The sequence below is a fragment of the Triturus cristatus genome, chromosome 5_2 (assembly GCF_964204655.1).
Source record: "Triturus cristatus chromosome 5_2, aTriCri1.1, whole genome shotgun sequence".
In the NCBI taxonomy this organism is placed as follows: Eukaryota; Metazoa; Chordata; class Amphibia; order Caudata; family Salamandridae; genus Triturus; species Triturus cristatus.
This window is the reverse complement of record NC_140588.1, coordinates 208330457-208402545: the sequence shown is the minus strand read 5'-3', so window position 1 is coordinate 208402545 and position 72089 is coordinate 208330457.

The following is a 72089-nucleotide window of genomic DNA, read 5'->3' as shown; positions in this document are numbered from 1 at the left end:
GATATGGTGCTTATATACCCAAAAGGTACCATCAGGGGTTCTACCTTGCTATCTTATATCGACTGAGGATGACAATAGAGATTAACCTTATACACAGTTATTATACAGAAGATGGTAATCCTGCTGTGATTTTGAGAATCCTCTTGCATAATAAATGAGGCTAGTTTTCGAGGAAAAAATCCATTAAATTTATGCAGCACCTAATCTAGGTAAAAGGTCAGCACCAAACCCGTTATGTAGTGCAATGGCAGGTTAAATGTAGGTGAAAGGTTAGGAGACTCCCCAGGCCTATACTGGGATACATTGCGAATCATAACAGCCACTCCTCATCCTACTGGACGATAGACTACAAAAATAAAAGGGTAATGTCTTTGTAACTAATCCTAAAAACATTGATAAATATTCAGAATAATTTTTTTTCAAAGGTATAAAAAATGCCTAAAAACTTTATAAGTCCTTTATATTCTGTAAAACAGCTAAAAAAAAGTCCTTTGAAATATGTTCACATATAGTTTGAGCAACTGAGTGTGCCTTAAAGCCACGGTGTTCAGTAAGAGTGAGAAAAGAAAAATGTGTTTAAATTTTCAATTTTGGTTGTTTTGGAAAAGATGCCGAATTGTTCCCAGCACACGGAGAGCTAAATGTTTATGTATCCTGTGTGGGAGATGCAACATCACTGCTGCTTGCCTTCGCAGACAACAATCCCTCTAACACCTCACAGATCAGGTGAATCGAGCAAACGTGATTTTCTTCAGTTCCCAAAGCCCCTGCTGAGAAAGCATTTGAAACATCCAAATCCTGTGTGCCTTCAGTAGAGCCTGAGTCCAATCCAACAGGAGATGAAGCATCCCGTGGTGGCTCTAAGAATGCCGATATCAACATGGGAATACACTGAGTTCACTGCACTTCATGGGCCATTAGCGGGTCCAGCAATACATCCACGTCTGGAGGCATAACCGATGGAAGTGTTAGACAGAGGTCCAACACGCATTATTGTCCACAGAACAAGCAGTGGAGAAGAGGTAGAACACAGTCAATCCAGACTGGTCAGAATGATAGGTACCAAGACTCGCTTAACTCCCCAAGTCGAGATGTGACCAGATGGAGTACTTGTAACGTTGCTCAAAGAGCGTTTATTCCATCTCCTTGGTGACTGGGACATCCATTGCTTAGTAGGAAAATTAAACTCAAGATATCACCTACCAGTAGAAGGATTAGTGGAAGCCCTCCAAAAACGCTTCCCAACACGGAGTGTCAGAAAGCTGGAATCACTCCGAAGACTGTCTGAAAGGTGCTTAATAGCCCAGAACATATGTACTTAAATGGGTGTACTATACCCTTCATATCAGACATGTTAATTATATGCTGCGCCATTTCTCCGAAATAGAAAGGGCAATTTGTTCGTACCAGTGCCTGTATCTCAGCTTAGGACCTTGCAACCTGAAGATCAAAGGTCTCTCGGGCTGAGGTTAAGGGCACCTCCTTCTGCAAAAAGCATGGCTTTCATTCAGCTCAGAGAACCAAACCGTATAAAGGAAACATTCACTGAAGGCCATATTGGCACCTCCCTGACTGTCTGGGTTGGTGGAAACAATACTTGCATACAACAAGTAACCCCTGGAACTTACTGTGACTAGATATGCGATGACTGGAAGCATCCCAAAACCACCTTGGTTATTCAGCATTAAGCAACTCCCATTCAAGAGCAGCCTGAGTACTGAATTAACCAACGCAGCTGGGGATCCCTTTAAATGACAGGATAGGTTTGCAATTGAACCATTACAGGCCCCTTGAAGCGTAATATCCTGGCAAATTAGAGACCTACCTAATAAAGTCTCTTAGTCTGTAGCACTGAGAAATATCTCTGTGTCCCCATTCTTACTTCTAAATCTGTACGGTAATTCCCAAGATTCATGGATGAGTCCTTACCCATTGCTTCATATCTGCCTACCTGGTGTTTTTCTAGGCAATATTGAAATCGGGATGCTGTTACTGGCAATGTTATATGGTCATGAATTAACCTGTGGATGGTGACTCTGCCACAGTGAAAGGTAATTTGTCTAATTTTTCAATGTGCAGCATTTTTCTTTTTTACAGAGTTTTATATAGTGCAAACCTGACCCAAAGGTAACAGGTATCAGAGCGCTTTAAACAAGCACCAGTTATGTTACATGTGTACACATTAACTTTTGTTAGGTACAGGGAGATTAATTTTTTTGCCCAGAATCACAGGATGTTACACGTCCTTGCTGAGACTGGAACCCGGTTCCCCAGATTTGAGTTTGACCGCTCTAGCCATTAGGCCAACTCCTCTCCCCAGCATTGTATATTTTGCATATCTTTGTGCCATTCTCATCTGCCTTTCTGATAGATTATAAGCAGAAAACAGAGATATACTGTGAATGTAGTGCCAGGGCACGTGAACAGTGTGCAATGATTGTAGCGTCCAGCTTAAGAATAGAATGGATCTGAATTGTGATTGTCCATGTTGTAGGATGGACGGATCCTGTTCCATTATGTCTATAGCAGAAGACACTACGTTGCCCAGTGAATAAATCCTGGACGATAGTGTGGTCATTCTATTGTCAACCAATGCCAAAGTCTTTTCTATGTTAATCTTATCAATCTCACACAACCTCTCTGCAGCTTCCTGTTGGGAGACTTTCCAAACTTCATTTTAAATGGCATATGAGAAGCATTTACAACGTGGCTGCTGGGGACCTAGCAAAAAATCCCTACAATCCCTGTCATCTGACAGTAAGGACAAGTTTTGTTTCACCTGGAACAGTGTTGAGGTTCTTAGCCAATCTAGGCATAACTTCCCAACACTGTAGGATGTCACCACCCCCAGATATTCTTGTTGTACATAGCGTAGGTCAGGCCTATTGATACTGAACCCTTCAGTTGTACTCTTGAGTCTTGACTGACACCTGTTTGTGTTGATAGGCCAAACTAACCATCCCTTCCAACTGGGTCTGATGAATTGTATGAGATGTCATTGTGATGTCAACTAATGTACCCTCACTATGTTCTGTTTAATTTTGCCATCCTTCAAAATGTGAAGGTGAGGGAATACAAGGTGTGTTCAAGTCCTTAATCTTGGCTAACCCAAGACAGGAAGTCTGTTGAACAGTGTCGTTCAGGAAGATAATATACTGTGGTATGAGGCATGCTCCAAATAATGCCTCTGTACCATGAACCTGACATTCCTGACTCCCTCAGACTGATTTTATGTCTATAGTGTCCATCCACAAGCCTAACCCTGTTCAGACAGTTGGGAAAAAAGGATGCAGAATATATCTGTTTTGTAATAGTAAGCATTTTTTTCTTTGCAAATGTAGGCGCTAGCTTATAATAATATGAGCGCTGATCCGATGTGTTAAACCCAGAAAAATAAGTAAACATTTATGCAAATGTTTGTGAACTACCTTTCGGTGGTGTTGGGCAATGTTCCCATTGGTTGCATGCGAAAACATTACGTGGGGTACTTGCTTTATGCAGAAGACCATAATGTTGGTAAAAGTACATGATGTCAAAATCCAATGTATCATCATACATTTCATTTTTCAAGAATGCAGCAGATTGTTATAAATCAGACAGCATACTATTCATAGTCTCAAAATCCCAATCGTCAGAGAGTGTACTGGAGATGATGCTATCAGTCAAGGAAATTTTAAATACATGTGGTATTTTTAAAAGTTCAGTGGGACCAAATACATCAGTTGAAACCCTATTCCAAGCTATTCTGTCAGGAATGGGAACTGCTGTAATATTCACAAAGGACTGGTCTGTCTGTTCATGATGAGATGATGTATGTGGTTTCAGTACCAAGTTCACATGTGATACTGCAAAGCAGTCTGGGAGATAATGTCCATTCAGTATCAAGAACAAGATAGTCACTAAACCTATCTAGAGGATTAGGAACAGTAGACCAATTGCAACGTAGAGCTGTAGCCAGGGAGAAACAATGTAAGACTTTTTCAGCCAAAGGTAGATTTTATATATTTTATACTTTGCGTGGAAACAGAAGCTGGCGGTAACTCAGGTTCACTCGATCTAGAGAAAAGGTATCAAAATTGATGAAGTAGCAAGATGCAGTTTGATCTATCTTTGGTAGCTCAGCAGGTTTTGTTGGACCGGCAGTAGACTCGTTTTGAGGCATATTCACATGAAAGTCGGGATTAGGCCGAATTGAGATCTGTGTTTCATTTGTGCTTTGTTGTTCAAATTCAATGGGCATGAGTTCCATGTCATTGTTTGCAACTCCGGTACTTCGGAGAGTAGAATCTTCAAATGTTATTAGGCTTTCTGTCTGAACTATCCACGTGGTATCAAGAGGAGATCAGCCGCTACCCAGGAGCCCTTGTGGCCTGCTATTCAGTATCAACCAGATAGTGTGGTTTGATCATCTCAATACAGACAAATCTATTTTCTTTTTTTCTGGCAAGAGGCAGAAGAAGTACTGTTCTTGTTCCTTAGACAGCCAGGACAGGTACAGGCCTTCTGTAAGATGGCCCAAATTATTTCTTGTCCACAATCTTTTCTCTGACCAGATCCCTGACTTTTGGGACCCATGCAGGTCTTCCCGTTACTGATTTTACTTCCCCAGTGGTGGTGCGTTTTACTTGGGCGTTGCTCTGTAGTGCCCGGAATTCATTGAGTCCCTGTAAAACAGCCAAATGGTTATGGATGTCAAATGTTTTATCATCTGCCACTTTGCTGCCCCAATCGAGGTTGGGTACCCACATTCTTGTCCCAAACAGGATCTCATAAGGAGTATGACCTCCCAGGGAGCTTCTTGGCATCTTCTGGGCCCTATATGGGTGATTGACCCAACTGCCACCCGAGCTTAATACCCTTGCTGTTAAGGATTACTTTAAGTATGGGTTTTTCCTTTCCACAATTGAATTTCCCTCAGAATGATACAGAGAGGAGTATGCAATGCTACACCCAAACTTCCCATGGCTTCCTTGGAAGCCTGAGAGTTAAATCCGGGGCCACGGTCAGAAAGTAATGTGCCAATTCCGTATGTCCCTATGAAGACTCAAAAATCCTTTATATAAGTTCTGGTGTCAGCCGAGCGCTGAGGCCAAACCCACAGGAATCTGGGGTAAGAACTCACTGCCACCAAGATATACTTGTAAGCCCAGTCAGATGGTAGGAGGCCTCCGTGGTCCAAATAGACGCAAGCAAGAGGTCTGTCTGAAATTAGTAGTGGTGTTTGTGGTGGGTGTGCTACGGTTGAACTCTTCATCTGCTAACAGATATCGCACTTAAGGACAAATGCTTTTGTCTGTTTCGTTAAACCTGGCCACCAATAATGTTGTTTCAGCAGTGAAACTGTCACAGCAATCCCTGCGTATGCTGAAGCCAGACCCTTGTGTGCAGCTAGAATTAACGTGATCTGTGATACATGTTTTGTATTATTCTATCCCCCACTCCTGGAATTTGAGCATACAGTATTTTGTGCATCTAACTTGTAGGAGTACTTGAGTGGAAAGCATTTTGGCACGGCTGAGCTATTTTTGTATGAAGCAATGACAGCTACCATTATGTCTATACTCGTGGAACAACGAGTGATTGCACCAATGGCAGCAGTGCGCACTGTCGCCTTGGCAGCGCCATCAGCCAGTAAATTCCCTTCAACGTGCACGCCAACACGTTGATGACTCAGCGTATGAATCACATGAGTCCGCAGCAAGCCTTTTTTCAGCTCTGCCACTTGTTCCCAAAGCAACTTATGCTTTATTGTGCTATATTGTGCAACCTTTTGAGTCTTTAAAACCATTATGACCCCAGTAGTGTAGATATTCCTTGAATGACTGGACACAGTAAAATGAATCAAATACAATAAGTGTGGGGAATTCTTAGTCTGCATTTTTTTGCGCCAGTATCAGGTCTTTTAGTTCTGCTAGTTGAGCCGTGCAATCTCCTAAAGACTGCATCTGCGTATTGGTAGGACGGAACTTGCAGTCCTGTGTACATCACTTTACAATCGCACATGCCTTGCTGTATTGTTATTTACTTCCTACGGCAGGCTAAGCAGATCCATCAGTGTAAATAATGTATTCGTACTGATCTAGAGGCATTATTTAATTTGGGAGAGGATATTCTTGTTCGTACAGCACAAATGCTTGTGTTTTTAATGTAGAATCTAATTTTTAGTCCACATCTCCTGCAGTGAGAGAATTAGCCATGTGTATCCATAGTGGATGCAGTGCTTTTGCGTTTGTAATGCTTGCCTTTGTTACAGTCTCTAAGGCTGGTACTGGAGTCACACCAATTATTTGTTTCCTCCTGAGCCAATGCTCTTTCTCATACTACAGCAATCTGTATTGCTGTCAGCATCTTTTCCATGGATACAAAGTGCATCTCAGCGTTTGTGTAGAAATGTGACTTGTATGCAATGGGTAAAGTTTTGCCTTCATTGAAGGTTAGGTAAGTGTATCCAGATTGTCCCGTGACTACACGGATCACCAAATTCATAGTGTTTACACATGTATGTAAGTGTTTGAAAGCTATCATGTCAGCTTGTAGGGAATGTAGTATTTTTGTATTTTTTCTGTGTCCAGTGTTGGACTGAGAAATCAGGTCTGATTAAGTCGTAGAAAGGTTTTACTTTTTCTGCTTAATCCAAAATGTATGTTCTGACAAAATTTAGGAATCCTAAAATGGATTGTAAGTTTTTCAGAGTCTTTGGAGGTTGGAGCAGCACACACATTTCTAAAAAGTTAGCATCAATGCTTTTCCCTTCACTTGAGAGCTCATATCCCAAAAATAGGACTCTGAGGTGGGCAATTTTGGATGTTTTAAGGTTATATTGATAGCCCTCAGAGGCGAACCCCAGAATTATGTTGTTCACTCTGGTCAAATGATCCAATAATTCATTGTCTGTCAGATAGATATCATCTATATAGGACATTGCCTCCAAATCAAAATTTTGAAGCAACTCTGTTATTCTTGCTGAGAACAGCCCAGGGCTATTCTTATACCCTTGAGCCAGTCAACAGAATTGCAGCTGGGAGCCTAGGGCTGAAAGTGCTGTCAAATATCTGCTTTCAGGTGCTATATTTTGGCAAAAGAATACATTTGAGATATCTAGTGTTGTTTTATATTTTTTTCCACACAATGTTATTCTTTAATGCGGCACGGTGTACATTTTCAACTGCAAATGTCTTTGTGCATGTGTTCCAATGCGCATAGTCTACAACTAGACAATATGAATTATCAGGTTTTATTATGTGAAATAAAGGATTATTTATGGAAGAGGTGCAATTCACTATTACACCTTGATATTCAAGTTGATCTAAGATCTCTCTGACTTGTTTTTTTACCTCATGTTTTGTTGGGTATTGTCTCTTTGGAATTGGAGTTGTTTTCTCTTTGATGACATGGTGAGGTGACTCAGGATCCCACCCTACATGATTGCGATATAATGCAGGAGCTAATGCTACTGCCCACTCCTGCGCATGTGAATGTTTCAGTGATTTTGGAATGAGGTCAGAGAAGGCTGATAAAATCACGTTTCTCCTTTTGGGCAATCAATAACAAACTCATTTCAGGACTACCCATCACTTGTGTTTTCATAGCTCTGGCTCCCAAATTAGCTCTATCTAGTTCGACGTACGTATCTTTGATAATTTTAGGTAATTCTTGCTCCTGTTGTGCAGGAGTGCATTCCTTCAAGCATTGGCTTAAAGCCACCGCTGCTGCCCCCCCTTTATGTTTGCTAACATAATTGTAAATACCTGGGGAAAATGTCCTAGTAATTTCATCCCCAAGTTCAGAGCCGGTTCTGTTCCATACTCATTTTGAATATGTCTTAATACTTCTGGTATCACAGCTGTTGGGGTATACCATGAGCTCTGGTTTAGATGGCAGTGAAAACTGTACCCCCTCTGTACAATCCTCTATCGGGGGAGCTATCCCCATTGGCAAGCATATTGCCAGTATTCTGTGTTTTTCATGTGGGCCTGTGTATGGAAATTCTGTCTTTAACTGTGCTATTTTCTGTGCAATCCAGAATGGCATTTGCTCATGTTTAGTGGGCATTCTTCCCATCGACTGCGTTCAATGTTTATGGGGTAATTTTAGTTGCATTTCCTTGTTGTTGACCTGCTGGGTTAAAGTGTGAGTGCTCTCATAACGAACTGTGTCAGATTTCTGTAAAGTTGTATTCCTTCTTTGTGAAGTGGACACAGGTGTACACCCCTCACTCTCAAGTTGGTCCCCAACCCGATTGCAGACTTCCTGTGTAAGGTGTTTAACAACATCCTCCGAGCCGGCTGCTATCCGGACACTTGGAAGGAGGTCAAGAAACCCAATGCTGATCCCTCTGAATTGAAGAACTTTCGCCCCATCTCACTTCTCTCTGCCCCAGCAAAAATCCTAGAGAAATTCATCAACACTGAGTTGATGAACCATTTTGATTCTCATGAGAATTAGATCAGTCTCAAAATGGTTTCTGCACTGACCACAGCACCAAGTCCGCCCTTATTGCTGGCACTGATCAGATCCACATGCAGGTCTACCAAGGTGGCATGGTAGTGCTGATTATGCTCGATCTTTTGGCTGCTTTTGACATCGTTTCCTCTACTTGGATGGTCCAACATCTGCGAGAGGTGGGAGCTTCGGGTAAGGCCTTGCAGATCCTTCACTCCTTCCTGACTGAGAGAACACATTTTCGTTAGCTGTGGGGGTTTGAGATCTCAGGCCTTCTTCTACCCTGTGGCATTCCCCAGGGCTCATCTCTGAGCCCTACCCTCTTTAATGTGTATGTGTCCCGGCTGGCCAAGCTGGTAAGATCCTTTGGGTTCCAGGTGATTTCCTATGCAGATGACACGCAGATCATTGTTTCTATCGCCAATGATCTGCAGTCGGTAGCAGGACAATTTAACCAGTGCATGGCCAGTACTATCAGATGGATGCAGAATAACTCCCTTAAGAATAATGCAAAGAAAACTGAGGGCCTAGTCTTTGGTCCAGAGACCTCAATCTGATCGAGCACCTGGTGGCCTGCAGAGTGCGGTTGCCTCCTTGTTCCGGCTAGGACAGTCAAAAACCGGGGGGCCATTTTTGACATGGGCCTGACCTTCGAGTCTCAGGCCAGCTGCACTGTTAGCACCTGCTCCTATATTCTGAAAACTCTCAGAAAGGTGCTTCTGTATATACCAGCTGCACTGCATCCACCCACCATCATTGCACTAGTCACCTCCCGGCTTGACTACTGGAATACCTTGCACCTTAATGTCAGCAAGACCTCCCTGAACAGGCTTCAGGTTGTCCAAAACATGACTGCCAGGCTGATCCTTTATATCCCTAAACGGCAGTATGCAAAGTAGAGGCTTCGTGCTCTGCATTGGGTCCCTATTAGGAAGCGAATTTCTTTCAAAGTCCTGTGTACGGTTTACAAGACCTTGCATAACAAAGGCTCGCAGCAGCTGAAAAACATTTTTCAATGGTACATGCCTGGGAGGACTCTGAGATCTTCCTCCCAGAGAAAACGGATCTTCCCTAATTCCACCAAGGCCAGATGGGGCGGGCGCTCCTTCTCTGTGGTGGCTGCAAAACTCTGGAATACCCTGCCCTCTTCTATATCCCAATGCGGAATCGCTCCTGATGTTCAAAAAGCTGCTAAAGACTTTGCTTTTCTCAATATAGTCAGCAGCTCTGCATCCTCCTTTCTCTTCTCAACCGCCCAGCGCCTTGGCACCTGAAGGTATTAGCGCTCTTTATAAATCCTCATCCTATCCTATACTATCATATTGGAAATGTGTCAACGTCTGGTTGCGGTGTATAAGCCGCAAGGACTGGCCAAGTTGTTCCATCTCTGCTGAGCGGACCGAGTCTCACTTTTTCTGTGGTGTGTGGGAGGGCACCTTTAAACTAGTTTATATGCTCCTGGTAACTTAGCGGAACTTCATTGTACTTATATGGACACTATTCTTCTGGTCTTTCATCCGGAGTGTAAGAGTTAAATGCATTTGTGCATGCATCTGCAGGCGGTAATTTAACCCATGAATAGAATACCTCCATCCTGAATGATTCGTGTGCCTCAATTACTAATGCTACAGTCACACCTCATGCTGAGACTCCAAACTGCCAGTTTTCAAGTAAGTGCATTTCTGCCATTTTCTGCACTCTTTATAGCACTATCCTGCTCTCCTTCCCGTGCTGCATTCACATGTAATGCTGCTGCAGCCCTCTCTTCAACAAACTGTGGGATTGGCATCCAGACTGATTCCACACACCCCCACCGGATATGTTCGCCTGTATGCCAGCTAGCTCACAGAGCCACTATGAATTACTCTTATCAAGGAGCGAATAGTTTCTGGTAACTATCAAACATGAAAACACTGACCCCTCAGGGATCGTGGAAACAGTACAGTACTTTTCGCTCAATCACTCGTGCTCACTTTTTCTCAGAGCGAGATGCAGAATAAATGGTGGGGATGTTTTCAATAAGCATTTATTGAACCAGAGTCATTTCAGTGTAATTTACGTGTGCTGTAAACACCATAATTCAGAAACAGATGTATGCTGGTTTAAGCACCAGCAGAGTAAATAGATGGTAGAATTCTACCATAGTGCTACATAAATGGATACATGCTTGCATATAAATAAATGACAGTAATAATGCATATTCATATGATGCCAACCCTAACTAGATGTACCAAAATGTAATTAGCCTGTATGTATGTGTATAGCCAAGAATCCCCTTAGGATAGAGCCAACCCCATTACCTGATGTGGGAGAGTGAAGGACCCCATCTTGGTCTCGAGATGGACACCTTGCAAGGGATTTCAGACCACTGCGTACGGTAGTGTCTGAGTGCAGGAACCTCAGCATCTTGTGTCAGTGTGTCAGCATGGAAGTCTTTCTCCTCTGTCTGCCTCAGCAAAGATATGGTGCTTAAATACCCAAAAGGTACCCTCTGGGGTTCTACCTTGCTGTGTCATGTCAGCCGAGGATGACGATACTGATGAACCTTATACACAGTCATCATGTAGAAGATGGCAATCCTGATGTGATTCTGAGAATCCTCATGCATAATAAATGAGGCTAGTCTTCTGGGAAAACCACACAACATTTATGCAGCACCTAAACCTGTTATGTAGTACAATGGCAGGGTAAATGTAGGTGAAAGGTTCGAAGTCTACCCAGGCCTATATTGGGGTACATTGTGAATCATAACAATAGGTATTGCTGTTAACTATAATTGCTTAATTTCTGTGTATTTTTTACTTTAAGACGTTAATGTTGGATGGGAAGGCAGGTGCAAAGAGAACAGTGAAGCCATGTAAGAGCCCTGATTCCAATTGTAAATGGTTTTATGACAAAGGCACTGTTGGGATGGAAAAGTCCCTTGGATCATGATGGACATGATCCCCTGGCCTGAGCTGCAACTATGTCTGGTTCCCTTGAGCTGATTTGTGTTGTCATGAGAGAACTTGAATCATGCCTGTATGCCATGACGTAGGCCTGTATCATGGATTGCAATCTTGTTTGACCCGTAGGGGCACCCAAAGTGGTACCCTCATTGTGATGAAAGATTACTGTCTTTGCCAGTAGGTAAGTAGCAAAAGCTTAGTAGTGGCATCATAAAGTGTAGTGATCAGTAGAAGTGAACAGGCCTTTTTATCTGTGTCACTGGAGTGCAGCCTACAGGCTCACTCATGTAAAGTATTGCTGCTGTATGCTTAACTCTCCCTTGGCCTACATCAAGTTAGAAATTAGGGCTGTGCAGAACATGTGTTCTACACATGTGTGCAGTGTATATTTGGTACAATACATGGAACACTCTGGGCTCCATTTTAGAAGACACACGGCTGACTGAAGGAGCATGAGTAAGTAGAGGAATCTCCCTAGACAGATTTGCAGATTGCTACATTCCTGTGAGCTGGATGAGATGAAAACACTGGAGGAGGGAGAGCAAGGCTCTTCACTACACTTCAAAGGGTCCTCTTCCATTCAGGGACAGGACACTGCAAAGAGGCAAAGGCACATCTTAGGAAGGAGAGGGGGCTGATAAGAGCATCATTAAGTGTAGGGCTGGGGACCTGGGATAACCTTTTGATGCCCATTTCAATCTGGCTGACATCACATGGCCTGTGATGTGGTACTCTCAGATTTGGAGTTGCTCCTGCTGTGACAGACTTCCTCTTGGAGACAGGGCAAGACAAAAGAAGACCCTCAAAACAAACTTTAAAGACTCAGTCCCTAAATAACATTTGGGTCATTTAATGGACTATAAGAAGGTCGAGGACCCGATAATTGTCAACTGTCAAGCGGGCAGACAGGCTCTGGGATGAGGAAAAGCTCTGCAAGACCTCAGCATGTGATCAAGACTGTGAGCTAAGGCCTCTCTTCTCCAATTTGGGTTAGGGGAAATCACCTTGGGAAATCCAACACCACCTGCCCCTAGAACCTAGACCACCAGTCCCTGCCTGCTTTCTAGGACCAGTGTGCTCTGTGAAGTGCTTGGAGGGAGCGATGTCCATGGGGAGATCTAGCGAGTGGATCTAGTACCAAAGTGTGAGGAGACAGCTGCTGCAACAATCAGGTTGTTACCTCTGTGTGGGATAAAGTCTGTGACATTGTATGCCAGAGGGACCAGTGTCAAGCTAACCATGGTGAGCATTACTGCCTTGCAATTCACAGGTGCTTAGTGAAGATGGTGAACCTGTATCCCACCGTGCCCTGTTGCACCTGGACTAATAAAGCACCGGGTTAATCTTCCTTCTACTTGGAGAAACGCCATTGAGGCTGATATTGATAGACTGAAGGGTCCTGCTTCCCTGGCCCAAGGAGGTACAGCATCAAGCTTCCCTCCATTCTGTAGACCACCACCTGGGAAGCATAGTGGACAGAAGTGTCTTGTTGTGCTGGCCCTAAGGCAGTCACTGGGGCAAGCTTCCTCTCACCCACTGGACCACGATCTGAAATGCTAGCTTCGCAAAAACCATTGAAGCAATTTATATCAGACTGCAGTGCCCTGCTGCACTGACCCTAAGACAATACTAGGTTAAGATTCCCTGCAAGATTCCCTGCATCCTGTAGACTACCAGCAGGCTGAGGTTTACTGACTGAAGGATGACACTGTGGATAAACAAAGGCGGGCTTCTCAAACATACCCACCCAGTGGACCAATATTAGAACCTTTAAAAAAGAAATAAAATACGTATCAAATATAAAAATTAATTGGAAGTGAGTAGTGGGTTATCTACAAATCAGATCATAGAGCTGATCCCCCCTGTGTATGGTAAAAGGCCATGCATGTCAGAAGTTCGGTGGTGTGGGGTAGAGTGCAAGACTTGTACCTAGGCCTTGTTTCCCACCCCCACTGTACCCAGTTGAAGTTGTGTGCAGTGGGTGTTGGACATCTGTGGAGCTTGGGGAGCTGCAATTTACAGCCTTAAGCCCATCGATCTCACCCCCACCATGTAAAATCAAAAGTCATGAGCTGTGGAGATTGGATGTCTCGGAAAGATGGGTCACAGGGTCTAGCCAAGCTCTGGCCTAGTCCCTTATCCTCAGCTGCACCCAGCCAAAGGTCACCTGGTCATTTTGAGATGCTCAGGTCATGGCCTGTAATAACTTTTGGCCTACTATGTGCCCCATTGCAAGGCCTGTCTCTCACTGCACATACCCGGGAGGGGGCATTCCTGACAGCCTGACATCAGTTCCAGGCTCATGCTACTCAATCATCATCTTTCAGTTGCTGAGAAAGTGTGCAGTCTGTCCTGCCACTGCTGTGATATAGGCCTACCAAATCCTCAGACTCTGATTGTTTTAAGAGAGCTGCAAGTGCATCAGGGGGCAGGTGTGGCTATCTCATGAATCCTCCAGAAGGACTTCAGTTTTAAGATCCAACCCCTACAAATCAATGTGCCTGGACTCTCAACCAATGCTGATATTTCCCGGCGTTTAGTGCATGCCAGGGTCACCATAGATGTGATCTAGCCCTGTACCACTCAGAGTATCCCCTGACACTCTATCCTACGACCATGTCAGGAGGCATCGGAGGAATAACGCTGAGCTCTGAACATCCTAAACTGAAAGGGGTAGCCTTTTCCTCTTTACCATACCCATCCAGTGCTTCAGTCTTCAAGCAATAGCCAAGGTTGCAGTCATTTTATAATATTGGGCATAGCAAGAGAGCTGTTCTTCCCTCCTAGGGACTATCATAGATGACCTGATAGTAACTCCGAGAGAAAATATAGAAGCTCAATGAAGGGTTCTCTATTTTTAAGTGAAATTGAAAGGATGGCCATCTGTAGCTGTGGTTCCTCCTAAGGCCTGCTTTCTTAACTCTACTGGCTTGCAGCTGAACAATATATTTAGAGGGTCATAATCTTCTTAGCCTTCAGTGAGACACAATGTACTGCAAATTATTTCAGCTGGGAGGACAACTACTGGTCAGTTTCCTAATCCTTTCTGCACTTAAACAGCATGCAGACACAGGGATTACAAACTTTCCTATGGTGGTGCCCAGATATGCTGTAAATGTATGAAATCTCTTTTCACCCCTGGTTAAGAGGCAAGTACTCTTGACAGGTAGGTTGTCAGACCTTCCTTTCTACTCACCATAAAGCATCTTGTACTAGCTGAATGTTTTATTTCTGATTCTTTTTGATGAAGGTTCTATTTTGGAGCATCACTGTTGAATACCTGGTTGCTCTTTTTAGAATGCTGATTCTGGCTTGCTGCCTATGTTCACTGATGAATTATTCTTGCAGGTAGCCTGATATTCACTGCTTTTATCAAGCCTTCATTCCAGAGATTGAGTATTACTACAAACCAAATTTCCACTAATGTTCCAAACAGGGTTAATCATAGTGTGAAGAAATGTACTCTTACACTCCTACACTTGATCCATCTCCTGCTTGCCTGTCTCAGGAAGGTTTAGGGGGAGTGGTAAAATCTATTTCTATGAGAATACAGGCCCATTTCATCAACATACTGTCTTCATTTCTCATATCACTAGATACTAAAATCACTTTAAGAGTCCTGCACAATACAAAAGTTCTACCTTCACATTGCCTTTCCTGACTCAACACCACCTGTTTCCCCGTCTTCAGCAATTGATGCCGAACCCAGCACTCATGCACCAGCATCAAGAAAACAAGCTGACATTCTTCAAACCTTTTTTAGATCCCAGTCTTTGAGTGGGTTTGGGGAATTTATTTTGCAGCAATTGTGAATTTTTCAAAATGTATTTTCTGCCTCTGTACAATTCAAACTATGATTGTTCATATAACTTTCTAATACTGTTTATTCCTGTAGTAAATCAGATAATTATATTTTACAGGTACAAAGAGTTATTTACAGGAATTGTATTTATTGCACTGCCCAACATATTATATGTGTTGTTTACTGTGCTAATGCCAGAGTCAATGTTTGTCTTTGTGTACTGCAGATCCTCTACAGTGCATTATATCTATCTATTGGGCATATTTACTATTTTTCACACAGCGCATCAAGGGAACTTGCCGTGCTGTATTGTGTGAAAGGGAGAGAGCAGAGATACTACAAATTTACAAAGATATAGAGCATTTCTGATCTCTCCTCGCTCTGTGCTACATAGCGCCAATGCAGACTTCATTCCATCACGATGCAAGGGGGCCTGCATTACAGGCAGGATTGTTTTTGTGCAAGATGGTATACAATCCTTAGAGGCATATTCCTCTTTCTATATCTGCTGCAGAATGCATCACAATTGAAAAGAGGAACTAACGCAGAGGAGTAAAGATATTTCTTCTTGTTGACATCTCTGTCAGTTAGGCACACATTTTTGGCACAAATCCAGTTTTACAAGTCTTTGTTAATCTGGGTTTCTGTCACAATACATGGATGCATGCATGGGAAGGCCAATGCTCCATCCATGTGATGACCACCCGATGCACAGTAACGCAAGGCAGTGCTATGCACAGCCTTGCATTACTTTGTGTTTGCTAAACCACGTAAAGTAAATTTGAGTGGCTTAGTAAATGCAAAAAAATGATTTTGGGTCTGGGCTGCGCCACAAAAGTGAAGCAACCCCAACACAAAATCAGAGAAAATCTGGGTCCCTGTCTCTAACCAGGTTATAGAGCCGATCAAGTCATGCACCCTCATTCATTTGGAAAACTGTATTGGTTGGGGATCAGCAGCCGACATGATAAAATACTGAGGTGGGGGGAGGGAGGAGGGCGGGAGAGGGGGCTAGCAGGAAGGTCGGAGGGGAAGTGGCAGCCAGCAGGAAGCACGCGTGGTGGGGGAAGGAGACAGGGTTATTGGATAAATAAACACTTACTTGATGCTGCCATCTTCCTCACTCCTCTGCTGCAGTTCTTGGAGTCCCTGGGAAAGTATCAGACTCCCACCCAACCCCCAAGCTGCTCTCCTATGAGAGCAGCACGGAGATTGGCCTGAGTCGGATGAGAAGACACTTCACTCAGATCAGGGAGTCTGTGGTGTTTTTCCAGCCTGACTGCTCGATAGAGCAGGCTGGAGAAACCTAAGTGGGCATGTGAGACAGACAGCCAAACACTCATGCACACTTAAAAGTGCATATAGCACTCCTCCTCCCCCTCCCATGCACCCACCCCAACCCTCATTGCACAAGCTGGGTCAGAGCCAACAAATGAAAAATAAAACAATACTAAGATTCTGGGCCCGATTCACAGAATTAACTTAAGACAAAATCCTAAACTTACTACTTTTGGTATTCACAGAATGCACTTACTGCTTATGGTATTCACAGAATGCACTTACTACTTCTGATATTCACAGAATGGATTTACGACTACTAACTTTACGTCCGCACTCGGGCTGGAAATTCCGGCCCGGAGGCGGGGCTTCTGGCCCAGAGGCGGAGCTTCCGGCCCAGAGGTGGGGATTCCGGCCAATGGCGGAGATTTAGCCATGGCCAAAATCTCCACCTCTGGGCAAGAAGCTCCGCCTCCGGGCCGGAAGCTCCGCCTCTGGGCAGGAAGCTCCGCCTCCGGGCTGGAATTTCCGGCCCGAGTGCGGACGTAAAGTTAGTAGTCGTAAATCCATTCTGTGAATACCAAAAGTAGTAAGTGCATTCTGTGAATACCAAAATGGTAGTAAGTTTAGGATTTTGTCTTAATTTAGTTCTGTGAATCGGGCCCATTGTTTTATTTTTCACTTTCTGGCTCTGAGCCAGTGGTGGGAGGAGCTGCCCCTATTGGGGATCCCTATCTTGAATTAACCCTGGGGGCATCTTTAATCTGCACATCTATAGTGCTCTAGAGTCCTGAAAGTTATTTGTGCCCCCATGTAAAACTTATGGGGTGCAAACAATGGTGAGATTTTGTCTTCACTGCGTGATGGAATATCCATGTTAGCAAATCTGCTCAAAAGGGCACTTTTGAGGGGGGTCCTGAGTGAGTTTATCTGTTAAAGTTGGCAGACACCCTCAAACTTGCAAGTTTGTAGGTATTCCCAAGGTTTTGCACAGGGCTTCTTACTACAGATATGTTTGTCAAGATCCCCCCTTCAATGGCAGTGATAGACATGTCCAATATTTATGAAGGGATATGAAAAAGAGATTTTTCATTGTTAAAATGTTTCCCGATGCAGAAACAAAATGTCCCATTACTTACCAATAATCTCCTTACTTCTGTTGTCCTCATCCCATTCATTACTAATGGCAACATGCTATCTCACAGGCAGAAAAAAGAAAAAAAGCAGTGCTGATCCCCTACCCCACCCCCTCCCACCAGGAGTACTTACCACTTACTTACCCATCATTTGTTGTGAACTCCCATGGCCTCCAAAGGAAGGCCAGTCGTTTAGGAGGGAGGGTGGGCATAATGAATGGGATGAGGACAAGAGGACCAGAAGTAATGAACAAGTCAAAGAACATTACCCCCTGGTCCCCCTAGTCCTTGGACCATTCATTACTAATGGAGACTACCCAAACCAGACACCCGGCCTTCTAAAACAAGTCAACACGCCAAGGACATCACAGCAAACAGCAGCACCCAAATTGATTTATTCACAACAATACAGAAGAAAACAGTCAGGCGCATACAGCCTGCAATACCCCCAAACCAAAATTAGAACCTCCTGGAGAGGGTAATGGGGAACAAAGGTATTGGTGGAAGCCCAGGTGGCACCTGAAAGACCTCAGCAATGGACTCTCCTCTCAATTCCACCCAGGAAGCCGCCATCACCTAGTCGAGCGTCCCCCCCATTGGAGCAAAGGCAGCACCACTGCATTGAGGGGCCTGGAATGAATCCCTCCCTGATTTTTTGGATAAGCCACAGTCACCTGGTTGTTGGACCATACCATAAGGTTGTGACTCACCAAAAGTTGATGAAAACCCATAACAGCCCTGTACACTGCCATTAAATTGAAACAAAGCATCACCTCCTGAAGAGACCAACTGGCCTGCAGGGATCTGTCTTCCAGAATTGCAGCACAACCAAATGAACTGGAATCCGTCCTCAACACCAGCGGAGGATATGGCTGAACAGGCATCCCCTTTGACAGATTGTCCAGCACAGCCCTCCACTCCAGTTGTGGGAGAACCCCAAGAATGACCGGCACAGTCCGCTTGAAGTTGATTGAGTGTGGATCCCACAATGACAGCTGATAAATCCACAGAGGTTGGAGGTAAAAACATGCTCATGGGACTGTGAACACCCCCCCTGCCATGTAACCCAATAGAAGCAACCATATACGTACTGGCAGGCAGGTCTTGTCCATAACCTACGGGGCCAGAGCGGCAACACCTCACCTGAATCCTGTGAGCAGGTAGGAACACCCTGTTGAGGTTGCCCCGTAACTGGCCCCAATAAACGTCAGACCCAAAGAAAGCACCATCTGATACTTCTGCTTGTTCAGTAGATACGCATGAGCCTGAAGAGATGCACACACCACCTCCAGATTGAAAATAAGCTGTTCCTCCAATAGAGCATGGAGCAGACAATCGTCCAGATAGGGGTACAGGTAAATCCCCTGAAAATGAAGGGATACCATAAGTGGAGCCACCACCTTGGTTAACTTCCCCTGGGCCACGCAAAGGACAAATAGAAGAACTATGAACTGATAATGAATGCCTCAGATTCAAAACCGTAGAAACTGCTGGAACTGAGTATGGATGGGCACATTGTTATATAGATCCTGTAGAACCATGGTGTCCATCAGATGCCCCATCAGCACCAACAGAATCACTCTCTGTAGTGTCTCCATCTTAAAGGGAAGAGGTAGAACTTACTGGTTCAGCATCTTCAAATTCAAAACCAGCCGGATGCCTCCTGTAGCCTTTGCCACTTCGACACTAGAAAAATAAAGGAGTGAAATCCTCGCCTCTTTCCAATTGGAGAACATCCCAAATAGCCATCTTCTGAAGCATACAACAGATCCCCTTGGCAAAGGGCCTCTGTTTCTCCTTCCTGGAGAGCCAAAGAGTCAGACGGACCGCTGATGCTGAAGGGGCCTCCCCAAATGTGATGCAGTACCTGTGCCTCACAATGTCCAATACCCAGGCATCTGAAGTAGAATCTTCATGCCAGAAGGAAGTGCTGAAGGTCACCGCCTAACACAAACTCCTGCTCCATCATTTATTCAGGAGCGGGACTTCAGAGAAGGGGACTTGGCCTTCCTATCCTGACCCCTTCCCACAAAGAACCTGACCTAAGCCCCGGGAAACTGCCTCCAGGAGGATTGGTGAAATGAGGACTAATGCTTAAAAGACAGCTTTTCTCCTCCTGCAACCTTCAGGGAGGAGGAATACTTCTATTACTTGAATATTTTATTCAGCTTGTCCTCCAACTCCACCCTAAACAACAGAGACCCCAATTGGGTGATTGAAGAGCTGACACTTTCTTGTCAGAATCTGTCCACCAGTCCTTCAGAACCAAATTCCTGCAAACAGCCACACACTTCCCCCCAGACAGTGCCAAAGCCCCCACCATATCAAAAGACACATTTGAAAGATATTCCATCTGGCACTCTATATGTTTCAGAAAACCAGAACAATCAGTGGCATCATCCAAGGATCTATACAGTGCATTGAGATTCCCAATCAGTGACTGTGCAATGTAGGTACCATAGATTCAATCCAGAAGAGACAAGTGAGAACCTGAATACACTTTGCGAAGGGAGGCATCACCCTTTTTTTCCACACCGTCTTTGATTACCGCATCCTCCATCAAGGATGTCCTTCCAACCAAACTGGCAATGAAGCAGTAAATGACTCTGGCACCTGGCAACCCCTTCTGCATATCCTATAAAGGGTACAATGTGACCATTAAAGCGTGGCAACATAATCCGCGTTCCAGGACCTCAATAATATAAGGGTTAACAAGAACATTAAGAGGTTCCAAGCTCTGAAACTGACGCAGGAGGGCCCCTGGAGACTTTTCAGGTAACTGTCCATGTTGAAACCTCTTTTTCATGTTCACATGCCTAATCAGATCAGGCAGCATATCCTTGGAAATAAACTTTCCTTTTTGCTCCTCGGGACAATGGCCTTCCTCCCCCGACCCCAAAGAGGGGGAAGAAAGTACATCAACTAGCCCCTTTTGCTTTTCAGGATCCCCCATCTCCAGCACGATCTCCCTGATCAAACACTTGAGTCTAGAAACCTCACTTTTTTTGTGACATTTGGAGCCAGGTGACGAAGGAGAAGAGGAGGAAGAACTAGATGAGGAAGAGGAAGGCTCAATGCACTCAGTCACCCAGGAACACACAGCCACAATGCAAACAGAAGTCAACAGCACAATACCAGCCACTATTGACCAATAGCCGCCATGCGGTACTTACCCTCGGGGCCAGCAGGAATAAGCACCCAAACTCTGCACCCATGACGAGAAAACATCTCCAGGAAATCCCAGGTGCACGCTCAGCATTGGGTGCGCCTGAACCCCAGCCACCTATACACAACAGAATCCAGACACCACAGAAAACACCCAGACTCCTGCTCCCCCATGTCAGTCCTCGAGTCAGGAAAAGAGAGTCCTCCGTCCTGCCCAGCAAACAGGAAGACACTCACCATGACCCGGAACAACCCCAGCTGCCACCATCATCACACCTCCCAGAAAGACCAGGAGGCACGAGAAAAGACTCCTGTCTCATTGCCATGCAAGTAGGACGGTATTCCAGGATCACTGCCACTCCAGCGCAGCAAGAGGAGCGCACTGCATCTTTTATCTCATTCTGTCAACAGACAGATGAAACAACAAAAGAATGCTGGGTAAGTACGTGTTAAGTACTACCAGTGGTTGATAGCGGGGCAGAGGATGAACATTCCTATAGTTCTTTTTTCTATCTGGGAGATAGTATATCTCCATTAGTAATGAATGGGACGAGAACCAGTGAGACAAGGGGGTAATAGCTTGCTTCAAAGAGAAATAGTTAATTGTCATTTCATTTGCTCAAGTACAAACGTAGCTCTATTACATTGCTATATTCTTGAACGAACAGTTAAGTGGGAAGGTTCTTAGAGGCATCTGTGATTTGCACAGATTACCAGCAGCAATCCTTGATCTGTTTTTTTCTTGAGCCCACAGACATTGCTAATTCCTCCAAAATGTATTTTATGATATCCAAGGCAATAGTCCTCTCTGGGAGATCCCCTCCCAGAAAGGATAGCATCTGGTGGACCTCTTTCTTGCCAGATCACCGAAGAAAGCCAACCACCAACTACAGGGCTCAGTCCAAATATGTGCATTCACTTAAATGTAATTCAAAAGAACCTTTGCATGCTTTTGGTAAGGAGATGGGTTCACTTCTGTCATGAATCCATACAGATGTAGTCCAGTGATTACAAAGGGATTCTGATTTAGAGCTCTGTTGAAGAAACTAGTGAAGTGCTTCTTACCGAATGGAACTAGGTTTGTGGCGTGAGGGCTAAACAAAGTGTTAAAAACATAATTTAACTAATTTCTGATCACAAAAATTCAGAGGTATATAATAAACTCAGCTATTAAAATATACCATGAAGATAAAGAACTCAACAACTTGTGAAGAAAATATAATTTTCAAATGCTTTTGATCAGTCGCGAGATATGCTCATCTTGGCTTCATCCACCCACATTAAACTTTCCATACATAGGGAAAAATTTTAATGGGAGGCTTTTTCGTGTGAATGGCATTGTATTTGAGGAACACGAAATAACACAAAGTAAATCACGATTTTCCTTTTTTTCTCAACTTTTCATCACTTTGTCTTGGGGAAATGAAAGTAGCAATACCACATTATATGCAGTGAAGTTTCAAAGCACCTCAGACATATTGTACAGTCTAAGGAATGTTTTATCTTTCCGACACTAATGCATTTCCACTTATGTGTGTTCTCTGCATTCTTATCCGCAGAAATATAGCACTGTCACATCAAAAAGCAAACATGGACTTGCAGTAGCTGACACAGTGTATCCCACTTCTGACCATTCTTCTGTCAATGAAATTCATTTTTATTTTAAGGTCCCCACAGAAAAATATCATACAAAACACAAACTCTTAAATCTACCACCTTCTTATATGCATGAAAGAATATAAGCCACTTATTTGCCTATAAATGGCTCTAAGAAAAGGTTCATCTGTAAGGAAAAGAAAATACCATGGCGCAGTCAGTAGCATCTTTGGGGCAGAATTACAAGAAGTGACGCCTCGCTGCCACAATGCAACGATGAGTCCAAAAAATGTGCCACCACTGTGATTGCGCAAATCACCACAGTTGCGCCATATCAACATCTTGGCAGACCATGGTGCAACGCTGCATCCTGCATCAGAAAAACTGACGTAGGTTCCGAAAAACTGCCCCAAGTCTGCCTGACACAACAGTTGAAAAAGTGACATAAGGTAGATTTGCATCACGCAACGTCAACCCAGTCACTCTGCGACACTCACCACTGGGTAAAGTGGCAAAAAAGTACCCTAAAAAAAAGCAACTCCCAAAACACTCCTTGGGGACCATAGAGGAGTGTGCAATGGACCAGGAAGGACAATGCAGTAGTCAGAAGCCTCAAGCAACCACCCGCAGCAAGAGTCCTGATGCACATGCAGAGACCCTGGCAAAGAGGAAGCGCAAATCGAACTTCAGTCAAGAGGAGAATGAAATACTGGTCACTGAGGTGACAAATTATCAGCACCAGCTCTTTGTGAGTTCAAAGTTGCCACTTGCGAAAAAGAAGGCGATATGGCAGACTATTGTCCAGACAATAAAGAGCGTAGGACACGCAAAGAAGATTGTCGTCGACTGTAAAAAGCGCTGGCATGACTGCAAGTGCAGAACAAAAGAAAAGCTAGCGGCACACCTTAAGGCAGCATTACAGACAGGAGGAGGTAGCCCAGCAGAACAGTAGGTTCTGGGTGCCCTGGAGGAGCGGGTGGCAGCTGTTATCCCAGAGGAGTTAGTCACTGAAATATCAGGATAGGACAGTGCAGTCTTAGAAAATCAAAAGCAGTCAACGGGTAAGTCACAAAGAGTGCACATATATGAGTAATCGGTCATGGTGGTGATCTCAGCTAGATATGTCCCTGTGCCACAGTCTGCTGTGTGCATCTGGATGTACTGGGGCCTGTCCCCAGTCCCACCTATCCGTAATGGCTGTAAATCACATATGAAAATAACACTTTGCACATGCCAAAACACCCCTGCAATGTCTCTCTCTGATGGGCCAGATATGCAATCCTGCTGTCCCACCCGTGCAATAAGTTGCATGAGGCACCAGTGGCGTACCCTGGTGTGTGATCTTCACAAGGACAGGTAAAGCCACCCTGCGTGTCTTAACCTGTGCCTGTACATATCATCCTGTAAATGCGACACTTGGCGTGTCAGTGGTGTGACATGTGTGTTGCTTTAGGTATTTTCATGGTACACCTACATCCACTGATGCATTTTCAGATTACTGAGCAATCATGAATCTGTAAATGCATCTGAGTGCTATGACACACTAAGGCTGGCCTAGTGAGGAGGAACAAAGAGGAATGTTCATATGTGCCCAGCGTATTTATGCCAGTCAATTGCCTAATGCATGCCACAGAATGCATCGTAAGATTAATTCACCCCAATAGATTGTACATGTGCATAAATGAGCTCATTCATGCACAAAAACAATCTACCCACAAAGCTGGCATACCAGCACCATGGCTCAAGGGCGCCTGCTTTGGCAACTTGCCTACATCTTTAGGAGGTTATCAACAAGCCACTTGTGCTGTCTGTTTGTCACTGTTAACATGATTAAAAATAATGCACTGCTGGTGCAAGGTGCTTATAAAAGAAAGCCTCAGTGGCTGTGCAGGCTGAAAATGTATCATGCACCATAATGTTGTAAAGATGTTGCAGGCCAAAATATCAGAAGGGGTGCAGAATGGTGTGCCGCAAAGGTGGCCAACACACTGCAATCACACACAAATTTAAATGTGCCTTCACACGGTTGGTATACAATTGTACATACCCTCAAGAAAAACATTAGCAAGTTTCAGGGAAAATAAGTTCTTCTACACTGTACCACTGGTGTAATGATGATGCAAGGGGGTATAAGTCTTGATCCTTGGTCCGCATCACAACATAGATTACTTGACTGTGACACAGAGACCATCTTTGAAAAAACACAAATGAAGCATTGGTTAAAACATTTCAAAGATTAAACATGCAAGCACTAATAACACGTTTCCATCTTTTAGCAACAGATGCACCTACTACATCAGAACACGTGGATGACACATATGGGGCCCGATGTAGGTGGCTAAATACTGGTCGGTAATGGTGAAATTCGGTAAATTTCACCGTTACCGACCGATATTTAGCCAATTGCAATTTACGTAATACCGAATGGATTCGGTAATAAGGAATCAGTAAAATAAGGAAAACCAGTTACCGATTCCTTATTACCGAATCGGAGATACCGAAAACCCCAAATACCGATTCGGTAAATAAGAATCAGTAAAAGAGATGTACAAAAAATCGGTAATACCGAATTCCATGAAATTTGGTATTTAAGAGTCGGTAATTACCACTGACTCAAAGCAGGTGGTAATCATGTGCACAGCATTTAAACAGCCCCAAAATGCAACAGTCTCAACACAATGACGGCCCTCTACGTTATTGCAAGGCGGCTATGACCACGGGCACCCACTCCTGGAGCATCCTACACCAAGGGCGCACGCTATACAACCACATGTTCAGGTGTACCTCCACCTATTAGCATCAGGAAGTTATCAGGGGGTGATAGCTGCGGCAGGTGGCGTGTCGCAGAGCTGCCTGTCTCGGTTCCTGAACAATTTTCTGTATGCCATGATGCAAAGGATGCATCACTACATACGCTTCCCCACCACACAGGCCGAACTGCAGAGAATAAAAACAGACTTCTACCAAAAGGCACAGTTCCCGCATGTTATAGAGTGCATTGATGGGACACACATACCTATCTGCCCACCTGCAGCCAACGAGTACATCTACCATAACAGAAAATCCACCCACTCCATCAACGTGCAGGTCATCTGCGATGTGGCCAGCGTTATCACTGACATCGTGGCAACATTTCCTGGGAGCACCCATGACTCCTACATATTCCGCAACAGTGGGATATACACACGTCTGGCTGGGGGAGAATTTGGAGAAGGATACCTGCTAGGTAAATCACTGTTTCACACCCTGATGTATACTGCTGATGAATATGTTGGTGTTTGGCATTAATGGCACTTTCTTTCTCACCTAGGTGATAGCGCATATGCCGTGCGGGCATTCATCCTCACCTGAACCCATCAACCCCAAGTGAGAGACGATATAATGCTGCACACAAATCAACACGCAACGTGGTGGAGCGGACGTTTGGACTGTTGAAGAGCAGGTTCCGCTGCCTCCACAAAAGAGGAGGCGCCCGTCAGTACCGACCCATCATCTGCTGCAAGATCATTGCTACATGTGCTATGCTGCATAACCTGGCAACTAAGAAAGGAACTGTAGTCGATTTGACCGACTCTGAGGGCGATGACGATGACTGTCCACAGCCAGAGCCCAGCGCAGCAGGAGTGGCACCATCACCAGATGTTATCCGTGTGTATTAACTCCGGGTCCTCGACAGGCTGTTCTAATAATGATCCGGTTATTCTTGTGGAGATTTCCTGTGGCAAATGATCGCTTTGGTCTTGGGTCCCTACCTGAAAACCTGTGATCCTACTGAAAAGCAAAAAAGATGCGAAGGTGTAATCTATTGTCGGTGGAAAATTTACAAAATGTCCCTATTTAGACAAATTAGAATTGCTTATGGGCATAGACAGAGTACTATTGTTGTTGGAACAGATTATTCGGGTTTATACAAACACTGTACACAATAAAAGCACTTTAGGAAAACTCTATTTGAGCCAAAATTATTAAAAATTATCATTTATTTCCATTCATATAGCGACAAATAGATAAATATCTACAACTCCCAATATTGGGTTACAATCTATAATCCTTATAAAATCAATTAATGCAATACATTTAAAACACAAGAATTAAAAGTCGACGCAGCGTTTCGGTGTTGTGTGCAATATTTCACCTTCTTCAGGACTAAAAAAGTGTTTATTTCATCTAAAACAAAAGAAAAAATTATCCATTTAAACATTTATATAAAAAAAGTGCAAATTGACAAATTAAAATGACAGTGTTACCCTATTCTTTCACAACATCCTCTGTATTTTATCAAAAGCTACAGAGCCACCCCGTGGTCATCTTAGGTAGCAATTTATGTATTTTTTGGTATTGACACTGAATATTCTATCTCACATGTCTCTAGTGTATTACAATATAATCAAAACAGCATACCTCATCTTAAATTTGAGAGTGTATTAGGAAGTGGAGGATGACCTTCCAATTTCGAATTCCTGCCAGGTTAAATAATTTTGCCTATATTCTAAACAGAAATCACTTTTAGATAGGACTGCATATAACCATTTTATTTGTTCTATTTATTTATTGTAAGCAAAGGATGGCATACCTGAATCATATATAAAATTCTTTTTTTTTGTACCACGAGAAGCCACCAAAATTGAGGATTTTTTCTTTTTATTCCCGGACACCAGAACTACTTAAAATAATCGGTATTTGTAGTCTCTGTTGAGAGTCAAGTGAAGAACCTTGTTAGCTCAACCACCCCCTAATGGCATATTTATGTATCTAGAATCATGCTAAAACCTCTCACCTCAGTTTCAAGAGCAGATCAGACTTTATTGTCCTTGTTATAAATTCTTAGGGACGATGTCCTTGCATCAGGTAGAAGATATATCAATTTTCTTCAGTCTCGTAAATTGCCTAAATATATAAGATGCGTATCATATAATCGCTCACATGACATATAGTCACCATTGTATAGTCGCTATATATAGGCACTCTATGTTTTTATCTAGATTAGCACCCTTGGTACCGGGTTGTTATTATTGATTGCCAAAATCGCTTGTTCTTTTAATGTGCATCTACCGGGTTTAAGTCCTCGTGTGTCTTTATCGTATCTTAAATTACATTGCATATTGGTTAAATTATCTGCAATTTATCTTATATAGGGCAGATAAAGTCAGCTACATTAGAACAAATATTGACTATTGTTAGGACTAAAACATAGAGCAGGGCCACTTAAAAAAGGACGCCTCACGCATGCTAAATGCTATAATGTAGCTATAGCCTTGTGGAATCTGTTGCCGCTTACCTCGTAAAGTTAGTTCGGCCTCCCTGCTCTCGTGGTACATCCAAATCGGGTTTACGACAGGATTGCAACATCCATTTGTTTTAAACCCGTTTAACCGGATGTGTTATTGACGTCAAATCCTGACGCATCGGCTGCTTGTACTGTGTCTGTATGCCTGCCTTGTTTCTAAGTAACAGCGGCGGCCATTTTGTAGAGGACGAGGGCTAATGTAGAGAATAGTGTAAAACGGAAGAAACTGGGCATTAATCACTTTTTAAGAATTTATAATGTTGCGTATTGTTAAATCGGTATTGCATTCGTTCTGTCTTAGTTCGGTTATATATATGGGGGTATACTTATAATAACGATATAGTGTTTTTATACAACAGCCATTATATTAGCCACATGGGTGCTAGAGCCTCGTTGCGGTCTAGAATTCAAAATTAATTAATCATGCGTGGTACATTATATTTATTTGTCCATGCAATGGATTACAAAATAATACTTGAAAGTAATGCTTGAAAATAAAGGAGGCCTCCAGATGATCGTGCGGCCATCTTAAAGTACCTAAAATGATAATCACATAATGGTTTATCTAAAATTGAAGGAGACAGTATCCACTTCTGTACTGAACTTACTACTGTAATGCTTCAAAATTATAGCTTGTAGGGGCCCCAGTTGGAGTATAGGGCCACAAAAGGTGGATTACCATTACCCCTCGTTTATTTATTGCTCGGCTCCAGATAAAATAGAAACGAAAGGGTAAAGCTTATTCTAAAGAAATCATAATAATCTCTCCCAGTCCTCCCTATTATTTAATCCATTTTTGTAAGTGTCAAAACGTGACATAAAATATTGTTCACGTTTCTTTCTTTTTAGAGCTACATCGCCGCCTCGTGTGTCACAAAGTACAGTTTTTATGCCACACCATTCCAGATCTTCTATTGAATGGTTGGCCTCTAACCAATGTTCCACAAGTGGAGCTGTCATTTTTTTGGTTCTAATTGCAGATTTGTGTTCAGTGATCCTAGTTCTGATTTCACGTGAAGTTTCTCCAATATATGCTTTTTTGCATGGACAGACTATCATATAAATGATGTTACGGGTTCTGCAATTTATCAAGCTTCTTGTGTGGTGCTTGTAACCATTATGAGTTATACAGCTACCGCTCTTGATATTGCCACAACTCTTGCAAGAGTTACAAGGAAAAGTACCGACAGGAAATGGAGTATTATTAATGGTACTTTGTTTGGGTATCCTATTGTCTCTATATGTATGTACTAATTTGTTCCGGATAGTACAGTTTCTTCTGAAGGAAAACATTGGTCTTGTAAGATTAGTATCATTTCTATCTCTAAGTAACGGCCAGTTCCTGTTAATAATGTTTTTAACCTTATTGCTAATGCTGCTGAAGTTTGTTACGAAAATTAAGGGTAAGTTTTGAGAATCCGTATTTTTATTCTCTTTTTCTCTGAATAACGAATCTCGATTAAAATATTTCGCTCTTTTGTAGGCTTTGCGTATAAGATTTTTTGGGTATCCTCTATCTCTCAGTTTTTGTGATAGTGCATCCGAATGTCTGTTAAAATCATTAATGTCAGTGCAATTCCGGCGTATTCTTAAAAATTGTCCAAATGGGACGTTGTCCCTCTGGCACATGGGATGGTTACTTTGGTAGTGTAACATGGTGTTACGGTCTGTTGGTTTAGTAAAGAGCTCTACTTTGAGTTTACCATCCAGATGTTTTATTGTAATGTCTAAAAAATCGCACTGTGTCCTATCAATAGTGGATGTAAATTTAAGATTGGCATCTCCTAAGTTTAACCAGGTGATAAAATCCTTAAGTGATTCGATGGCACCGCTCCAGATAAAGAAAACATCGTCGATGTAACGTGACCAATAGGAGATGTATTCATAGAACGGTGCCGCCGGGTTGAAGATATGTTTCTCTTCAAAGTTGGCTACATATAAGCAGGCCAGACTGGGAGCACAGGTGGCCCCCATGCTGGTACCTTTGATTTGTTTATATAATTCTGTACCAAATAGAAAAATATTGTTTTTCAGGATGACTTCCACACAATCAATGATAAACGATGAATGGGTTGATAAATCACCGTTTTCATCTTGTAACAGGCCCTCAAGCATTTGTACTGTGTCGTTTTGGGGTATATTTGTATAGAGGGCTTCTATATCAAGTGTCACAAGCGATTGGTTGACTGGATGGTATGCAATACCTTCAACTTTGTTAATAATGGAGGTTGTATCCTTAATATAGGCCCTCTGTTTCACTACCAGTGGCTGTAGAAATTTATCCACGTATTTGCTAAGGGGTTCCGTTAAGGAATCAATACTGGATACTATTGGTCTCATGGGGGGTTTTTTTAGATCTTTATGCACTTTGGGCAAACCGTATAGTGCCGGTATTTTAGGATTAGAGTTTCTGAGGAAATTATATTCCTCTGAACAAATGATCTCATCTTCTTTCGCAAAGTTTAGAAGTCTGTCTACTTTTTCCATTAGTGCCTTCCATTCTACTTTGTTAGATTTCTCATAATGTAGGGGATTACTAAGCATACTGAGCATCTTGTTGTTATAATCTGTGGTGTCCATCACTACAATACTCCCTCCTTTATCGCCAGGTTTAATAGTTAAGTCATGGCGACGTTCCAAGTTAGTTAAGGCTATACATTCACTTTTGTTTAGATTGTTTTGCCATCGTACCTTTTTTTGTGAGCAAATCATCAATATTATTCTCTACGACTTTCTCAAAGAGGTCGACTTTTTTATTCACTTGACTTAGAGACGGGGTCCAGTGAGACTTAGGTTTAAGACCAGATTTATTATCTACAACAGTTCGACTATCTTCTTTGTCTTTGAAAAATTTATTTAGTCTAATCTTTCTGAAAAAGTTTTGTAGGTCTCTTTCTAAAGCAAACTTATCTATAGGTGTACAAATGGCATAGCCTAGCCCTTTTTCTAATAGGGAGATCTCATGTTCACTCAGGGTTGTGCTGGATAGGTTGATAATGGGGGCTTTTCTGTGATTCTCTATTCCCAATGAGCCTGACTCCTGGTTCTCATATAGGGACGTCTCTGTTGGGAAGTGTGGGGATATGTATTCCCCCGACCCCGTCCTTGCCCTCGCCCTCGAATCGGGCCAGAGTTTTGGTGTCGTTGGTCCAAAAAAGACAGCGAGTCTCTGCTAGTACTTGGTGCGATGTCCCCGCCTCTCTTAGAATTATCTGGTTGGTCCCCCTCGGACTCAGAGCTGGTATACGAGGTGTCAAAAAAAGTTACTTTTTTCCTAGGGAAGTTTCTTTTAGGTTGTTGCCAATTTGATCTATCATATGAATCTTCCCTCGGTCGCTCGTAATAATCTTTTTGTAAATAGGGATAAACGTATTCTAAATTGTATTTCACAACATCTTTCCTTAATTTGTTCGCTTTTTTGTTAAGTAAATAATCCCTATAACTTGACACATCGGTTTGAATTTCCTCTAGTTTCTTTTTTGCTTCTTCTAATGAGTTGTATTCTTTTAATTTTAGACAAATTAGAATTGCTTATGGGCATAGACAGAGTACTATTGTTGTTGGAACAGATTATTCGGGTTTATACAAACACTGTACACAATAAAAGCACTTTAGGAAAACTCTATGTGAGCCAAAATTATTAAAAATTATCATTTATTTCCATTCATATAGCGACAAATAGATAAATATCTACAACTCCCAATATTGGGTTACAATCTATAATCCTTATAAAATCAATTAATTCAATGCATTTAAAAGACAAGAATTAAATGTCGACGCAGCGTTTCGGTGTTGTGTGCAATATTTCACCTTCTTCAGGACTAAAAAAGTGTTTATTCCATCTAAAACAAAAGAAAAAATTATCCATTTAAACATTTATATAAAAAAAGTGCAAATTGACAAATTAAAATGACAGTGTTACCCTATTCTTTCACAACATCCTCTGTATTTTATCAAAAGCTACAGAGCCACCCCGTGGTCATCTTAGGTAGCATTTTATGTATTTTTTGGTATTGACACTGAATATTCTATCTCACATGTCTCTAGTGTATTACAATATAATCAAAACAGCATACCTCATCTTAAATTTGAGAGTGTATTAGGAAGTGGAGGATGACCTTCCAATTTCGAATTCCTGCCAGGTTAAATAATTTTGCCTATATTATAAACAGAAATCACTTTTAGATAGGACTGCATATAACCATTTTATTTGTTCTATTTATTTATTGTAAGCAAAGATTGGCATACCTGAATCATATATAAAATTCTTTCTTTTTGTACCACGAGAAGCCACCAAAATTGAGGATTTTTTCTTTTTATTTCCGGACACCAGAACTACTTAAAATAATCGGTATTTGTAGTCTCTGTTGAGAGTCAAGTGAAGAACCTTGTTAGCTCAACCACCCCCTAATGGCATATTTATGTATCTAGAATCATGCTAAAACCTCTCACCTCAGTTTCAAGAGCAGATCAGACTTTATTGTCCTTGTTATAAATTCTTAGGGACGATATCCTTGCATCAGGTAGAAGATATATCAATTTTCTTCAGTCTCGTAAATTGCCTAAATATATAAGATGCGTATCATATAATCGCTCACATGACATATAGTCACCATTGTATAGTCGCTATATATAGGCACTCCATGTTTTTATCTAGATTAGCACCCTTGGTACCGGGTTGTTATTATTGATTGCCAAAATCGCTTGTTCTTTTAATGTGCATCTACCGGGTTTAAGTCCTCGTGTGTCTTTATCGTATCTTAAATTACATTGCATATTGGTTAAATTATCTGCAATTTATCTTATATAGGGCAGATAAAGTCAGCTACATTAGAACAAATATTGACTATTGTTAGGACTAAAACATAGAGCAGGGCCAATTAAAAAAGGATGCCTCACGCATGCTAAATGCTATAATGTAGCTATAGCCTTGTGGAATCTGTTGCCGCTTACCTCGTAAAGTTAGTTCTGCTTCCCTGCTCTCAAGGTACATCCAAATCGGGTTTACGACAGGATTGCAACATCCATTTGTTTTAAACCCGTTTAACCGGATGTGTTATTGACGTCATATCCTGACGCATCGGCTGCTCGTACGGTGTCTGTATGCCTGCCTTGTTTCTAAGTAACAGCGGCGGCCATTTTGTAGAGGACGAGGGCTAATGTAGAGAATAGTGTAAAACGGAAGAAACTGGGCATTAATCACTTTTAAGAATTTATAATGTTGCGTATTGTTAAATCGTTATTGTTTTCGTTCTGTCTTAGTTCGGTTATATATATGGGGGTATATTTATAATAACGATATAGTGTTTTTATACAACAGCCATTATATTAGCCACATGGGTGCTAGAGCCTCGTTGCGGTCTAGAATTCAAAATTAATTAATCATGCGTGGTACATTATATTTATTTGTCCATGCAATGGATTACAAAATAATACTTGAAAGTAATGCTTGAAAATAAAGGAGGCCTCCAGATGATCGTGCGGCCATCTTAAAGTACCTAAAATGATAATCACATAATGGTTTATCTAAAATTGAAGGAGACAGTATCCACTTCTGTATTGAACTTACTACTGTAATGCTTCAAAATTATAGCTTGTAGGGTCCCCAGTTGGAGTATAGGGCCATAAAAGGTGGATTACCATTACCCCTCGTTTATTAATTGCTCGGCTCCAGATAAAATAGAAACGAAATAGGGACAAAGGGTAAAGCTTATTCTAAAGAAATCATAATAATCTCTCCCCGTCCTCCCTATTATTTAATCCATTTTTGTAAGTGTCAAAACGTGACATAAAATATTGTTCACGTTTCTTTCTTTTTAGAGCTACATCGCCGCCTCGTGTGTCACAAAGTACAGTTTCTATGCCACACCATTCCAGATCTTCTATTGAATGGTTGGCCTCTAACCAATGTTCCACAAGTGGAGCTGTCATTTTTTTGGTTCTAATTGCAGATTTGTGTTCAGTGATCCTAGTTCTGATTTCACGTGAAGTTTCTCCAATATATGCTTTTTTGCATAGACAGACTATCATATAAATGATGTTACGGGTTCTGCAATTTATCAAGCTTCTTGTGTGGTGCTTGTAACCATTATGAGTTATACAGCTAACGCTCTTGATATTGCCACAACTCTTGCAAGAGTTACAAGGAAAAGTACCGACAGGAAATGGAGTATTATTAATGGTACTTTATTTGGGTATCCTATTCTCTCTATATGTATGTACTAATTTGTTCCGGATAGTACAGTTTCTTCTGAAGGAAAACATTGGTCTTGTAAGATTAGTATCATTTCTATCTCTAAGTAACGGCCAGTTCCTGTTAATAATGTTTTTAACCTTATTGCTAATGCTGCTGAAGTTTGTTACGAAAATTAAGGGTAAGTTTTGAGAATCCGTATTTTTATTCTCTTTTTCTCTGAATAACGAATCTCGATTAAAATATTTCGCTCTTTTGTAGGCTTTGCGTATAAGATTTTTTGGGTATCCTCTATCTCTCAGTTTTTGTGATAGTGCATCCGAATGTCTGTTAAAATCATTAATGTCAGTGTAATTCCGGCGTATTCTTAAAAATTGTCCAAATGGGATGTTGTCCCTCTGGCACATGGGATGGTTACTTTGGTAGTGTAACATGGTGTTACGGTCTGTTGGTTTAGTAAAGAGCTCTACTTTGAGTTTACCATCCAGATGTTTTATTGTAATGTCTAAAAAATCGCACTGTGTCCTATCAATAGTGGATGTAAATTTAAGATTGGCATCTCCTAAGTTTAACCAGGTGATAAAATCCTTAAGTGATTTGATGGCACCGCTCCAGATAAAGAAAACATCGTCGATGTAACTTGACCAATAGGAGATGTTTTCATAGAACGGTGCCGCCGGGTTGAAGATATGTTTCTCTTCAAAGTTGGCTACATATAAGCAGGCCAGACTGGGAGCACAGGTGGCCCCCATGCTGGTACCTTTGATTTGTTTATATAATTCTGTACCAAATAGAAAAATATTGTTTTTCAGGATGACTTCCACACAATCAATGATAAACGATGAATGGGTTGATAAATCACCGTTTTCATCTTGTAACAGGCCCTCAAGCATTTGTGCTGTGTCGTTTTGGGGTATATTTGTATAGAGGGCTTCTATATCAAGCGTCACAAGCCATTGGTTGACTGGATGGTATGCAATACCTTCAACTTTGTTAATAATGGAGGTTGTATCCTTAATATAGGCCCTCTGTTTCACTACCAGTGGCTGTAGAAATGTATCCACGTATTTGCTAAGGGGTTCCGTTAAGGAATCAATACTGGATACTATTGGTCTTATGGGGGGGGTTTTTAGATCTTTATGCACTTTGGGCAAACCGTATAGTGCCGGTATTTTAGGATTAGAGTTTCTGAGGAAATTATATTCCTCTGAACAAATGATCTCATCTTCTTTCGCAAAGTTTAGAAGTCTGTCTACTTTTTCCATTAGTGCCTTTCATTCTACTTTGTTAGATTTCTCATAATGTAGGGGATTACTAAGCATACTGAGCATCTTGTTGTTATAGTCTGTGGTGTCCATCACTACAATACTCCCTCCTTTATCGCCAGGTTTAATAGTTAAGTCATGGCGACGTTCCAAGTTAGTTAAGGCTATACGTTCACTTTTGTTTAGATTGTTTTGCCATCGTACCTTTTTTGTGAGCAAATCATCAATATTATTCTCTACGACTTTCTCAAAGAGGTCGACTTTTTTATTCACTTGACTTAGAGACGGGGTCCAGTGAGACTTAGGTTTAAGACCAGATTTATTATCTACAACAGTTCGACTATCTTCTTTGTCTTTGAAAAATTCATTTAGTCTAATCTTTCTGAAAAAGTTTTGTAGGTCTCTTTCTAAAGCAAACTTATCTATAGGTGTACAAATGGCATAGCCTAGCCCTTTTTCTAATAGGGAGATCTCATGTTCACTCAGGGTTGTGCTGGATAGGTTGATAATGGGGGCTTTTCTGTGATTCTCTATTCCCAATGAGCCTGACTCCTGGTTCTCATAGAGGGACGTCTCTGTTGGGAAGTCTACAAGTTAAAAATGAACCCGGTATTTTTATTAAACATTCAAAATTCATAGAGAATTGGACATTTATTGCCAATCGATGTAGTCGAGATTGGATGCTGTTAATTATAGAGACAGCACATGAGATACTTATTATTGAAAAGGGTGAAATCGAAGCAATGGAAAACAAATTAAAAGAAGACAACTCATTAGAAGAAGCAAAAAAGAAACTAAAGGAAATTCAAACCGATGTGTCAAGTTATAGGGATTATTTACTTAACAAAAAAGCGAACAAATTAAGGAAAGATGTTCTGAAATACAATTTAGAATACGTTTATCCCTATTTACAAAAAGATTATTACGAGCGACCGAGGGAAGATTCATATGATAGATCAAATTGGCAACAACCTAAAAGAAACTTCCCTAGGAAAAAAGTAACTTTTTTTGACACCTCGTATACCAGCTCTGAGTCCGAGGGGGACCAACCAGATAATTCTAAGAGAGGCGGGGACATCGCACCAAGTACTAGCAGCGACTCGCTGTCTTTTTTGGACCAACGACACCAAAACTCTGGCCCGATTCGAGGGCGAGGGCAAGGACGGGGTCGGGGGAATACATATCCCCACACTTCCCAACAGAGACGTCCCTATATGAGAACCAGGAGTCAGGCTCATTGGGAATAGAGAATCACAGAAAAGCCCCCATTATCAACCTATCCAGCACAACCCTGAGTGAACATGAGATCTCCCTATTAGAAAAAGGGCTAGGCTATGCCATTTGTACACCTATAGATAAGTTTGCTTTAGAAAGAGACCTACAAAACTTTTTCAGAAAGATTAGACTAAATGAATTTTTCAAAGACAAAGAAGATAGTCGAACTGTTGTAGATAATAAATCTGGTCTTAAACCTAAGTCTCACTGGACCCCGTCTCTAAGTCAAGTGAATAAAAAAGTCGACCTCTTTGAGAAAGTCGTAGAGAATAATATTGATGATTTGCTCACAAAAAAGGTACGATGGCAAAACAATCTAAACAAAAGTGAACGTATAGCCTTAACTAACTTGGAACGTCGCCATGACTTAACTATTAAACCTGGCGATAAAGGAGGGAGTATTGTAGTGATGGACACCACAGACTATAACAACAAGATGCTTAGTATGCTTAGTAATCCCCTACATTATGAGAAATCTAACAAAGTAGAATGGAAGGCACTAATGGAAAAAGTAGACAGACTTCTAAACTTTGCGAAAGAAGATGAGATCATTTGTTCAGAGGAATATAATTTCCTCAGAAACTCTAATCCTAAAATACCGGCACTATACGGTTTGCCCAAAGTGCATAAAGATCTAAAAACCCCCCCCATGAGACCAATAGTATCCAGTATTGATTTGTTAACGGAACCCCTTAGCAAATACGTGGATAAATTTCTACAGCCACTGATAGTGAAACAGAGGGCCTATATTCAGGATACAACCTCCATTATTAACAAAGTTGAAGGTATTGCATACCATCCAGTCAACCAATGGCTTGTGATGCTTGATATAGAAGCCCTCTATACAAATATACCCCAAAACGACACAGTACAAATGCTTGAGGGCCTGTTACAATATGAAAACGGTGATTTATCAACCCATTCATCGTTTATCGTTGATTGTGTGGAAGTCATCCTGAAAAACAATATTTTTCTATTTGGTACAGAATTATATAAACAAATCAAAGGTACCAGCATGGGGGCCACCTGTGCTCCCAGTCTGGCCTGCTTATATGTAGCCAACTTTGAAGAGAAACATATCTTCAACCCGGCGGCACCGTTCAATGAAAACATCTCCTATTGGTCATGTTACATCGACGGTGTTTTCTTTATCTGGAGCGGTGCCATCGAATCACTTAAGGATTTTATCACCTGGTTAAACTTAGGAGATGCCAATCTTAAATTTACATCCACTATTGATAGGACACAGTGCGATTTTTTAGACATTACAATAAAACATCTGGATGGTAAACTCAAAGTAGAGCTCTTTACTAAACCAACAGACCGTAACACCATGTTACACTACCAAAGTAACCATCCCATGTGCCAGAGGGACAACATCCCATTTGGACAATTTTTAAGAATACGCCGGAATTGCACTGACATTAATGATTTTAACAGACATTCGGATGCACTATCACAAAAACTGAGAGATAGAGGATACCCAAAAAATCTTATACGCAAAGCCTACAAAAGAGCGAAATATTTTAATCGAGATTCGTTATTCAGAGAAAAAGAGAATAAAAATACGGATTCTCAAAACTTACCCTTAATTTTCGTAACAAACTTCAGCAGCATTAGCAATAAGGTTAAAAACATTATTAACAGGAACTGGCCGTTACTTAGAGATAGAAATGATACTATTCTTACAAGACCAATGTTTTCCTTCAGAAGAAACTGTACTATCCGGAACAAATTAGTACATACATATAGAGAGAATAGGATACCCAAACAAAGTACCATAAATAATACTCCATTTCCTGTCGGTACTTTTCCTTGTAACTCTTGCAAGAGTTGTGGCAATATCAAGAGCGGTAGCTGTATAACTCATAATGGTTACAAGCACCACACAAGAAGCTTGATAAATTGCAGAACCCGTAACATCATTTATATGATAGTCTGTCCATGCAAAAAAGCATATATTGGAGAAACTTCACGTGAAATCAGAACTAGGATCACTGAACACAAATCTGCAATTAGAACCAAAAAAATGACAGCTCCACTTGTGGAACATTGGTTAGAGGCCAACCATTCAATAGAAGATCTGGAATGGTGTGGCATAGAAACTGTACTTTGTGACACACGAGGCGGCGATGTAGCTCTAAAAAGAAAGAAACGTGATCAATATTTTATGTTACGTTTTGACACTTACAAAAATGGATTAAATAATAGGGAGGACTGGGAGAGATTATTATGATTTCTTTAGAATAAGCTTTACCCTTTGTCCCTATTTCGTTTCTATTTTATCTGGAGCCGAGCAATTAATAAACGAGGGGTAATGGTAATCCACCTTTTGTGGCCCTATACTCCAACTGGGGCCCCTACCAGCTATAATTTTGAAGCATTACAGTAGTAAGTTCAATACAGAAGTGGATACTGTCTCCTTCAATTTTAGATAAACCATTATGTGATTATCATTTTAGGTACTTAAAATGGCCGCACGATCATCTGGAGGCCTCCTTTATTTTCAAGCATTACTTTCAAGTATTATTTTGTAATCCATTGCATGGACAAATAAATATAATGTACCACGCATGATTAATTAATTTTGAATTCTAGACCGCAACGAGGCTCTAACACCCATGTGGCTAATATAATGGCTGTTGTATAAAAACACTATATCGTTATTATAAATATACCCCCATATATATAACCGAACTAAGACAGAACGAATACAATAACGATTTAACAATACGCAACATTATAAATTCTTAAAAAGTGATTAATGCCCAGTTTCTTTCGTTTTACACTATTCTCTACATTAGCCCTCGTCCTCTACAAAATGGCCGCCGCTGTTACTTAGAAACAAGGCAGGCATACAGACACAGTACGAGCAGCCAATGCGTCAGGATATGACGTCAATAACACATCCGGTTAAACGGGTTTAAAACAAATGGATGTTGCAATCCTGTCGTAAACCCGATTTGGATGTACCACGAGAGCAGGGAAGCCGAACTAACTTTACGAGGTAAGCGGCAACAGATTCCACAAGGCTATAGCTACATTATAGCATTTAGCATGCGTGAGGCGTCCTTTTTTAATTGGCCCTGCTCTATGTTTTAGTCCTAACAATAGTCAATATTTGTTCTAATGTAGCTGACTTTATCTGCCCTATATAAGATAAATTGCAGATAATTTAACCAATATGCAATGTAATTTAAGATACGATAAAGACACACGAGGACTTAAACCCGGTAGATGCACATTAAAAGAACAAGCGATTTTGGCAATCAATAATAACAACCCGGTGCTAATCTAGATAAAAACATGGAGTGCCTATATATAGCGACTATACAATGGTGACTATATGTCATGTGAGCGATTATATGATACGCATCTTATATATTTAGGCAATTTACGAGACTGAAGAAAATTGATATATCTTCTACCTGATGCAAGGATATCGTCCCTAAGAATTTTTAACAAGGACAATAAAGTCTGATCTGCTCTTGAAACTGAGGTGAGAGGTTTTAGCATGATTCTAGATACATAAATATGCCATTAGGGGGTGGTTGAGCTAACAAGGTTCTTCACTTGACTCTCAACAGAGACTACAAATACCGATTATTTTAAGTAGTTCTGGTGTCCGGGAATAAAAAGAAAAAATCCACAATTTTGGTGGCTTCTCCTGGTACAAAAAGAAAGAATTTTATATATGATTCAGGTATGCCATCCTTTGCTTACAATAAATAAATAGAACAAATAAAATGGTTATATGCAGTCCTATCTAAAAGTGATTTCTGTTTATAATATAGGCAAAATTATTTAACCTGGCAGGAATTCGAAATTGGAAGGTCATCCTCCACTTCCGAATACACTCTCAAATTTAAGATGAGGTATGCTGTTTTGATTATATTGTAATACACTAGAGACATGTGAGATAGAATATTCAGTGTCAATACCAAAAAATACATAAAATGCTACCTAAGATGACCACGGGGTGGCTCTGTAGCTTTTGATAAAATACAGAGGATGTTGTGAAAGAATAGGGTAACACTGTCATTTTAATTTGTCAATTTGCACTTTTTTATATAAATGTATAAAGGGATAATTTTTTCTTTTGTTTTAGATGAAATAAACACTTTTTTAGTCCTGAAGAAGGTGAAATATTGCACACAACACCGAAACGCTGCGTCGACTTTTAATTCTTGTGTTTTAAATGTATTGAATTAATTGATTTTATAAGGATTATAGATTGTAACCCAATATTGGGAGTTGTAGATATTTATCTATTTGTCGCTATATGAATGGAAATAAATGATAATTTTTAATAATTTTGGCTCACATAGAGTTTTCCTAAAGTGCTTTTATTGTGTACAGTGTTTGTATAAACCCGAATAATCTGTTCCAACAACAATAGTACTCTGTCTATGCCCATAAGCAATTCTAATTTGTCTAAATAGGGACATTTTGTAAATTTTCCACTGTTTATCTCCCGTCCCGTTGTGTGTTGCACATTGGGGTTGCTCCCCTCTTCAATTTCTTTGTAATCTATTGTCGTACTTGAAGTTGCGCGGTGGAAAGTTGCCACGGGGTTTGGTCTCCGGGGAAGCGCCCTTTTAGTGCCACTAAGCTTAGATGTTCCAAATCGTTGACAAAACTCTTGGCGAGTGCTGATTGTTACTTCTTCATCCTTAGCTCCTAGCAAGGGATGTTCCAGGCTGAATGTTGCTCTTCAAGTAGCTCATTTCTTGTCAGTGGCCCCATTAAGTGCCTGTTAAAATCTCCTGACAATAGTATGTTAGAGGTTCGTCCTTCCCAGAGAAGCCTTATAATTTCTGCCTTCACCATTTTGACTCCTTTAATTTTATCGCAAGGATGTATGTAGACGTTTGGAAGTAATATTTGATGTGTCATATTTCCGTCCAGTATGCTCACTCTGAGTGCATTAATTGAGTTAGTGACTGATGTAGAGGCATCAACATCTTCGGTTTCTGTTAATATTTTTATTGATGAATATATTGTTAGTCCATCCTTTGAGTGTCCAAATTTGGAATCTTTTACTGCTGAAATATGATGGTTTTTGAAACCCAGTAAATGGAAGGGTTCTTCCAACCAAGTTTCTTGTAGCAGAATTAGATCAAAACCTTGAAAGTAATCCAGAAGGTCTTGGTCCGATGTTTTTTTGGCCAGTCCATTTATGTTCCAGGAGCAAATTCGTAGATTGTGATCCATTTGAGATGGTTGTTTTGTCCTAAGTCAAGTACTCTACTCCTGATGGTTTATTGCCCTCACTAGCCAGGACCAGTCTTCCGACCTGGGTGCTTGATGTTGATTACTCCTTTCTTTTAGTGGTACATCGGTACTGTGCGCCCCTTTGAGAACGGATTGTGACAGCTGGCCAGCCAATGCTTTGGCTGCTTTTCCTTGAGCTCTGATGTTCGGTACCAGCGGGTCCGGGTATCCAGGTATTTGATGGGTAGGAATTTTATTCCCCATGCTTTTAGTTGGGATTCTTCATCCAGAATCCTCCTCACGATTTCTTCTGAGGACCAAGTTGTCAATGATATTTCTCTGTCTGAGATTTCTTTGATGTTTTGAAATGCTGATCTTTCCAGGTCATGAGGGCTTATGTTCACCAGGTTTCTAATGGCTTGCACTAATTGTAGAATGTTCCCCCTGTTGAGGGTGTCCCCCTGTCCTCTAGATTTGTTTTCGGGGATAAATAGAATTGAGTTGTTTTTAAGTTGTTCTTGGTTAGTAGTTGGCTGTTTTGCCTGGATAGCTGGTTCCTCTTTGGATTGAGGGTCAAAAAAATCCACTCGGGACTGCAGTCTCCCTTGGTAATAGTAGCTGTTTTCCTTAAGGTGACTGCCTCTCCAGGAATTTGCTTAATAAGATGTACTGGAGCTCCCAATAATTTGAACTTTCTTACTGCATCTATTGTGTTTGTGGAAGGCTCTGACAATTCATGTGCTTCCATCTAATGTTTGTGTAGATGGCCCTATTAGCTTGTTCGCTGACTTTTCCTGTTTGATGTCTAAAACCCCTGATATTAAATTGGTTGAGTGGCTCAATTTGTTGCCTCTTACTTGTGACAGTGGTTCTGCTGTTTTGCCACCAATTTCTTCCAGTGTTCCTAGTCTTGCACTACCTGTGTTGAATCAATCCAATATGTTCTTTTTCTTCTTTCTTCCCTTTCTCCTCTGCTTACGTCTATATGCTGGAACTTCTTTCCCCTCAGAATGGGGCTTATCTAGGGATTCTGGTTCTCTCCCCTCGGTGTGGTGCTTTTCTGAAGGTTCTGGTTCAAGGTTTGTTGGTAATGACTCCTCCTGGTGGAGGATGTAGCTATATTCTTGGCTCCTCTTATTTGCTGGTATGTTTTTGCCCACGGGGTCCTCACTTTTTTGGTCGGTGGTTTCCTTGATGCTTCCTTTAGCAGTGCCGAGCGGTTTGATGTGTGGGGCAGTGGCTGGTCGTGTTTCGTTGTAAGAATTTTTTGGGAGACCCTTTACCCTTCTGTATTATCCATGTCCTGCTGACTACTAGTTGATCCTGTTGAGGAGCCTTTTGTTTGGGCTTCTTGAGATGATAAGCTTGGGGTTTTTGATATTTTCCTAATATCTGCCAGGATGTCCCCCATTACTTCTGGAAGGGTGGAGAGTTTATCGACAATAGCAAAGGCGGTGCAGTGCGTTGGAAGTAGATGCGTATCCGCCTGGGCCCTTTTAATCAAGTTGTTCATGTCTGCTAATCTACTGTCGATATTTGAGATATGGATGGCCACTGAGTTAAGAATCGACAGTTGAACGTCCATCTTGTCGGTATGGTATTGCATTGACTTGATGGAGAGCTGCATAGTATCCAGTAAAGATTTACAGAGTTTGCCTGAATCTGATTGATTAAACCCTTTGATTACCTTATGCGGCGCAGGAGTGACCTTTGCCAGCCCGGCGGAAGGAGAGTGAAGATGGTCTTGCTGATCTAGTTTCTGAATTTCTTGTGGTAGATTGTCGGCTGCTACACTTTTTGGGTCCTCTGTAGGTCCCAACTCCCTATCCTTAGCTTTTTCATCTGGGCTGATGAGGATGTTGGGGGGTTCTAGGTTGGACTCGAAAGAGAAGTCGATGCTGGAGCTGTTAGATACGATAGATATGATTGAATTATCACAATTTGACTTTCTGTTGTCCTTGCTCCTTGGGCTCTCTGCCCCGCTGGAGCCAATCTCGGTGGTCCATGCTTCCCTGCCTGTCGCCAGGTCCATGTGGTTTAGATCCTTTAATCCCAGAGATTTTTGTAGCTGTGGTAGTGGAAGCTCAGTGCAAAATGCTTCTTCGACAAACATGACATCGTTGTGTTTTGACATGGGGCCATAAGTCAAGCATTCTCTGCGCTCTTCTAGGGCCTCGTTGTTGGTGGGGGAAGGAGCCGTTAGGCGAGGGGCAATTATGGGTGCTTTTTCACTACCTTGAAGGTTTATTACGGGGATAAAATGTGTTTATCCTGAAAGAATTTTAATGCTTGGTACAAGTGGTATACTAGTAATTGGCTCCATCCTAGCTGAGAGATCTACTGCTATTGGTGTCTGGGGCTCCCCAAGGGCATTTTTCTTTTTGGACGCTTGACAAGATCCCATAAGGTCTCTCTTTGTAGGGGCACTGATTTTTTGGCCAGGTGCTAACCTCCCATGCTGCCCTTCCCGATGTGGATTGTTTGTTGCTGTAGGCTTATGTCCCCTAATGCCTTCTGAGCTTCCAGGGCTTTGATTGCGCGTGTTTGCCTTGTGTGCTTGATGGTTCGATGCAATGGAGAGGGGAGGCCGTTTGGACTTTAATTATTTGAGGAGAGGACTGCCCCAGTGTCCCTCAAAAATGCAAATTTGGTGTAGATCTTTGGCGGGTAGCTAGTGGTTAAAGTTTTGGTGCTCGGCTAAGGGCCTGCAGCATCTACCAGAGTCTGATTGAGGTTTCCTTCCGTCATTAAGTTCTCCTTGGTAGTTAGGTCAGTTAAGCCTTTGCTCTTTCTTTTCCTTTTATTCAGTATTGTTATAACAGTTCGCCTCTCCCTGCCTGACCTCATCTTGTCAAGGCCTTTGTGCTCCTTTTATTTCTATAGCTCTTTTATTTTGGTGGATCCTATTATTATTCTTTTATTCTTAACTTTCTTGTGGCTCTTGTTGTTGTAAGTGAGACCTTGGCTCTTGGTATTCGTTGGAGGGGGCCCTGTTTTCCACCCTTTTTGGTGTTTTCGATCTTTTAAAGTTTTTTTTTCCAGCCCTTAGGCAATTGCTGGTGTTGCTGGTGTTGCTGATTTTGTTGGTTATGACTTATTGTGTATTTTGTGATTTAGTTGCTTTGGTTGGTTGGTTAATTGGTTGTTATTTATTATTTATTATTTACTTGTCTGATTGTTATTGACTTGTTGGGTTGTTGTGATTGTTGTGATTTGATTGCTTTCTACATTTGTTGGTTGCCTCTCGTGCTTGACCTTTTTTGGTTTAGTTGTTTTTTACTTGTTGGTTTCCCCAGGAGTGCTTCTCTTTTCCTTTGGGTATTCCTTTAAGTTTCCTTTGTTTTACGGTTGGTTTATTGTAGTTTTTTTTTCCTTTTTTATTCCTTTTTTTTCACTGCCCTTAGTCCTGCCTTTTCTGCCTATTGAATCTTGCCGTTGCCCTTACCATTACCGTGAGACTGATGATATTTTAACGGTGTTACTAAAAGTATTACTAATGGTTCTATTGGGGCAGTTGTGATTGCTGGTGAGTAGCGCCTTATGGCTTCTTTGCCTGTGGGGTTTTGAATTAGCTTGGGTGCAGCTTTGAGGGTAGGATTCGGCAGCTTAACAAATTGGCAGATTGATGTTGCTCTATGCTCCTTGCACTATGCAATATGCTGCAAAAACTTGCTACAAGGTGTCTCCTGTGATCCCTTGAGGCTTGTACGAACAGGCTACCAGCAACTGATATGAGCCCCTGTGGCTCTAGGATGCCGCAGGCTCTGGGGGGATTTGGGAGGCTCCAACCGCACCTGACGCCGATGCCCCCCTCCTGCAGGTCAAGCTGTGGTGTTTCCCAAGGAGCTGCGGGTCAGAAAACGAAACAAGAGTAAGACCGTGTATGAAGTGGATGGGAGGTGAAGGTTCTATTTTGAGAGCCACTGGCAACAAGATGCAAAATACACCGCGGTTACTCGTACTTATCCTCCGCCGCCGGTCTTTCCCCCAAGGACCGTGTCCGTGTCCTGCAGGCATCCCCCGTCTCCGTCACGGTTGCGGTCACAGTCGTGACTTGCTGCGAGTGCCACAAGTTGATGCCTGTAACCTGGGAAGGTTGCAGAGGAAGCCAGGGGAGCTCGCCTGCCTGCTCCTGCAGCTCAACTTGACTGCCGCGGCGTCAGTTTGTCACGTGCAGACTTCCACCAATGTCTGTCTTGCAGTGCCAAGAGTGCCGAAGATTCTTCGCCTTCCAGGAAGCCCTAAACTACCTCTTGGAACACGAGGTAGGGAATGCTAAGTTATGTTGTGCAGTCAGAGTATTGGTATGTGTTATTTGATTGTTGTTTACCCACAAGTAGCCCATTGCCACATTGTCCATTTTGGAAACGATCATCGATGATGCTGTTTCTGTAGATATATGAATCATGCACACTCCCAGGATATTTGGCCAGTACATTGGTGAATAGTCCCCAATGGTCCACAATGGCCTGGACATTGATGGAGTGTGTGTGCTTCCTGTTGCGGTATAGTTGGTAAGTTGCTGCAGGTGGTAACAGTTGGACATGCGTGCAGTCCATTGCACCAAGTACGTGTGGGAAGCCAGCAATGGCATAGAAGCCTTGTTTAATGTCCATCTGCTGCTGTGGTGTGTTGCGGAAATGGTGTGCTGTAGTGTGAGCTGAATGATGGCATCCAAGATAGAAGGGAGGAAGGCGGAGAAAGATGCCTGTGAGACACCTGCCGCTCGTGCTGCTGTTGCTTGGAAAGATCCTGAGGCCAACATGTGTAGGACCGCCAGGAGCTTTGTCTGCATTGGAATGTTGCAGACCCTGTCACTTGATGGCTGAAGCCGTGGTGAGATTTGACGTAGCAGAGTCACAATGGACGCTATTTGAGGTGATACATTTTGATGACTAGTTTATACTGCAGCCCAGGGAGGATGGTTCTTTGCCAGTAAATGCGCTCCCTTCGACTGCGCTGCCTTTGTGGTGATATTGGAGGGTGCGTTGTGGTATTTGGTCTGGTGCTGGTTGTCATCTTCTTTGTCCGACTTCCAGCTACAGAATTAGGAGGTCCACGCTGAATGATCAACTGCAAGACTGCTCTGCTGGTCTTGTCTTCTATTTATATGGTATTTGCGTTATTTCCTGCACGTGGGTTTATGTGTGATGCATCCAAAAGATGCGTCACCGCGGAGAATTGTTGTAAATATCCCTGCATCAGTAATGGATTGGATTTAACGTCGGAATGCTTAACTTGCATATTTTAATATTTATGTGATACAGCAGATTCTCGCACCGTTTCATTCCATCGCATCTCGATCTTCCGTGACGCATCTCCATAGATGCGTCACCTTGTAAATTTGGCGTAAAGAAACAAAACACCGATGCGTCACAAAAAGTGACTCACCTGTGGCGCACAAGGCTTGTAAATCTGACCCTAAGTGTCTATGGTGCAGTGTTTTGCTAAAGAAATCCGATACATCTTCTGTGCGCGCTGTTATGCATGCAAGGGCTCATTCCTCCTACCTGTTGCTCATTAGAGCTCGGTTAAAATCATTTTTAAATTTCTTTTTCTGAGGTCAAGATACAAAGTGCAGACTCAAAGAAAGTGAATTTTAGTTTTGATTTCATTAACCCTTCAGAACTGCATGATACTGCGTTGATAATATGCCCCTTAAACATTTCTTCTAAATTAGCTCCAAAATCTTGGTCTCAATATCTAGAATACATGTCCACGATCTGGCCGTTTCAGCTTCTGTATCGTTATGGAGATAGCTACAGTTGGTTTGTAAGGACTGTGTTGTGACCTGTGTATTAGCATCTGTAGATTTTTGTTGTGTGTGGATTTGTTTGCAGGTATTGAGTAACAGAATGTGAGTGGCATTGCATCCTATTGAATATGCCTTCCCCCACTAGCTCTAGTCTCCTATGCCACACGTGGAGAAGCACTCCTAGGTAGCCTAAGCAAAGTCCTTAAAAGTAAACGTTTCAATATTTCTAAACTTCTGCATTGAACATGACCCCTGACTTCACTGCTATAAATGGCATCTGACATTAACAATTCTGGAAATATTGCATGCACAGAACTTGGATTTGTTAGTCAAATGTAAAGAAAAATGTTCTCAGACTAATTAATTTCATTCTTGTTTGTACCAGAGTTCTATTAAACTACTTTGTTTATTAGTTCATTTCCTGTTATATCAAAATATTAACCCCAATTAAATGTATTTCTTCACCCTATCAGTTTATTGCTCACTAAATTGCTAAATTAAAACAATTGCTTGACCAGACCTGAATCAGACCACTTGTGTCTTAAGAAGTGTATGCTCTAACTGTTTTTCACTAAAATATCTTTAAGAATCTCACAGCCAGGCCAGTAGAGTTTGCAGAGCAATATCTAATAAAGCTGGATCATCCTTGTATAGCAGTAATTTGGTTTGGATAGTGTTCAATTTGGTTAGCAACAAAGGCTGCAAAGCTTTTGAGTGATGGTCAAAAGAAAGTAAAATAGGGTCAGTGCATAACTCTGTCCCACACCTTTGCCACTTCAAAAAGGGATGCTGTGCACTCCCTGTCAGTCCCATCTGACAGCTACACAGATACCTTTAAGGTCCAATTTGTATAGTAATAGTCAGCACTTATCCATGCTCAACACATCAAGCGTTGTGAAAAAAATCACCTCATTTTCAAAATCAAAGGCTTCCGATGAACGTTGATTCACCAGCATGGAAGGAGAAGCAGAAGTAACATCACATGCCATTTGACACTGGTGACATCACAGACAGTGATATTGTACAACCTTTGCTCCGATGTCATCCTATTAATTGACACCAGATATTTTACTCTGTAAATACATTTTTTACTAACTACTTACCTTTTAACTATGCCAAGATATGCCAGGAGCAGAGTGTGACGTCTTGTCTAGAACCTTGGCTTGTGTGTAGAACTTCATGGGAGCTTAGACTCCAGGAGTTGTCTGTCGGCCTAGGCTTCTTCTCCTGCTTGGAGCTCAATGTGAATGTTACAAACCTACCTGAAAGCAATCACCTGGCTCCTAGGAAGGCATGATACCATACTGGCATTGAGCGGGCAGAACGAAGGCAAGCCTGGCGTCCTGTGGAAGAATCCTGAGGCGGAGTGCCACAGATCAAAAACTGGCACTGGGAGCGTAGAGAATCTGGATGTGACCTTTGTTTGATGACTGACTCGTTCTCACATGTGTTAGTGAGATATAATTGTCAAAACTTGGTAAAGCTGAGATGGGTGGATTTGCCACTGGGCGTAGCAAGAGATGCAACAGGCAAGTACGTGAAGGAAGCCCACAGTTGTGCTAGAACCCAATGTGACTTGATGTGTGCACTGTATTGGTGCCAATTTACTTCGTGTAACTACGGAAGATGCACACACAGCACCAGTGCTGTCTTTGTGCTGTGCAGCGCCCATATTTGCAAAGTTTTTTTGACCTAATGTAAATGGATGGCGGTGGTAGTTTCCAAATTCTTTTCTCAGTGATTCCCACATGATTTTTCAGGTTGGATGCAAATACTTGAAATTTAATATTTATGTTGTTTTTAAGATATGCAGTGATTCGCACGCTAGCTATTTGTATTTAAAGCAAATCTGATTTCACTGCATGTCAGTTTGGTAACTTTTTGGTGATTCGCACACCTGTTATTTACATTAACTATTTATGCTGTGTTGAAATCACATATAGCAAGGAAGGTATTACAGCACCTGTGTCTTTTTTAACCAGTCCTGGTGATCCTATACTGGAATGGACACTGTGGAAGGAGGGTTTTGAGGCGCACTTGTCGGCCATTGGTGAGGAGGTGTACATAGATAAAATAATGTTTGCAATGTTGAAGCATTGTCTGGGTCCTGAAGGGAGAGAGATTCTGCATCATTTCCCATCATTGACTTTAGAGGAAGAGGATGATGAAGAAGAAGATTTGTAGGAAACAGCATTGAAATAAAATGAGGTGGTTGTTAGGCATAAATTCATAGGAAGAGTTCAGCTACCTAATGCACCAACTGATGTACCAGTTAGTCATTTATGAATTTTAGTGGCTAAATATAACTATGGGGTCTTTTTGTGATCAAATAATACGTGACCAGATTGTACAAAAAGAAGTCAGATGTCAAAGTTCAGGGAAATCTTTTTATTGATTGAAGATTTTACTTTAGAAAAGGCTATACATATAGCATATCAATTTGAGGAAATGAAGTAAGGTATGAGACAGTTAGTTAATAAGACAACTGGTGATGTACATTTGGTAAAAAGAGATGGCATTCGGAAGAAAAACATGGGTTATGAAATCAAAAAGGATTTTCATGCGAAACCTATGGAGAATAAATATTTGGTTTGTTTTAAATGTGGGTTTTCTGGCATATGGGTAATGACAAGTTGCATGCAGCAATTGATCAAGTGTACAGATTTTTGTAAAAATAAAGGACAATATGGAGGGATGTGTAGGAGCAAAAATAAAACAATAATTGATAAAGGTAACTCTGCTGTCAGGCATACTATGTCAAGTCACATCAAGGAAGTCACACTAGATACAGATGATTTGCCAGAAGAGTATGTTTTAGATGTATATGATGTGGCAAAACACACTTTAATTGGGAATAATGTATTATATTTGTTTCCCAATGTTGTCCAGTTACCATCAGACATTAGGTTAGTAGGCTATGGACATAAGCCCATCAATGTGATTGGTTATTTTATCTCATCTCTTGGTTGCAAATGTAAATCTATTAAGACAAAAGTATACATAGCCAAGGAGGGATCTTGCTTGCTAGGTTGGCCACAGTAGAGGGATCTTAGTATAACTTTTGACCCAAATCATCCTGATCAGGTTCTGGGTTACAGTGATTGGATTTCACAAATTAATGAGGATAAGGCTCAGAAATGAGAGAATTTATTTCAAAAGGTTTTCTCTTTGGAACTATTCTTGTTGAAGAACTTTGTACACGAGATCGTTTTAAAAGAGGGTGCCATAGCAAAGGTTCACAAAGTCAGAAACATTCCTTAATCATTGAAAAGTGCACTGAAAGAGGAGTTACAAAATCTGTGCAAGAAAGACATTATTGAAGAAAAAGAGCCATCAAAGTGGTTGTCAACTGTGGTGGTTGTGCAGCAATGTGCATAACACCAATGGAAAGATCAGACTATGTGTGGATTTGAGAGATCTCAATCAATGTGTGTGGATAGGTTGTCACCCATTGCCTAATATCAGGGAAATGCTTTTTCAATTGGGTTGTGCAATAGTGTTTTGCACCTTACATTTGTCAAGCGCCTACCATCGAATTGCTTTACATGAATACAGCAAAACATTATACATCATTTGTTGTGCACAAAAGCGGCATATAGATATAACAGAATGCCCTTTGGTTTAATTTCTGTATCTGCAGTATTTCAGAGAGTTATGCATAGGTTATTTAAGAATGCGAAAAACGTTATGCACTTTCAAGATGATATACTAGTATTTGGCAAGACAAAAAAAGAACATGTGAAAACGCTATGTTAGATCTTAACCATTTTGCAGAATAATCGGTTAACATTAACAAAGAACAAATGTAAATGTGAAGTATAAACTGTTGATTATTTAGGTCACAATATTGGTAATCATGGTATAACTTCAAAACTGTCTTGATAAAGCTTTGAAGATGCACCTGAGACACAAAACAAAGATCAACTTAGATAATGATTAGGGGTGGCAGAATATTATGCAAAGTTTATTCCAGCATTAGCAGAAAAAAAACAAAATCATGAAGGAATTAATGAAGAAAAATGAACAGTTTATATGGAATAGTGAATGAGCCTGTAAATTCAATGAGTCAAAAAAAGCCATTGCTTGTGCAGCAGCATTGTCTGCTTTTGACACCAATTGTGAATCTATCATCATGACTGATGCCAGCAATGTAGGCATTGGAGCTGTAGTATCAGAAGATAGCAATGGAAAACTGGTTACTGTTGCTTTTGCTTCAAGACCATTGCAGGGTGCAGAGTCAAAATATTCCACTACAGAGAAAGAGACACTGGCATGTTGGTGGTATATTGAATATTTCAGAAAAGATGCATGTGGTATGACATTTAGAATAAGAAATGATCTCACAGGCACATGCATCAAAAAAAGTTTTTGCGAGTCCTTAATTGCGATAATTAGGGAATCAAAATTAAGGACTCTCAAAAGCCTATGCATGTAGGAATTGCTATTAAAAAAGCGATTCCTAAAATTAAGGAATGGCTTCCCATTCATTCCTATGGGCCTACAGCCCCATAGGAATAAACGGGAAATTGCATGCGCAATTTGCGAGTACCAATAGGTACTCGCAAATTGCGCATGCAATTTCAAGGGTGCAAAGGTGTCAAAATGACTCCCTGTTGCACACCTGAAATTGTGATGTGCACCCATTTTGCTCACACAAATGCCCCAAGGGCATGTGTGTGTGTGACCTGAAACCTTGAAAAATGCACTAAAGTGCATTTTTCAAGGTTTTTGCAAAATAAAGACCAGAGTAATTTCTCTGTATTTTGCGGCATCAAATAGCGAATTCGCTATTTCTAAGTGCTTCTAGCAATGCATTTAAGAAATCGCAAATTGCTATTCCTTAAATGCAATTGCAATTTAAGAAATCACAATAAATTACGATTTCTTAAATTGCGAGTGCCTAACACTTTAACGCATCGCAAAAGGCCTTTTTGCGGGCGCAAATGTCCGATTTTTGCAAATTGCACCATTTGCAAAAACCTTTGATGGATGTGCCCCATAGTCCTTTGTTTACTACAAAGGTTTGTAAGTGAGCAAAAATCTAGGGTGGCAAGGGGGCAGTACAAACTACAAGAATTAAATTTCATGGTAAAATATGTTCCTGAGGCCAAGAATGTTATGGAAGGCTGTTTATCGAGACTTCCAGTTGATGAGAATAATGATGTTTAAGTACAGGATAATCACATGGAAAAAGAAGAGCTTGTTATCAAAATATCAAGGATTTGCGATTGTGTTGTCACACTACACCAAGGAGTAATGGAGATAAATCTACTTTTGAAAAAATAAGAGGTAGAAAAGCCATGTGTAATTTGAAACCAATTCCGGAGTGGTGAGGTACAAAAAAAGTGGATTGGCTATTTGAAAATCTCCTTCTGTATCAAAGTCCAATTCAAATTGTGGCAAAGTGAGTAGGTTCAGGTGAAGTAAGGAAGAATTGTAAGAAATGGAGAGTCAAAATGTTCTGATCTTTTAAGGATAATCAAAGTTGGTAATCACATAGTAGAATTGTCAGATGTTAATGGCTGGAGTATAAGTAAAGTGGTCAGAGTGCCTGAAAGCAATCAGCCTGGCTCCTGCAATCCTCTGAAGGCTGATATCATACAAAGTTATCATTTATCCAGAGGCAACCATTATTTTCCAAAAGAAATCAAAAGCAACTGCAGTCTAAAATTACCAGGTGCAACTATTGTAAGAGCAAGCATTCTGCGGCATTACTCTCCTGTACATCTCAACGTATTTCTGCACATCATGGAATTCAGAGACCAAATATCATCTGAAAAGTTGGATCCATGTTCTATGCCACAAGATAATGTGTTGTTGTTTTGTATGTTGCAGGAGACAAATATATTTTTGTAAGAGAACTTGCTAACTTTCTTCATCATTGTCTCTCCCCTTTATATTTCTTCCTCTTCCCTTTTCTGTCTAATTTCACCTTTGCCAACTTTGGTTTGAATGTCTTTCTCTCATGCTCCAGCCATCACATCTCTCCTGTCATGGTGTTCTCCTCTAAGTTGCTTTTTCTCTCATTTTACATCTCCCCTTTGCCATATCTTGCTCTTTCCTGCCATTTTTCGCTTCTCCCCTGTCTGTATCCTCCATCTGATCTTTTCATCTCTCCCTTTTGTTTATCAGCTGGATAGTGGATACCCCCCTCTTTCCTTTCTTTTTCTCCCACCTACTGCTTTTCTCTGTTTCTCTGAGCTGGCCTTTCTCCAGTTGTTTCTCTGTCCCATCTTTTTATGTGTCATGTCATCCCCTCTCTCTAAGATGTTTATTTCTCACTTTTCTCTCTCCTTTCATTGCCTCTCTCATGCCTGTCTCCCATTTCTCTTTTGCCCCCGTCTCTTTTTCTGATTCATCTCTCTATCATCTGCATTCCTCCCAGCAGAGGCTTGTCCGTAATGGCGCAGGGCGTTGCCCCACTGCCACAGAGCAAAAATAAAATGATAATAAAAGACTTTTATTATAATGTTATTTTACTGACTGAGCCAGTCTAGAGTGGGGTCAGGCCATTTCAGGGAGAAGGAGTGGTGGGCACTGTAAGGGCGCATGTCAGTTTGGCCAGCTGTCTTAGGACAGCCAAACTGGCATGTGCATTTAAGTTTCAGCAATCCAGCTGTATTTCACAGCCGGGTGGAGAAATGGCACGTGCTCCCTGTGCCTGAGCGAGCATCTGACCAGCCAAATCGGGCAAATCCCAGTGCTTCTCTCATGCTTGGAATAGCATGACAGCAGCATCGGGATTGGGTGGGGAGTCTCTTTTGTGTGATGGGTGGCAGAGGAGCATCGAGGCGGCCGGCAGAGTCAGGTAAGACTTTTTTATTTAATTTCTAATATTACCTCCACCCCCCTACTTTATATTGCAGCAGCCACCACTGATTCCTCCCCTCTTCCTTCTTTCAGCAGTCTCTTTTCCTATATATCTTTGAATTCTGATCATGGTCCTTTCTCTCCTATAGTCTAATTTTTCTGTATTTCTTTTAGATGTCACTTTCTCACCTGTCTCTTTATCACCTATCGCTTAGCTGTCACTCTGTCAAGCCATCTGTTTCTTTCTCACATGTCCACCCATGCCACCTTTCTCAACTTGATATTTCTAACATGTCTTTTGATCACCTTTCTCCGTCTCTTTCTTAAATTACGACGCTACACAACGCTCTTAGCTGCCTCTTTCTAACCTCTCTTTTCACTAATCCCTCTCATTCTGTCCCCTCCCTATACCTGTTGTTCTCTCTCTCCCAGACTCTTTAGTGTCTCTTTCTCATCTGTCTCCGTGATTCTATTACCTCTCTCTTACTTGTCGGTCTTTCTTCAGCGCCTGCCTAGTCTCTCACACCTATCTCCTCTCTTATAGATATCTCTCTCTCTTATCCCTCTCTGTCAGCTGTGCTTCTGTAATATCATGTTTCTGCTCCTATATTTCTCCTGTTAGTCTAGACCTTCTACTTTGTCTCTCTTTCTCCTGCCTCTTGTTTATTTCTATTATGGATATTCTTTTTTGCTGTGGCCCTCGCTAACTACAATACTAAATTAACTATTTAGACTATGTTACCTTCTTTCAATATAATCATGGATGTGATCATGATGTTAATTGCTTTTCCTCTCTTTAAATATGCAGACATGCTTCGAGGTGCAGCCGAGGTGCACCTTACTAGACCTCCCTGGTCACAAATGCTGTCAGGTTTTTAGCCGAACAATCTTTTTGTCACTTCCACTCCTGGTCCATAGATTGAACAAGGCTCATTAGATCCCTGTTTAACTTTTGTTCATGACATTGACTTTGTCTCCTCTGAGGACGGCGATAGCAAGAACAGTGACAGGAATAGCAATAGGCAAGCTAGGGGTAGCAACTACCTCTTCTGCTAACCCCTACTTGACATCCAGTGTATGGGTCAAGTGTAAAAAAAGTTAAATGTATTTCAATATAAAAGTTTAGCACCATGCAGTGAGCTATTGTAGCACATCCCTCTTGGAATATTGCTTGCTTTTGAATTAAAATAAAAAAAAATAAAGTATTATTAGCAATGACTCACTTTACTATGTGTTTTTTTAGTTTGTTTCCACTTTTTTGTAATTTATTGGAAATGGTCATGCTGAAATACCTGTAGTTTGCTACAGCATGTTAGTTGCATCATCAAGTATTTTCACGTTAATTTAGGAACTATGGGTATCTCTCATGTTATTTCTTCTGTATTTTTGCATTTCATCAGTATCACAAACAGAATGGAAGAAACTAGGCAAAACATCAATCAAGGTTCATTACACGGCTCGGTTTAATTTTCAGATTTATCATTTACACTGTAAGGCTTTAATGCATACGAGTTCTCTTTTTTAAAATATCCCCTCCCTCTCAAAATTAGGTAGAATTTGCTCTTCCCAAAATATAAAAAATAAAAATTAAATAAAATAAAAAAGTGAGACATAAAAAACTTGTGCATAACACGAGTGGATTCGGCAGACACATTTTCACTGCCGATAGTGGTGGTTATTGCTTTCCCCCCAAAGGGGGAGGGAAACAGGGTATATGGCAGACCTTTTCAGGTGAACAAAGAAAATGGAAGCTGAAATACTTTAGCACCTCACCTGCACACAAGATTGCACACGGGTTGGGATTTTATATGACAATAAACGTAGAAGCGCCTCCCTGTAGGAAACCCTCCCACTCAAGCACCAAAAGGTTACTTTATCACTGACAACCCATTCAAAAATACCCCTCCCAACCATTTTACCATATGTTTGCTCAGTGTTCACACATTGTTTTTTTACTAGGCAGGAGAAAGACAACCTGTGTTTTTTAACTGTGATATAGTATTCTTTGTAAATCGAAACGTTCAGATCTTGCGACTGATTTTTAATGAAACTCAGCCATGTGCATCCATAACAGCCTGTCTTTAATTAGCTAAAAATCAAGAAATAATGTAACTAAAGATGGCTGATGTATTGGTAAACAGGACTATGGTATTGATTTACATTTTTGTTTGAGGCATTTCTCACTGCTGATCTGGTGTAGGTCCACACTGGTATGGAGAATGTTCGGCACTTTGAATTTGAAGCCAAAGCGATGGAGTGCTCTCCCATAAAGTGGTTGTAATCCTATGTTTGTGTAATTTTGTGACCTTTCTGACACCTTATGTGTGAGCTAAAAATGCACCCATAAAATTGATCACAATGCCCACAAATAGTGTCTTTTAACATGGAAAACACTGTCTCCCTTTTTGTGAAAATCCACCATATTTTTCCAAGATGGACCTTCTTTTGGCAAACTTTGTGGTGGGTTTGCCACTATAGGTGAAACAGCTGAGCTTCATACAACTTTAGCAGGGCTAGCAGTGCACTATGGTTGACCAAATGGTGGTGTCAGGGGAGTCTCTGTTAGTTGGCTAGCCATAATGTATGTGCAACTCAGTCCGACAGCTAGGCTACACTGAATCGGCCATCTTTTGCCAGAATCACTTGCTGATTTCCTCCAAATTACGACCATAATCTGTTATGCTAGATGCCCAGTACTTCTGAAACTGCATGATCCATCTGTAGGATGTCTACGAAAACAAACAAGTATAGGGGGATATTCTCAAGGATATATCGATAAATTCATCGCACCATTCACAAGCTGGTGCTAACACCTGATATGACCAATTTACCTGCGAAAGTAGCCGCAAAAAACAACATCACGGATGACACCGGCAACTAACGCTAATGAAATGAAAAGTAGGCGTTCCCGTGCAAAAAGCCACAGCAACACCACTTCGCAACATTCTCAACGACCAGCCAGATCTGCGATAAGATCCCAAAACATGAGATAAGGTGCGTTAGCAGCATGAATTTAACACCTGCTCTTACCTGGTGTTAAGTCGGACTACTACCTGCACCATGAAGGGGAGCCCAGCCCAGAGCCACACCTGAAGAACAACAGATGTCATGGAGCTACTGATCAGGCTGCTTGGACACCCAAGAGGGCTACAACACCCACCACCACCCCCCCCAGGGAACCACCCCGGAAGAAGATAGTTCACATCAACTTAACAAATTCTTGAACCAAACAGTATGTCTGATGCCGCAAAAAAACAACAATTAACATTCATGTGTGGACAGACAAAGGAAAATCATTCATTCACCTTTGAATTTCCCAAAATAATAATTCATTCAAATGTAACTCAATACTACTATTTGGAAGACTCATGGCGGGTCAATCTGTAAGTCACAGCCTGTAAGACAAAATTCAAGATAAGAAGGTGTGTCATGCGCTCACCAAAGGACAGAGAAAAAGAGAGAGAAAGGGGGAAAGAGGGAGAAGGAGAGAGAGAGAAACAGAGGAAGAGAGAGACAGTGAAATGAATAGAGGGAGAGAGAGAATCATCCCCGGGCCCTGTGCGTGGTTCATTTCTGGGATGGACAGGAAACCAACTGGTTCCTTATGTCTCTGTTGCAGTGTCGGCGCCACACGGACCTCAACCGTCAATGTCGCTCTGTTGCATGCAAACGGAGGGCGTACACGCAGGAAGGGATTGTACAAGGAGTGCAAGGCCGCTCGGGGTATTGGCTGATACATGCCAACTGTTGCGTGTGTATCGTTCTTGGTGCACCATAAACCTAAGGCCGAGCCCCATTTGCAAAGTGAAAGCCACATCACATATCAAGAATGCAAGCAGTAGTCAGACTGACACTGGGGACACTCCTTTGTCCCAATACAGAAGGCAGAAGGACAGCTGCACCTACGACCTTGGCAGTGCATGCTGCAGGCACCCCTGAAAGAAACACCATAGCAGATGACGACTCCCACACTCCACACAGCGCTAATGAAAGAACAAGGTTTTCACACCCTACACACAGAAGACCTTGCTCGAGATACTCCTGCATGGAATGCCCTTGACACTTAAGCACAGAAAAATCCATACGTCCAAATTTTGCACACTCATTTGACTCATTGCTCCGAGCTTTGGCATATCATCCACACAACAGCCGCAGGTCAGAAGAGTGCTGGTTCTTCGAGACCCAACAGCGCAATGGCTGGACAACCCAGGCACATGCACAACCCGTGTCACGTGGAACTGTACCGTGACCGAATGCTGCATCTGTTGGGGGCACTGCCATTGGCAGTCCTGCAGATCAATTACCCTTTGAGCTTCCATCTTGCGTACGTCACCTGTGTCCAGCCATGGTTCCACTGTAGATCATGCATATTCAAGTGGCTCATGGATGTCTGCCTATCCAACACAATGGTGGCTGGACTGGATTATGACATGTGTGTGCACCCCATGTTGGCCCATGACCAGAAGTGTAACCGTGATACCCATTCATGGGATGCCTTGATAGTTGGCGTATGTGCTGGCAGTTGGGCATGGGAGAATGCACAATTCCTCGTGTGCAGTGACCACATCGAGGCGCTCCCCTATTGGGCTGTGTTGCGGATTGGTGAAACTGCTTGGAAAGAACACATCCGTCTAGACCAGCTAATAAATTGGCTTGTCCTGGTGTTCTTAGAAGTCGACAATGATGTACTCTTGGAACTGATTGCCCATGAAGCTGAGCTCTCTCTCATGGATGAGTAACTATGTTCCCGCAGCCACAACTGATTGTAACCCATAGCACAGGTCCCAACACCCTTTTGCATCCTGGAGAAATGGTCACTTATGCCACCATTACAGTGGACACGGCTGCATTCGCCTGGACTCAGAATGCATGTGCATGCAACACTGCGGGCTGACACACACCTGTGCAAGGTGAGTGGACACCGGGGCATGGCAATGTTCCTCAATCAGACACCCTACTGGAGGGAGTGTACACAAATGGCAATGTAGTTCTACATGTGACCCTTTTGGACTCTGTCACCTGCTCACTGTCAGCAGAGCAGACAGTTAGTGCAGTACGGTGGTAAAGGACTATGCAGATCCCATGGGCTGTGAGTGGTGTCCCCTGACACGGTGTAATGAGCGTACGCCAAACATCACATGACTCATCCAGAAAGGCAAGGTGGACTGAGACCGTTGCCATCCGTGATGATTTGTGTTCATTTTTGCATCCCCATGTCTTGCACCTCTACATGTTTCTATGCTGCCTGTTAGTATATGATGCGTTGGTCTGCATGCTGTGGCCCTTGTCTTGCACGTACTGACACGCACATGCTAATAAAGTGTACGCAACTTCACTAGTGGTCAACTGTGATGAGTGTTGAGTAGAATGACAAATCGTGTGCCTCAATGAGCATTGTCCGTACACAGGAAGGGACTGACTGACGCATTTCACTTAGGGGTGAGTACCCATTGGCAGCTCCACCTCTGTGAGCCAGACATTGAGGTTGGGAAAGTTGCTGTGTGCTTACGTGTCTTCAGCAATGTGAGTATGGTATCCAGCTTCTTGCCATGTGGATCAATGTGATCCATAAAAACAGGCTGTGTCCACACAGTTGAGTGTGTGTAGGTATGCGAAGAGATGTTCTGTTGTCACATGTGATGGGGGATACTACTTTGGTCCTGCTACCGACTTTTAAATTTTCACACACAGCCATATTTCATACATGGGCGTGGGGCTACGTTGGGGGGTTGCGAGATTGTTATTAATGAGCAATGAGGCCACAGCTACTTCACACCTTCATAGACATCTGATTGGCCATGTGTGTCACAGTCAAACATGCACATTGATGTCCTTTCCCAGGGTGTACCTTTTTGTGCAATCAATGTCCCTACATTCATCCATACTTTTATACTTGACTGAACATAGACATGACACATCTGTGTGATTTGGAATGTTTTATTCACATTCTGTGGGGTGTCGGATCTGGAGCAGAACATGGCCTTGCACACCCCACATTTCATGGTTCCACAGTGGAGTGCCAACCAGAGTCCTTTGGGGAATGACAAGTTAGTCGGAAGAGGAAGAGTTCAGTGGTAGCCTGATTGCTGTGTCATTGTTAACCAGTGCAGATATGGCAGTCCATGTTGGGGTACAGGTGAATGTCGCCAAGTGTTTCGGGGGACAGTGGAAGGTGTTGTTCCAGGGCATGATGCAGAGTGCTGAACCAAGCAGGAACAGGCCATATGGCAGGGAAGAATGCTACAACCTCCTTTTTGACACAGAGTTGTTACCATCCACATCTTTGTCCTCTGATATGTCTTCTGTGTCAGGTGAGTCAGGTGTGTGTGGTGGTGTTATGGCTGCATCACTGTGTGCCACTGACACATCAGGGGGTGGAGGTGGTATGGCTGCATCACTGTGTGCCACAGACACATCAGGGGCTGAGCTGTGTGTGTCGAAGTTCCTGCAGCAGTCATCTGGGACAGGCTCTGTGGCAGTAATGGCAAGGTGAGGATCTGCAGGGCATGGCAGATCCCAGCTACATCTCACTGGTGTTCAGCCATGGCAGCCATCCTACCTGCCTGTATCCGCTGCATGTTCTCCATTGTCCTCCGCATCTGTGCCAACTCTGTGCTGTCGTCGCTGGAGCCTGTCTGACTAGACAGTTCTTGTATCTGAGTGATGGCTCCAGCGAGGTCAGCCAAGGATTGTTGTAGGGCATGGAATGAACTGTGCGTGTCCGTTAGGGACTGTAAGTGGTCCCTGATGGGACTTATACACCCACGTATGGCATTGAGTTTGGCTACCATGCGGTTGAAACCCACCCACACCTGTTCAGCCATCTCCTTCTGGCAGTCTAACACATGGCGTTGGAATGCCATGTGTTCTTCGGTGAGGTGCTGGGAGCCAGCCGTGGTGGTGGGTGCTTCCAGCTGTGTGATCTGTGCAGGGGGTGGGATCACCTCGATGCAGCTAGACTGCCCTGCTCCCGGAAGTGGGGTGCTGAGGCTGTCCATGAGCCATTGGAGGGTGTCGGAGCAGATGTCCAGGGGGTCCTCTTCATCTCTGCAGGAGGTGTTGATTGTCCCTCTGCAACATAAAGGGGAGATGCAGTTCAACAGTGTTCCATGTTTACATACAGACTGCATGACAACGTATATTGTGACTGTTCTGGAGGAGCTGGGTATTTGATGGGAGACAGTGGACTTTTCAAATACATGACGGATGTGAGGTTGTACTCGTACATTATCATTTCACAGTTTTATGCTATGCCAGATGTGATTGGCCAGTTTCTATGCACAAGCGGCACCAGTTGTGTCCTCTGTTCTGTAGTGTGAGTGTAGCACTTTGTCACATTTTCGTCGATCTTGAGGTGCTGTGTTTGCTATGTGTGTGTGCTCCATTGGGGGAGAATAGCCCCTGCAGCTCTGATTTAGCGGGCCCGTATCTCTTTGAGGCGGTGTGCCTCTAACTTGTGTGCTTTTACGGTGCTGAGATGTTGGCGACTTTGGTCATTTGTGCTCTTGGACGCATTGTGGAGTCTTGTGCATTGTTTGACTGCAGATGTGTTGTTGACATCAGGGGTTGTATGTGCACGTGAATTTGTCAGAGTGTGACCTGCTCCTTTGAGGATGCGATACACACTGGGCCACCTTAGTGTGGTGGCATGCACCATGTCAAGTATTTTGACTGCAGCCATGATATTGGTCACGCAGTGTCACTTGCATTGTCAGTGTGGCTCACAGGGCCGCTGCTTTGCTGGGTTCAGCACATGTGCATGGGTAGGTTGTGAGATTGGTGATAGGGGAGGGGCCTTTGTGCACATAGTGACGGGGTCCTACTTAATGTTTCTCTGTGTGCTGCAGTGTGCCAAGGGTATCAGGGACATGTTCCACTGACATTGTGGGTGTGCAGTGTGCTACACATGATTGTGCATGTGTGCCATTGTGCCCATCTCCCCCGTCCCCCCAGTCCCTGGTCGTTACTCACCCTGCTGCTGTTGGCTCAGGTCATATTGAGCAGTGTCCATGCCCCCAACTCCTTGCACTGTCTCCACACTAATGACTGTGGCCACCATTTCCTCCAGATCATCCAGCTCCTCCTGTGGCACGGGTCTCCCACCTCCAGTCGCCGTTGCTGCCTTCCAGTTGGCAGCGAGTTTCAGCTTGGTTTGGCTTGTCACATGATGCCAACGCCTCTTGACCTCCTCCATTGATCTCCTCAACACTCCGACTGCATTGACGTTGTTGAGGATGGACTGCTATATTTCCGTTTGTGTTGCTAATGACACAGTGGAGGTGACGAACATTATTGGTAGTGTTCTATCACCTCTGTGACGATGATCCGGTTTTCCTGTGGACTGAACCCCGTTTTCCTCTTCTCCTTGCCCTTTCCCATCCCTGGGGTTCCTGGTTGGTCCTCCGTGGGGCTTGTGGGGTTCCGGTTGTCCTCTGCACTCGGTCCGGGTGCATTCATGGTGCAACGCAGTTTATTTTGTCTTTGGGGTATTTTTTGGGTTGCTTTTATAGTGCATTTTCCCGCATGACGCGTGGGAACTGCAGGCCTGCCTCTGGTTATCACAGATTGTTTTTGCGCAGTTGGCAACCTCACCACTTTTTTGCGTTGGTGTTTCGCATTTTTTGGGCATCACGTTGATTTTAACACGGTCATTTGGCGCGTTATCTTGGGAATAACGCATGGTGCTGCCGGGTTGAGAATACAACGTAAACACAGTGTTATTTTCCTGCGATAGACTGCGATGTGCAAAGTTGAGTTAAGCTAATTTTGTGATGATTAACACACATTCTTGAGAATATCCCCCATAGAAAGCACTTTAACTCTGTGGGTCTGATGCAGAAATATAAACACGCAGATGTGTATTTACTCATGCATATTTATGCTTATTCCTAGGTGTTGCTCCCCACTGTTTTGCTAGTCACCATTTTGAGTCAAGAGTTAAACCAAGGTGAGACTTAAATGTCTCAACCTCTTCAAACGAGAGCTGGAGTCTCCTACAGAATTTAGGAGGATAAATTTATGGATAGCAAAGGTCCACCTATTGGTGGAGATTGCCACTACTCAGGTGGAGATTGTAAAAGGAAAATTAATACATTGTGTTATTGTTTTTCTACATTGTTGTCAGTTTTTTGGTGTTTAATATCCATGCAAATCAATTGATACTATTTATTATTAACCTGGCAATAATAAAATAAATTTTACAGTGCTTAAATTAAATACTATTTTTTTATGAATTTAAAAATACTCACCCTCACTAATATTTTTATTTGTATTTAATAACCTACCACCAGTAGGATATATTACAAAGAAGGATTCTAGTTACCTTGTGGCACGCCATTTTAAAAACACCCATGACGGTAATCGTGACCTCCTTAGATTTTCTGTATAGACAGGGTTAAAAGAATGAGTGTGTTGGAGTCTAAATACATTATTGACCTCCAAACCAAGATCCCTTTAGGCCTTAACAATGAAGAGGAACTATGAGTCCATTTATAATAACTTCATGAAATTTTAGGGAAGGACCGATGTCCTTGAATCATACTGGCTTTTTGAACCCTATTCCCATTCCTAGCTACTTCTTTTCTGATCTGTCCAGATGATGCTCCCTGTAGGAAATTCCTAGGAGTATGACTGACCATTCAGGGCAGTATCATTGGACCTATGCGGGGATGTTTAACACATGAACATTAATAAATGTATTCCTTTACACTGATTCCTTTCCCCTGTTAAGTCATGCGTCATGTGTTTTGTTGATAACCCATTCAGGGAGTGACTGTTGGACAAGCGGGACATGTATCATGTGAATATTGTAATCATAATGAACTGACGGAATATTCCTTAGGTGCGATATGAATCAAAAAATTGTATTCCTGTGAGAATCCCCGCCGTTGATGATTTCCGCTTTTGACCCCCTTTTGTTATTTTGATTAACACATGTACTATGTGTTTTGCAAGTTTTAACATGGCCGCCGCAAAAATCTGGAAGTCATAAGCATATTATGGCCTTTCTTAATTTTGATGAATTTATGACACACATTTTTTACTTTATATTTGTTGGGTGCATTGTTGTTAACTGACATTGAAGAAGGCGTTGTGCCAAAACGCGTCTGTCAATGCTGTGTGTGACTCGCACATTAAAGCACTGTGAGTACACTTGTTGTGTGGTTGTCTACTCAACTCCTGGTGTGGATATATATATATATACACATATATATATAGTTAGGACCTATTTTCCATAGGAAATCCGCAACATTCTATTCCCAATAAGTCTGGCGCCGGTTGATGAATCTTCGCAAAATTTTCCAAACTTTTGGCCAGCTCCGGTCCGCTCCTATCCTGAAAGTTTTGGGGTGATTCGTCAAGCGGGGACTGAGAAAAAAGGGGGGTCCCAAAACACGTTTTCCCAATGCATTTTCCCATAGGACATTTAGCCTCAGCTACAGACCGAACTGCTGAACGGAATTACACCAAATTTGGCAAAAAGGTAGTCCACAGTTCAGACTCGTGCCTTTTGCTTAAATGGTGTAAATCCGTTCAGTAGTTCCTGAGAAAATTAGAGTTAAAAGTACATATATATCTATGGCCTCAGAGGCTCCGCGCACCCTATGCGCACCCTAAGCGCACCCTCTGCGCACCATGGGCGCACCCTCCCGATCACGCACTGAATGCTAATTGGCTGTCAAGTGTCTGTGAACATTCGAAACCAGGAATTGTTGGCAGCCATTTTGTGCCTCGGTAGAAGCGAGGCTGAAGAAGTAAGGGAAATAAGTGTGTGAAAGATATAAAGGGGGCATGGTAGAAATACTCTGACCCTCTAGAGTTGCTTAGGGGGTCCAAGAAGGACTCCCAGGGCCCTTTTTTAAATTTTTTAATGGCAAAATGCGCGCAGGGTGCGCGGATCTGGCCATAAAAAAAAAAACGAAGTGCGGGATTCTGCGCTTCCTTAATAATTAGCCCCCGGGGGGGCCAAATCCTGGGAGCAAAATGCGTACAAAATTAATGGGGAGCCCAGGGGGCCCTCCAGCCCTGGGGACTGCTACCCCAGGTGCTAGAAAATAAATAGGGTGGGGGGTCTGAACAGCCCCCCAAGCCCCGGGGACCACCACCCCCAGGGCTTTATTGATTGAGGGAGGGGGGCTGCATGGCCCCCCTCCTGGAGCCCTTGAGGGCCCTGGGGACCGCTACCCCCCAGGGCCGGCTCCTACAGTGTCCTGGGGTGCCCACCTGCAGGACACTGTTGTTTGCTATGAGAGGGCGGGAGTCTCCCACCCTCCCATAGCAAACTTCGTTCGGATTTTGCAAGAGAGAGCAGGGAAACCTGCTCTCTCTTTCAAAATCCAAATCATATTGCTTTTCCACACGGGGAGCTGCATGTCAGCAGCTCCACATGTGGAAAGGCAATGCCGGCTCCTGAAGGACGCGGGGAGCTGGCTGAGACCGTTGGGGCTCCCCCCACGGTCCCCAATGTTTTTTATAAGCCCCAGGGGATGGGGTCCCCGAGGATAATACAAATTAGTGATAGGGGCTATTATTTTTTTTACGGTAAAATTAGCAGTCGCGCATCGTATCGCGTTGGGTGCACGATTTCTCTCGCATAGGGTGCGTGGTTCCTAACGCATTGGGTGCGCGACTCCAAGCAAAAAAAACTGAATTTTTTGGGAGATAAACATCAAGCTTATGTGTTTCGTTCTTGAGTGGCTCTAAAAAGAGCTGTTGTACTCATTGAGAGTTTTTGGTACTTATAAGTAAGTACCTATACAGAGTCGAAAGTTGTTGAGGAAGACTCTGTTTCCTTCATCAGTAAAGTGTACTCCATCTCTCCTATACATCTCTTGCATATGAAAACGCAGATTGTTATTGTAAATGGACCCCATTCTATAGTCTCAGAGAAAAGCAGAAACAGATTTATTCACATGTTTCCTAGCTTTCTCAATCTGTGGACAAAAATGATTGGACCAGTTCCATTTCTGCCTTTGGCATCTGTTAGAATACACAAAGGCAGTTTTGGGAAAAAGTGAAATAATTTCGGCAAAGGTGTCCTTCATAAGCATTTCCAGACCTACCCCAGTCAAAGTGCCTAGGTCATTGCCACCATAGTGCACTATTATGAGGTCAGGGTGTTGGAGATGCATAAAGGATTTTACCAATGGCATCAATTGGTGCCACTTTAACCCTCTCTGGCCAATCCGTTTAATTTCTGCATTTGGCAAACCTAGGTCTTTGTGAATGCCTTTGTTTTCTGCATACCTTTGGCTCCAGAAAATATAGCTGTGTCCCACAATCCACACTCTAAGCATCTTGAAGGGAGGTCTGGATGCACTCAGATGGTCTCTGTAAATGAACTGGCGGTTTGAAAAGTAAGATTTTTCTAAAATGGTGGATAAGATGCAGTTTTGAAAAAAAAAAGATATGATTGGTTGTTTGACAACCTTCTACACTGAAAACTAGGGTGCACGTTTCTGTTTTTTAAACGCATGATTCTTATTGGTTAACAAAAACTGATTGAAAGGAACATTATATATGATAAGCTGATATGTTGAAAAGTCAAGCACACTTGCTGTTTTGAATAGCAACATTGTGTGCTGAACTTGTGACCTGTGTGCTCAGTTCAGTGTTCCATGTACTGTTTCTATGGTAACAGGCAGAAGGCAGATTGGGGGTAGGGTTCAAATGTATGTCATTTGGAAAGGGTTGAATTGTTTAACCAATAGAAATGTGTTTTAGCTTTTGAACTAATGTGGGAAGGAATGTGATTTGATGTTTACATGTATATGTGTGCAAAATGAGAGGGAAACTTTGCCATTCTTTGGTTTTGCTGACAGGTACACAGTGCAGATATTCTGTACAAGAAAATCTGGTGAGTGACTGACATACCTCTTAATGTACAAAACAACGTGAAAAGTGAGTTATTTAATTGTGAGGGGATGTATGTGGTCTATTTTGATTTTAATCAGACTAATGTATGTCTTCTGCTAAAGTGCATAGAGTACTTCTTTTTGTCTACAATCTTATTGTCATTGTGTGTGCATGTATACATCATTCTGTGATAAGCATTTGTGTTTTTCATGTGTTTGCAGACATATAACTGTGCTGTTTTTATGTTTTGGTAGAATTAGAAACCAGTCATTGTTTATGTAGTTGCAAAATTAGTCATGTTTCTACACTAAAATGTAGTTCCCCTTCTAGATTAAGAAATTTGTTTTGGTACAGTGCAAGGGATAGTGTTGTTTGTCTAGAATCACACAGTGAGTCTGTGTGCATTTAGGAATCATTTTGAGAGAAACATTTTGGTACTAATGTGTAGTAGAACATTTTCTGCAATGTGTGCAGTCACGTTACATCTTGTAGACTAGTAAATGTATTTTGTACAATGGATAGTTGGCTGTCTACAATCACACTGTGAGTCTGTGTGCATTTGGGCAATTATTTTATTTTATTTTTTTTATTTTTTTTTTTGTCCTCATGCGCCACCAAGGTTCTATATGCGTGATCGATAGGTTAGCAAACAAAATGCTAGCTCAGTCGGCGACTGGAGGGGACCAACCGGTGAGCGAGAGCCTCGTCCCGTAGCAGTATAGCTTGACATACCCACGATCAGCATAGCATAACCTTACAGAGGATTTTGAAGATCCACCAAAATACTGAACAAGAGTGTCCAGGCATTGCTCATACCCAGACAGAGTATAGATGGCTTAATCATTGGACCTGGGGAAAAAAGAAAAAAAAAAAAAACCCAGACTCTCAATGATCCCATCTCAGGAGGTGCCAAAAAGACCTTTTCTCAGGATTCCCTATTCTGACCAAGACCAGCTTGGAGACTTGCAGGGCAGAAGCAAACAATTCTATAACTGAGGGAGGTGAACAGTCCTTCCACTTCTTGCATATCTCCCTTCTAGCAAGCAATATTGCATAAAAGACTAGCTTTTTCGCCATATTGGAAACCCCCTCTAGGATTCCAAAAATCACTAACTGAGAATCCAATACTATGTTGAAATCGACAGACGTTGACAGAATCTTACAAATAGCTTCCCAGAACTGCAACAAAGATGGACACTCGTAAAACACGTGGATGTCCGAGGCAGCCAAGAGACCACATCTAGCACACTTCACCGTGTTCCCTTGAGTAAATTTGGACAGGCGAAGGGGAGAGTAGTACGCTCTGTGGATAGTATAGAGGTGGTTCCTGCGCAACCATGCCGGCTTCACGACATCCCACAACATTCTACATGATTTCCCCCATACCTCTTGCAGATTGGTATTGCTTATATCTGACCCCCAAAGCTCCTCAGGTAGCTGGAATTCCCCGTCTAACTCCTCCAAAATCAAATTGTACCATAAAGAGATCTCTTTCCTGGCCGGGGGTTTGTCGATCAACAAATTTATAAAAGTACTATAGCCGCCTAATGGGGGCTTGCTTCTCTGAGAGGGCTGTGTTATATAAGATCTATACCAACTGGACATTTGCAGATATTTTAGCCTAGATAGGCCAGAACCAATCTTCTCCCTCAGGCAGTCCCAAGAAAGCAATTCACCCTCAACAAATAGGTCTCCCCAACACTCCAACCCTGCCTCCCTAATGGGTAATGCAAGCAGATCACACAACCAGGTCGGGGGATCGGGGAGATCCCATAAGGGAGTCCTACTGCTATAATACCCTATTTTGGTGGCTTTTAGAACCTGGGCCCAAGTCCTTGCCATCCCCAGTAGGATCTTCAGCTTAATCTTTTTGAAGTATTTCGGATCTCCAAATTTCAAAAGGAATCCAGACTGACTAACCCCCTCTCCATCTAGCAGGGTCGCGTATAATATTCCTACACCAGACTCTAATGGCTTTTTTAACAGCATTCTGGCATGGGAAAGCTGGAACGCCCATGCATACAACTGGATGTCCGGAGCAGCCAAGCCCCCCTTTTCCCTACTCCTCCTTATCTTTTTCCACGAGATTCTTGGAAGATGTTTATTCCAAATAAATGTATTGATCTCAGCCTGGAATGTTTTAATAGGGATTGGATCAAAGTACAGGGGAATAGTACTAAATAGAAAGGAAAGCTTTGGCAGAACCGACATCTTGACCAGATTAGACCGCCCCAGTAACGACAGAGGGAGACAAGACCAGGACTGAAGTAACTTACGACAGTCCTTGACTATCTTTAAAAAGTTGGTCTTGACAATCTGGTCTAAATCCTCAACAATGTCAAGGCCCAGGTATCTTAACTTCTTTCCTGGCTGAATACCGGCAATGCTCGGGCTCTGATCCATACTCCAAGTCATCATCTCAGTTTTTGTGGTATTGATCTCATATCCTGATACTTCTCCGAAAGCAGAGGCTAGCTTGAAAATTTCTGGAAGAGCCATATGGGCATCGGAGGTATAGATAATGATGTCATCCGCGTAGAGGGCCACTTTTCTCTCCCAGCCCCTACACGCAAACTCCTTGATGTTAACATTATCCCTCAGAGTTTGTGCAAAGGGTTCAACATACAGGTCAAATAGGAGCGGAGAGAGAGGGCAACCCTGCCTTGTACCTCTCGAGATGTTAAAGGGATCGGACAAACCTCAGTTCACCAATACACAAGCACTTGGGTTCCGATATAAAAGGGTAATTGTCCGACGAAACACTGGTCCCACTCCAAACTTCGCCAGGGCCTCCGACAGATACGACCAATTCACTCTGTCGAAGGCCTTGGCAGCGTCCAGGGTAAGGACCGCCAAGGGGGACGGCTCCAGAACGGCAAGATCTATTGCCCCAATTAGGTCATATGTCAGTTCATGTAACTGGCGCCCCTTGACAAACCCTTTCTGATCGGGATGTAGTATTTTAGGCGCTACAAGAGCTAGTCTATTTGCCAAAATTTAAGCAAATAGTTTATAATCTGCATTCAGGATGGAAATAGGCCTATATGAGCTACATGCTGTTGGTGATTTCCCCGGTTTTAAAATTACAGTGATAGACGCACTGTCCCAGGACTTAGGGGGAGACCCGCCAGCCAATAGGATGTTATTAAATAGTAGAACCAGGAAAGAGACAAGTTCCCGCTCAAGCACCTTATATAATTCAGCCGGGAGGCCATCAGTACCAGACGCCTTCCCCTTTTTGGCATCATGTAAGGCCATGATGACTTCCTCCTCCGAGATTTCACCTTCTAATGTTTCGCTCTGCTCAGCAGAAAGTGCTGGATGGGTGATCTTGCTAAGCCAGTCATTGATGGTATTTAAACTAATATTCTTGTCTTCACAATAAATATTTTGAAAAAAATCTCTAAAGGCAGATCTAATGTCATCATCCCGGGAGAGCGGGGAACCATTGACTCTAATCACCTCGATGTTATTCCGCACTTGGTCAGTTTTGGTTTTCCAGGCCAATAGTTTCCCCGCTCCTTCTCCATATTGAAAGTGTGCAAGCTTGCTGGCCTCCCACCTTTCTTGAACCCGCTGATTTAAAATCGAAGCTAGATGGCCCTTTGAAGAGAGTAAACTCTCAGACAGAGAAGAGCGGACCGCTGCTGTATTATAATTATCCTCTTGATCTAATTGGGTCTGAATCTTAACAATATTTGCTTCGGCTGACATAACGGCCTCCCTATATTCCTTCCTCCTGAAAGCCGCTTTATTTGTAATAAGCCCTCTCAGAAATGCTTTCAGAGAGTCCCATACAATTCCAATGTCTGCCGAGTCAATATTTACCCTTAAAAAGAGGCTCACCTCAGACTTTAAAAAAAGAACGTCTTCTGAGTGGGAGAGTAAGGAGCGATCAAAGGACCAACTCCTCGCCGGCGCCCTCAATAGTGATGTAAGATCCAAAGCTATAGCCGAATGGTCTGACAGGTGGATTGGAAGGTATTTAATATCTTTAACAAGATCTACTAAAGAATGGCTAATTAGTATGAAATCAATTCTAGATTGATGGTTGTATTTGTGATTTCTGTAGGAGACACCCTGTTTTTCCCCTGCCCTTAACCTCCAAATATCTGCATATCCAAACTGCTTCATAGCATTTAACAAAACAGACCTTGATTTAGATGAAATAAGCGATCGACTATTGCAAGATTTATCCAGGGAGGGGTTCAGGACAATATTAAAATCACCAGCAAAAACTACAGGTTCTGGAAAGGTCAAGAGGTGAGATAGAATTACCTCTAATGAAGACGGGTCGTCCTGATTGGGACCGTAATACCCCACCAGAGTTATCTGGGTACCCAAGATGGAGAGTGCTGCGATTACCCACCTGCCTGCAGGATCGACTTTGAAATCCAATACCCTAGCTCTGAGATATTTTTTAAAAATGATCGATACTCCTCTACAAGTCAAAGACTGCGAAGTAGAAATTGCAAAGTCGATCCACTTATTACTTTTGACTACTGCGTCCATTTCATCCTGAGTCAAGTGCGTCTCCTGTAATAAAATGACCTGTGCCTCTGAGTCTCTAAGATATTGCAATATTTTCCTAGCCCTGGGTTTAGTACGCAGACCATTCACATGCCACGATAATATCTTTAAATTAGCCAAAGCCATGATGTTAGATAGCTGACCCTAAGAATACAAAACCTCGCGTAGGTGCCCACATTTATCTGAGCTAACTTTTTGGCAGACAACAACATATCTAAAATTTTCATATTCAAAGCAAGAAATAATAGAACGCTAAGATGGCACAAGAGGAAATTTTTAATCGTTTTACCCCGTGACCCTCCCAACCCCCAACCCCACACCCCCTCGACCCCCCCCTGGAGAACCCGTGGTGTATCTAACCGGATCAAATCCAGCAGATGGCACCCCCAACTCAAGCTCCCATGCTTCACACCCACCCCTGAACTAAGTTACAATCAAAAGTTCGAAGTAACCGTTTATACAAGCGGAAGGTAGTTAGGAAAGTAGTTGGGAAAATACACAAAGAAATTTCTTCTCCACCCTCTTTTTTTTTGTTTGT